The 72,089-nt window shown below is 36.6% G+C and overlaps 1 protein-coding gene across 3 annotated transcripts; it reads left to right on the forward strand.

The window, feature by feature from the left end:
• Window positions 1-2,452: 2,452 nt before the first annotated feature.
• On the forward strand, window positions 2,453-49,761 carry RBM26 (RNA binding motif protein 26). 3 transcript variants are annotated; one of them, XM_084226005.1, is made up of 22 exons: window positions 2,453-2,939; window positions 13,745-13,863; window positions 14,556-14,692; window positions 15,597-15,685; window positions 16,246-16,457; window positions 18,020-18,280; window positions 20,402-20,641; window positions 22,116-22,283; window positions 22,639-22,779; window positions 23,793-23,904; window positions 24,637-24,796; window positions 26,181-26,345; window positions 29,751-29,882; window positions 30,876-30,947; window positions 34,074-34,202; window positions 36,335-36,409; window positions 37,055-37,225; window positions 38,086-38,190; window positions 40,660-40,869; window positions 42,565-42,651; window positions 45,436-45,549; window positions 48,892-49,761. In XM_084226005.1, the coding sequence occupies exons 1-22, from the start codon at window positions 2,869-2,871 to the stop codon at window positions 48,979-48,981; spliced, it is 3,060 nt and encodes a 1,019-aa protein (XP_084082131.1). In that variant the 5' UTR covers window positions 2,453-2,868; the 3' UTR covers window positions 48,982-49,761. The 3 variants fall into 3 exon arrangements, with proteins under 3 accessions (XP_084082131.1, XP_084082132.1, XP_084082133.1); XM_084226006.1 differs by having other exon boundaries at window positions 22,116-22,256; XM_084226007.1 differs by lacking the exon at window positions 34,074-34,202 and having other exon boundaries at window positions 48,892-49,760.
• The last annotated feature ends 22,328 nt before the right edge of the window (window positions 49,762-72,089 follow it).

Genomic DNA, 72,089 nt, shown 5'->3' on the forward strand with positions numbered 1-72,089 from the left:
AAATGTATTTGGGAAAACCTTTTTGTGATCACTAATTTCATTTACTTACAGCATTGTGCTCCCAAATGGCTGAAAAAGCAGTTTAGGAAATGAAGTATCAGAAAAGTTGCTACTGTGATTATATCCATACATTTATGTGGGGAAACCTTAGAGTCTGTGTTTTTGTGCTGGCTGTTGTATATCCAAGGATCAAAGGTAGTTGCAGTGCTTGTCTGAATGCAGTGCTCGTCTAAATTATTTTCACTAGACATTGGCTTTTGCAAAGGATTGAGGGGACAAATCCAAAAACAAATTAAGATTATCACAATGTCTGATCTCTATGTGCCTGTCCCAGCAGAGACCCATCAGAATCCCAAGGTTAGTGGCCCTTTTCACATGTTCACGGGGAGCAAACCTGCAAGTCAGCGACTGTGAGTTGAGGACTTTTTACATGTTTATAAAACAGTCTCCAGAAAATTTCAGGCTCTGGTGATTTTCTGTCTACTGACAGGATGAGCTGTTCATTCTCCACTATGCAGTCAAACCGAAGTGTATCTTATAATTGGAAAGTCCTCACCAAAGTACCTACTAAGCTGGCAGCGTATTTGTTTGGCTTGCCACACTCTCTAGTCTTCAACAAACTTTCAAAGATGATAATCAAGTCAAAAATAATTGTGTGCAGGCAGCCTTAGCCTCCTCCAGCTCTCATTTAGCTGTCTCGGTGACAGTGAATTACCTGAAGTTCCTCTCCCTCTGAGAACACCAGGCAGGCAGCTCAGGAGTCACCCCAAGAAAGGCAGAGTGAATGATTTCCATGAAACACTTGCCTTTGTGCGCTGCCTGTGCAGAACGCCTCGGGAGCTCAGGTGGGACACAGATCTTAGGAAAGCGCAGATCAATCTGACTGAGGGACATCAAGTGGGAACATTTTCTTTCAGTGCTCGGTTAACCCCAGGTACCAGAGAAAGCAGCACGTACATAACTTTCCATGGGAAGGTGCCGCACTGGTGGGCACAGGTGTGCAGGGAGCTGTTCTACGTGCTCCCACCGCTGCTGTCCATGGGGTGTCTGACCAGCAGCGTGGCCTGGGCTCCCCCGCCAGGCGCACCCTGAGGAGCTGGGACCCCCCCAAGTCAGGAAGACACAGAACTTTGCTGCCAACTCCTGTGTTTTCAATGTTTTCAAACACCTTTTTTTTTTTTTTTTTTTTTTGGTCCTACATCTTCTTAAAAAAAAAATATTAAAATTTGGATTTTTTCCTTTTCCTGTCAGTTCCAAACATTTATGGGAATTTTCATGTGGGGAGCTGAGGGAGTACCGGCTGTGCCTCCCTTCCTGCTTGTTGTCCAGGGTGCGGTTCCTGATTGCAGCAACTCCCGGCTGCCTGCCCGGGAGACTGGGGGGCTGCTCGCTGCTGGTGGCAGGCCAGGGACGGGAGGCAACTGTGTCCACCTTGTGGCTTATTACAAGGAATACCCCCAAGCACCAGTACAGATTGAGGGTGACCTGCTGGAAAGTGGTTCTGCTGAGGAAGACCTGGGGTTCCTGATGGACAAGTTGTCCATGGGCCAGCAGTGTGCCCTGGTGGCCAGGAAGGCCAATGGTATCCTGGGGTGCATCAGGAAAAGCATTGCCAGCAGGCTGTGGGAGGTGATTCTGCCCCTCTGCTCAGGCCAAATCTGAAGTGCTGCGTCCAGTTCTGGGCCTGCCAGCACAGGACAGACATGGAGCTCCTGGAGCAAGTCCAGATGCTGTGGATTAAGGGGCTAGAGCATTTCTCTTATAAGGAAAGGCTGAGGGAGCTGGGCTGTTCAACCTCCAGAACAGACAACCGAGAGGGGATCTCATCAATAATTATCTGAGGGGAGGGTGCCAAGAGCATGGAGCCAGGCTCTGTTCAGTGGTGCTCAGCGACAGGACAAGAGGCAATGGGCAGAAACTGATGCACAGGAAGTTCCACTTGAATCTGAGGAAAAACTTGTTGACTCTGCAGCACCTGAATCTGAGGAAAAACTTCTTGATTACGCAGGTGACCCTGCACAAGAACAGATTGTCCAGAGAGGTTGTGTCGCTCAAAGGAGTTATTCAAGAACGATCTGGAAGCAATCCTATTCAGTGTGCTCTAGGATGACCCTGTCAGTGCAGGGAGGCTGGGCCAGGTGACCCAATGTGGTCCCTTCCAACCTCACCCTATCTGTGATCATATTAGGTTAGGATATTCCAAGAGACAAAACAAGTACATGCACATTTCAAACACCAGTCGGGAATACACAATGGTATTTCTTTTGCCCCGAGAGCACTGCTCCATCCAGCCACGGCACTCGCACGCCTGTGGGCCCCGAAAGGCCCCCGGCCCCTCAGACCCCCCCCCCCCCCACCCCCGCAGCGCGGCCTCCCCGCTCGACCCCGCCTCCCGGCAGACCCCGCGCGCCGTTCGGCCTCGCGAGACTCTGGGCTCTCGCGACAGCGGGGCGCCGCCATCTTACCCGCTCGCTCGGGCGCTCGCTGTGTCGGGCGCTGCGGCTCAGGGCGGCGGGGGGGCCGCCCGTCCCGCGCCGCACCGCCCGTGCCGCACCGCTCCGCCGCCACACTCGGCCGCGCCGCCCTCCGGCGGGGGGGGACCCGCGCTGCGCCCGGGACGCGCTCCCCGGCAGAGGAGCGGCGAGAGCGGGGCCCGCGGAAAGCAGCCGCTGCTCGACTGGTTCCGCCCCCTCCGTGTCGCTGGGCCTCCGGCCCCTGCCGGGCGGCTTCTACCGAACCGGGAGGCGGCGGAGAGTGCGGGGAGGCGCGGCGGGAGCCGGGGTGCCGGCCTGCGGGCGGCGCGGACCCCGCCGCCGGGGCTGCTGCTGTTGCTGCTGGCGGGGAGGCGGGGGGCCTGGGCCGCTCTGGATGGTGGTTAAAATGATCATAGAAAACTTCGAGGCGCTGAAATCCTGGCTCAGCAAAACCTTGGAGCCCATGTGAGTAACCGCGACCCTTCCTCGCCCTCTCGCCCCCTCGAAATAAACCTTCTCCTTGTAGAAGATGGGGATCCGCAGGGGCGGGAAACGCGGTGCCGGCGAGTCCCGGGAGGGCATCCCGGGAGATGCCCTCTCAGCACCCTTCTTCCCCGGCCGCCGTGTGTGAGGGGCTGCGTCGCTCTGGCGCTCTCCCGCTCTCCCTTCGCCGTCCTCGGCCGGGAGGTAGGACCATCTCCCTCCAGAGGATGCAGCTTCCCCCCCTAGCGACCGCGTTCCTCCTCCCTTTGTAGCCCAGGGAGAGCGGGAGACGCTGTGTGTGCGTGTGCCGCTCGCTGTGCCCCGCGCTCAGCCCCCGGAGAGGCCTCGGTAATGAGCACGGCCCGCCGCCCTGTGCAGGGACCTTCTCCGAGAGAGCTCAGGTGCCACTGGGACGTCCAGCGGCATCCTGGGATCTTCCCAGTAGCGTTTGCTACAGACTCGTCGCACATCGTTCTTGGTTATTGTGCAGTATTTGACGCTCTCTGGTTTCCCTTCCCCCAAATTAAAATTGCATCAGTAGAGGACTTGGGAGTAGGAGCCCCAGAGAATAATTTGCTTGTTTGTGAATACGTGCGTGCCCTCTAAGGATAACATTCGCGTGAGTAAGTGGGGCTCTTCTGCAAATGCGTCTTCCTTCTCTGAATGGTATTTTAGTGGAACTGAAGTGTGAACTTAGTTTTAAAGGTGTGTCTTCTGGAAGTATGGTGTCTACAGATAAAAGCATGCACTTTTTTGGTCATTCTGGAACGCTATTTTCACATGTCTGAATTAAATTTGCTGGAGTTTGATTTGAGTTAAATGAACTAGAACTCCTGAATTCAGTCTGGTGTTAACTTTTGTGCTGAGGTGTTTGCCCACTGTAGCTTTAACTCTTGACGAGTTCAGATGGGGGAGCAAAATTTGCTTTATTGCTTCCATAACCATTAGTTAAGTATTTGTATGCACAGATACAGTTTGTAGGGCTTATGCTGAAATAACTTGAAAAAGTTGTAAAATGCTGGGACATTTTTAGGAGAACTTCACTTGGATTGTTCTTTTGTTTGTTTGTGGCCTTTTTTTTGAGGCGGTGGGGAGGAGGTGGTGGTTCTCCTTTATTCCATAGGGCCTAATCCAGGCCACCCTGAAATAGATGAACTGAGTTTACTTTCAGTGGTCTTTGAATTATGCTTGCAGCAAATTACACTGAGTGTCATTGTTATAAAAGTTTTGACGTTTAAGATTTTTATTTTGGGGGGAGACAAAAGGGCATCATCTTGTAAAGCTGTAGTTTGGGGAAGGTGAATTACTTTTTATCTTGGGTTGGTATAATGCAATATGTTGTGTTCTGGGGTGATAGACTTCCCTAGTCCTCTGCTGCATAATGCTCACTATTAGTTTCTGGGTGCTTTCTTGTATGGATATTTTGTTAATGGCAATCAGCAGTTTGATGTCAGTATTTTGCAATGTGCTGGTTAAGAGGCTTGGAACAGACTCAGGTTGGTCCATGTTTCTTTGTTTGAATATTAAACCATGAGCTCTCTTAGCAATAGACAGCAGTTAAAGGGTAGAATTGAGATTTTCAGCTTTCATGATCAGTGCAATTTTCTGCTTTTTTCCCCTAAGAATACCAGCATGTATCTGTTAGGTTAAATGTGGTGTGTGAGCAGATCAAATGTGGTTGTCGTTTTGGAAAACTGTGGAGATGCTGGTCTGACGGATGATGAGTTCCTGGCATTTTTAGCTTTGGGAGGAAACAAACCAGCAGTGACTGTCATTCAGTTTTCTGCAGTGTCCTGTGTAACTGCATTGTTGAATAGATGTTAGAATTGGTGGAGATGCATTGTCCTTTCCTGGCAGACAAGTACTCCTGGAGGTGCTTTTGGTGTCAGCTATCTGAAATGTGTGACTACAGCCATAGCTTCTGACTGTGTGAAAATTTCAGTGTGGAGCTACTTCTGAAGAAGTAACTGTTGCACTACTAGTACGGTGAGGTGCTAACTGCTGATCCTCTGAAGGTGTTGCTGCTGTAGCCCAGAAATGATTTTTGACTTGTCTTTTCCTGTTAATGAAACTAAAGTGCAGAGTGTTGTGTAGTGGCTCTTTCAGAAGCCTTTAGCTGCAAGATACATGCTTAACTTCCTAACTACACCAAGAAAGACACCACTGTATTAGGTCTTTATGGTGGTGGTGTCTCGGTGGTTTTAAGGGGAGAAGTGTATTTAAGAAGAACCATGAATAAATTTTATACAAACATGTCTAGATCTATATTTATGTGCTAGTTACCTAGAGCTGAATAGTTAGAACATGCTGCACTTTCCAAGTTGCCTTTTCCAAGGAGCTAGCCTTTTTTAATCAGGATGTATAACTTGTTCCAAAGGCCATAATGCATGTACTCCTAAAACATAATGTTTCAGAATAAAAGTATCGCAATAGCCACAAAAATTCTCTCATTTTATCTTTAAACAGTTCTAAAAATGCTGACTTCTTAATGTAATGAAACAAGTGTGTTATGTAATTATATAGACTGGACAAGATTTGGTTGTTGAACTGCTTTCACATGGAGTCTCTGGGAATCACTGTTCATAGACAAGAATGTTTCAAGGGGTGAGATGGTGGAGGATTTAAGATTTGGTATTTTGTTAGTGGTAGGTTGTTGGGTTTATTTGTTTGTTTTGGACTACTCTGATGCCTTTGGCAAAGCCTTGGTGATCATCCATACAAAAAGGCCTTATATGAGTTTTGCCTTGTTGCAGTGAGGCAGAAATTGTAAATGCTGCCATGCTGGAGCCTTTGCCCAGTCCAGCTCCATTTAGGGGCATATAGGTCTGTAGTAGCTTTCTACAGGTCTTCAAGAAGAGGCTGCTTTTGTCATTTTGGAAATAACTCTTCGTGCAGAATTGCTAAATATACACACAGAACCCTTGCAGATACAGCCACGTAAATGTAGTACCAGCACAAATAAACTGGCAAGGGGCTTTTTGTGCTGTGGCTACTGTGTGTTTGACTAGAATTATCTTGTGTATTCAACTCCAGTCAGCTCTGTAAAGAAGGCATTTGTTACCAGTAATCCTCGTTGCTTGCAGACAGCAATGAACTAAGTTTGTAGTGTTACACACTTTCTTGTTCATGGCATGGTTTCTATCAAGTGTTGGAAAATGTTAAACTTGGAATATAACCGTCTGCCTGTCACTTCTGATTTCTATACTAACAAGGCACTCACTGAGCCTGTCAATTGTGATGAGTTTCTTTCCTGCAAGTCCATTCCAGATACTCTATAAACTGTGTATATAGTCCTCGCTGGAATATCAGGATCTGGCTTGGCCAAGTTCCAAGTACGGATTTCTTTAATTTTTTTTTTCTTGAATTTGTTTGAATCTTTACTTGTGAAAAAAAATAGCTTTTTATACTAGTGCTACATTCACAATTTTGCTTTTAAGACATTGTAATGCTCCCCCTTGCCCTAATTCTCTACACTGGAAAGTTTCCTTGGTTTTAATTACTTTGTGTAAAATAAATTAAATTGAAATATTTGTGACCTGCTGAATTTTACTTTCAGTTTGATTAAGGCTCCTATATCTAATTTTTTTCCACTTCACTGTATTTACATTTTTGTGAAGGTTTGTTCCTGTGCTGAATCTAACTTGAAAAAAAGATTAAATGCTTACAACATTTATGCAGTATTTAGGCATACCTCATTGAAATGGAAAGGTATTTTTCATTGGTGAATTCTGTAAGTGAATGTGGTGTTGTAATGACTTGCATCAGATGGAATAAAATGAAAATTTTTTAAAGAATATTTTGAGTATATTTATCATTGGAGTATTACTTGGCTAGTGATCTGTGTCCTCTGGTGTTATACTCTCTCTAGTCTTTGTCAAGCTTTTCAGCCCTTTTTTTTTTTTTGGCTTCACAGATTACTAAGAAAAGGTAGCAAATAAAAAGGGTTTACAGTGGTGTAAGGAATATGCTAATAAGCCAGGATGTTGAAAGCATAGAAATAAGTTAAAATGAAAAACCCTGTCATTTATTTCATGTGGCACATCATCCTACCAATAACACTTACTAGGCTACCGTGAGATTTCTCTGATTTTCCATGAAACTTCCTAAGAAGTTCAGAAGCAATAAGCATTTCTCTTCATTTCACTTACTTTGTGAACACCTTGTGTGAAGCTATTTCTAACTAAGGTAAATAAAGCACAAATGCACATCAGTGGTGTGTAGTTTTTAACACTAGTTATTTTTCTACATCTGCTGTGAAACTTGATAGTTTGTTCATCTGACTCACAGAGGGCTACTGTGTTTGAGAAATCAAGGTTCCTACCTTAGAGTACTGATACTGCTAGGCATGTGAGTAAAAATATTATGTTAGTATTAAAAGATTGGTATTATTAGGTATAGTTAAAAGCAGAAAATAAAAAGGAGAAAATTACCCCTGTTTCAGGAAACCTTTTTTGTTCTTGCAGTGAATATCAGCAGTGAAGTGAAACCCCTCTGACTGCATTGCGAGTCACAGAGACACTGTGATGAGTTTTGCTTTCTGCATTGAATGGATGTTGGAGAGCCAGCAAGCTGACAGCTGTTCTGCCTCATGAGAGCTGTCTTGAATCTAGGGGTGGTATTCTAGGCTGCCAATTACAGGTTGCAGCTGTATGAACATGTCAGATCTGGGTATCAGAATAATTTAGAACTGATTTAATGGCATCATTAGCTTGAATACAGCTTTGGAGGCTGTAGCGTTCCTCAATGTGTTTCTATTGCTTTAAGTACTGTTAGAGAGGTAATTAAAGTGAGTATCATAAGAGTAGTCCTTCTCAGCCACGATAGTGTCTCAGGATAAAAGTTGGATCTTGCTGAATGAGTTTGTCATTCATTTTACTTACTGAAGTAAATTTGCACCATAGCTTTTTTTTTTTTTTTTTTTTTGTGACAGCAGAGCAACAGAGTGGTGCAACTGCCTGAATTAAGCTGGCTGTACTGCCCGATAGGCCATGTACATCTTTCTGCACCCACTCAGCCCTGCAAGTAGAAAGCATTTCTCTCATCCTTCAAACACAGCCATGTCCACCATGGTTAATGTCAAGAACTGAGCAGTATTTTAGCAGTCGGTCTTCAGGCAACAAAGCTAGACTCTGAAATTTAGGTTATTAACTTTCAGGATCAGAGCATGGCAAATAGCATGCACCTACATGTTATTTCCTCTACAGCAGCACCATTTGTTGCCTGGAGGACTACAGACCTGCTTCTGAGGTTTCACTGTGTTGTGGTAGTTTAAATTTGTCAGGGAACTAGTTTCAGGATTTGCAGCATCTTTTTGGTTTGTACATTAATTTTAAAACTGAAGAAAAAAATCCCCTTGTGTAGTTCCTTTACATCTTAAAAAAGTAGTGTGTGCATACAGCATAAGCTATGTGTTAATAAGGGCTTTTGAACATAGATCTACACGACTAATATGTTTTTGCATACACTAATATCTATTCCACATATGCTGCATTTCTCATTTAATGCTAAAGACTGTAGTTTCCTGGTGATTAAAAAAGTCAAAGTGGATTTTCAGAACATATTTTATATTTAAAAGAATGTGAGTATTGGAAACAGGTGAAAAAGTGTTTAACGAATTGCAGAGTATTCAAATAGGAAGTAAATAGTACTTAGAGGTGACTCAGCCAAATGACTTTTCCTTTTTCAAATATTTTTTGCAACAACAAAAAAAAATTAAATTTACCCTGACAGTTCCAGCTTTTCTGGTTGATCTTTATTTGAAATAGTAATTTCAAATAATGACTGCAAAACAATATGAGGTCAGAAACATAGGTTTTTCAGCTTTCCTGTGAGCTTTATTGAACAGTTCCTTCTGTGATTGAGCAAAATATTTGATTGGGAGTTGCTTTCCTTTTTGAAGCTTCTATCTGTTGCATAGCAATTGGAGGTATCCGTATAATTCTGAAGAATATGTAGAGATCTAGCCAGAGAATTCTTCCATCTGTGCCTGTATATTCAGAACTGTTTATTAAAGCAGGATTACATGAGCAGTCTCCCTTGTTTAAGAGAGAGGAGTAGGCGCTGTGTATTTTCTGGCTTAGAGAGTACAGACTGCAAAAAAGTATTACTAGAGGTATAAGCATTTAACATTGCTAGGAACAATGATACATGTATATTTCTGAATATATGATATATATTCAGAAATTGGGTGTAAGAAAACATGCTATCGTGTTTAATGGTAGCACACACTGGGATGTACTTGCTGCAGTGGAAGTGAATTCTGATTACTTGTGCCAGCTGGTGCTTGTTTGTTTGTTAAAGAAAACACAAGTGAAAACAGGAGGAGAGATTTGTGATTACAGATGTGTATTAGTGCTTGCAGCACATGCCTGCAGTATGTTGAGGGGAAGAAGATAGGGCAGTCAGAGTTGAGAAATGTTTTTCTGAAAGCTTCAATGAATGTGATCATTCTTATGATAGCACCTGGCTACTAGAAAAATGAAGTTATATGTAAAGTTCTGTCACACTTGTAATGCACAAGTTGTGTTTATGGTGAGGACTGATGTACCACACTATATTCAAGGATTAAGCTAAGGATTCAAGCCTGTATTTAATAACTGAAAATGTATATAATTCAGTGAGCAGAAGAATCAAATTACGGACTTTTTGTTCATGTTTAGAGCAACGTAGAGTATTTGAAATGCGTTGGTGGTATTCTAATTTTTCTCAGATACCAGTTAAGGATCTTTCTCTATTATCTTTCAATCTGCAAGAATATAGCAGGATACCTATATTGTATGATAAATCCTTGTGCTACACTGTATATTTGCTGCCATCAGCATGGGTGCCTTTATGCTTTTCTTTATTCTCATATTACTTGTTAACAAAACAAAGTCGATTATAAGAGCATAAAATGCAAGACAAAGAGGTTTAGAAAAACTGACAAAGCTAGCTGAAAATCAGTGAAAAATTCATGTATGCACAACAGAGACAGAGAAGGCATATTGGGTATTATTCACACACAAAGGCTGCTATTCTCTAAGAAAATACTGTTAAACTAGAGAACATAAGATCTTGTTTATCAGAAAAACTCAAGGCCCCATAATCCAAACCAGCGGATTTTTACTAAACCAGTGGATGGAGAATTTATACAGAACATTTCAGAATTAAGTTTGAGTGAAAAAATGGAAAGGAATTGCTTTTAAAAAAGTTCCCCCCAAACAAAATTATTAAAGATTATGTCTAGAACTCTTGATAGCTATAAAGGAATTTTCAGGCAGACTTCCTTTATTCACAGTTTTGTAAACTTTAAATTTTTTTTTTTTTTACTTTGTGAGGCCTGTTAGTCCTCTCTTCCACCACTTGAGGTTGCTAGCAATTTAATTTTAACATCATCTTAAAAAAGGCATTGCAAGAGTTTTAAAAGCCATAAAAGATCATATTATAGACTTGACAGATTTATTTAAGATACTATCTAGAGAAACAGTCTTCACATTAGTGTGGGAAAAACAGATGAATTGTTGGTTTTTTTCAAGCTTTGAATAACAGATATAGAAGATACTTGTGTTTCAAGTCAGTAGCTGAAAAAGGATATCAGCCTCTATCTGTGTAGAGATCATTTGCAGTTTAATTTTAAGAAATTAGAAGAAAGCACATAAAATCCTAGTGTTGATTTGCGAAAGCATCATCTCACTCTGCCACAAAACTCACTGTATTAATTATTGATTAATTAGTGTCAATTTGAAATAATTTGCCTGTTAGTATTTTTTAAAAAGGAGTATTTGTTAAGTAGGCAAAATTGAATGTGTGTAAATTCCTATTGTTGTAGAAATTCCCCTGTGCACACTGAATGATAATAATAGTAGAATTCAGTGCAATTTTTTTTAAAATTTGTTTATATGTGGCCGTACAGTGTGACAGATGTTGAAACATGCATGAGTGCACAGTAGAAAGTGATCCTGTGTTTTGCAAATTAAAAGTACATTTTCATTGAGACTATTTTCATAAGCATATCTTGGAGTTGGGTGGGTGACTTCAAGTCCTGGGGAGAACAGGATTGCTAAGATTTCCAAAGTCATCACTGCAGGGAGGATGAAAGCATTAACTGTTCATTATTTTTAAACATCATCTGTTTGTTTGGGTTTTGGGGTTTTGTTTGTTGGTTTTGTGTGGTTTTGTGGGTTTTTGGTTTATTTTTTGGGGAATAATTTATGGTTTGTTTATTTTGTTACGGTCTAGGTGGCTATCCAGAGAAGATTTTCTGGTTTTTATCCTGCTCATGAAAGGGGAATTGCTTTAAACTGAATATGAGGTTGTCGTATAGTCAGTGCTGTAGGAGCTGCAGAATTAAGACATATTGTAGTAGTTCAGAGCAGTAGGTTTTTACCTTCTAGATGGACTTGGGTTTGACTTGGGTTTTTTTCCCCCCCTTTTTCTTCTTCTCCCCCCCCCTCCACTAAATTTTGAGTGCACATGTCACTTAAATAAGTTGTAGCAGGTTTTGAATGACAGCTGGCTGTTTGTATTATTGAATGAGAACCAAATTTTTGGAAATTGAAATTAAAAAAGGAAAACTGAGGATAATCATGTGAAAATTGTCTGCTCCCCACCTGTCATGATGAAAACAGCACATTAATTTTCCATGGCACAATTCAGTTTCACAATTGAAACTGGGAAAGTTTTGAAAATCTGAAGTGCCATTGAAGTTGTGTGAAGAAACAGTAATAAAAATTAATAACTTTTCAAATTCAAGGATTGAGAGGTTATGAAATGCTGGTCTTAGTGCCTGCTGAAGGCTGAGAGAGAACCCTCATTACAGACTGTGATGAATACTGTTGGACACTGGGATTTCAGATAATCTGCTTGGCTGATGTGCTCAGGTGCTTGCAGCGTTAGAGTCCTACTGCTGTCATTGTAGGAGGTTGTGTCAGGTTGTGCACTGACTTGGTGCTCAGACTGTATTTTCCTCTGGATAAAGAATTGTTAGACCTGAATGGGGCAAACTAGATTTGAAAAATTTCTGAAGAATTTTTAGTCAGCATGCAGTCTGATTTTTGATTAGCAGTATATATTTTCATTTTATTCATTTAGTATCCATGGATTCTTTTGCAATGATTATGAACTCAAATTTCCTGTGTCTATAAATAATGCAGACTAACGTGGAATACAGTGGTACATCCACTAGCAGCCCAAGTTGCTTTTTCAGCATGAAATTCTAGTATTGCCTGCTTTCTAAAGGATGCTGGGTTACATTTGAAGCTCTGACCTTTAACTTCAGGGCTCTCTGTGCTGGGCCCAGGCTGTCCATAAGTAATGCTGATGGATTGGCTTCCTTTGCTTAGCAGATATGTTTGCATGGAGGATGTTGCTTGCTGTGCAGGAGATAAGTTTCCCTGGTGAGAGGAATTAGGTGGTCTCATATGTTTGCTTAGGGATTTGGGTTCTTTTGCCCAATGTCCAAAATAATGTCATTTCAATGATCAACATTTAGATTAATAATTAAGCTTTGGTATTTGTATCTTATTAATTGTGGAAGGGATTACAAACTTCTTATTCCTTTAGATAACTGTTGGACCTCTATACTAGAGCAGTATTTGTGTCATGTTCATATTCAGTGCAACTCCCTGACCATAGATAAATTTTTCTTATTGGTTATTTTTGCTAGAAAGCATGTACAGTTAGGATGCATCAGTGCAGTTTTTTTCTTCTTGTTATTCTTTAAAATATTAGTAAAAACTTTGATGACCACCCAAATAAGTTGTCTGTATCACATGACTGGTATGCATCCATTCAATCTTGCATTGTTTTGTGGGGCCTGAAGTCTTCCTTTGGTATATGCTGAATAAGGAGATTAAGTTGTTTAAGACCAGTGTCTCACTATGTCATTAGTTACTCTTTTTGAAACAGGAATGGTTTTGTGCAGTAGTCTCACTTGCTTTGGCAGGCTTTACAACACCACCTAAAGTTCATTGTAGATTGCTATTTGTGAAACATTGTAAAAAAATTTGCCACTTGTATTAAATAATGTTCTACTGAATGTGGATACATGGCTTTCTTCATTCTGAGTTCTTTTTTTATGTGCATTAGACCATCATCTTATACATTGAGGAGCTCTGTATTTAATTGTCATTTGAATTCAGAATTCATATGCCAAATGGATAATGATCCCCTAAATTTCCCTCCATTTTCAGTGTACCTCTTATGGAAATGTCTGTTACAATATATGAATTTAGGCTTTTGAAACTGAAAAAAACAGTTTCATGGTGTTAGTATATGTAAGTAGTAATAAGAATGTTCACAAGTGTATTTAAGAGAATACTCAAGGGTGTGACTTTTTTTTTTTTTTTTTTTTTTTTGTAGCACAGATCACTTCTACTGTATCACTGTATTAATTTGTAATTGGATAGACTGACATTTCCCAGATAACAGTTACTCATTGTTGCATTCAGAATTATTGATTCCATCTTTGGGGAGTTAGGAGTTAGTATTCATTGTCTTTTTTTTAAAAACAAAACAGTTAGGCAGTTGAGGCTGTTTCTTATGAAACAGTTTGTTCTAGTTAGCTCTGATGTTCTCTGTGCAGTATTGTTAGGAAAATTCTAGGCAATTGTTCTTTTGAAAAGGAAAGTGATACTTAGAACTGTTATCTATCTGGACTCTGTTTTGAAAAATACACTTGAGTATTTTTCAATTGCTTTGGTTAGAAATTATTTTGCCCTATTATTGCCCTATTATTTTGGTCATACTAGTTTCAGACATTAATTTCTGTAATTAATTTGGTTTTTTTTTCCTAACTAATCTATTTGCAGATGTGATGCAGATCCATCTGCCCTAGCTAAATATGTTCTGGCTTTGGTAAAGAAGGATAAAAGTGAAAAGGAACTGAAGGCATTGTGTGTTGATCAGCTGGATGTATTTCTTCAGAAAGGTATGGGCTTTGTCATAACAATTAAGATTGAGTGAAAATTCTGTCTTGTTCAATTTATTCAAGCAATCATTTACCACAGAGTTGGGCTTTGATCTCTTTATTAGCTTTATTACTTTGTAGAATGTAATTCAGTTTTCATAAACTAATTTAAAAAAGCCCAGGTCTATAGGTTAGCATGCATATATTAGGTATATGTTTTGTTAGTACTCACAGAGGCACAGAATCATAGATGGTTTGGGTTGAAAGGGACCATAAAGATCTTGTAGTTCCAGCTCCGTCCTGGGCAGGGACATCTCACACTAGACCAGGTTTGTCAGGTCATGGTCTGACCTGGTCTTGATTACTTCCAGGACTGGGCATCCACAACTTCCCTGGGCAAGTACTGAACCTCTGTATATGTATAGGCCAGAAATATTTTTCCAGATGCTTTATTAAGAGACATTAAATAATTCAAGAATTGAAATTTTTTGTGAAATATTCTTCATTATTGACATGTTTTTTGACTCTGTAAATGTCCTTTTAAAATATAAATTAGGGACGCAGTATTTAAAGAGAATACTCTTTGGTTTTTTTGCTGAATGCAGGTTTTGGTTGCTTGTCTGAGTTTTTTGGGTTTATTTCTTTATTAATTTTTAAAGCAAATGTTAACCATGGTTTTTTATAATGGATATTTGTATGCTCCTTACTTTTAGAAACTCAGATATTTGTGGAAAAACTGTTTGATGCTGTGAATACAAAAAGCTACCTACCTCCACCAGAACAGCCATCATCAGGAAGCCTGAAAGTAGAATTTTTTCAGCACCAAGAAAAGGAGACAAAAAAGGAAGAGGTGGGCATTGATTTTAATTTACACATACATCTTTTTCGTCATTCATGTAATTTGCTTATGTTCAACTTTATAGTGTTTATTAGTAATAGTTATTAGCAATTTATTATAGTTTCTATCAATAATTATGTTTATTAATCATATTATTAATAATTACATGACAGTGTTAAAATAAGTCAGAAGATTTGTGCTTGGCACGTTGAGCACTGCTGCGTGATTTTTCTAACACAAGTGGGTGTTTCTAATGAAAACCAAGGTGGTTTTGCTGAGGCAAAGGTAAATGAGATTATTTAGTAGTGTAGGAGCTGCAGTATAACCTGCATTAGTTCTCTGGTTAAAATTGCTGTTGTGCTTGTGCTGCACTTTAATTCTCCATAAATCCAGGCTGCTATTCTAAATTGCAGTTCTCACTCCTTCAGCTGCTTGATGCAGATAACATCCTTTTGTCACAAGTGTTTAATGTTGTTCATTGAGCCAGAAGAGTAAGTTTTTGCTTTTCAATAGCAGCCCAAGTTCACCTCTGGGAAAGTGTTTTAAGTGTGAACTGAACTAGATAAGCTGCTGATGAAAGAAAGACTTTGGTATTGGTTGTTGAACATCCATGCTTTCTCAAATCTTCCCAAAGCCTTAATAGGATTTTTTGTTTACCTACAGTAAAAGCAGCTGTATTTTAAGTGCAGCACCATAAAGATTATTTTATTTTATCTCAAACAGGGATTTGAATATTCCTAGAAATAGAAATAAACATGTTACGAAGATTCTCTTGTTATGTTAGAGACTAAAATATTTAATTTCAGTGTTACTGCTGATTGCTCAGTGTTCAGAGTTTTTGGTTTTATTTGGTTATGCAGAAGTCTGCGTTTTAGTGTACTCATGTTTTGATCTAATATCTATGCTTTGAATTCAGATTGTTAAAGAGGAAGAGCGAGAGAAAAAGTTCTCTAGAAGATTAAATCACAGCCCTCCTCAGTCAAGTTCTCGCTACAGAGACACCAGGTAAAAAGTTTTGTTTAACTCCTTGTATTATATCAGTAATCAGATGGATTTCGATTTTTTGCTGAATTAAATACTTTGTTTCTGTATTGTCATCTAATAAGCCTGAAAAGAAAGCTTCTATTGCTTTTACGCATATGTAGTTAAGTGGCAAGTGTGTGTCAGTGTAACCTGTGTCTCAAGTTGTGCACAGCTATTACCCTTGGAGTTATAGGAGTAATTCTGGTGTTAGATTTATGGTTTATATTGCAGTATTTATTCTGCTTGATATTGAGTTTGAGTTTTGATTTTGAAGCATTCCCTTCAATAAGTCTTGGTGTTTCCGACTTGGGAAATATGCAGTATTGGGCAGAAACAGAAATTTATATATGTTTTAAAATTGTAGGTATGGTAAAAATAAAATGAATAAATCCTTCTGAGAAGAAAGGAGTAGCCATAAGTTACATACAATTTGTAGCTCTTCTCTAGTTTTCCATTGACATTTTTTAAAGTTTTCAAGTAGTTAAGATTTCAAATTACGGCTTCATAAGTCTTGTAATTAACATCTTATATTTCATGTTTAGAAGCCGTGATGAAAGGAAAAAAGATGAACGTTCTCGGAAGAGGGATTATGACCGAAATCCTCCCAGAAGAGATTCCTACAGGGATCGATACAACAGACGGAGAGGGAGGAGTCGGAGCTACAGCAGGAGTCGAAGTAGGAGTTGGAGCAAAGAGAGGTTACGGGACCGTGATCGAGACCGGAGCAGAAGCCGGAGCAGAACGCGAAGCAGAGGTACCAACAGTTGGTCTCTAAAATACGGTGAATGTTTTCTACAAAATTTAGAAACTAAACTTGAAAACTGTGTTCAGAATGTACTAGAATTTCCTCTATTGATCTTGTTCCTTTATTCAGATTTAGCTTTGTTTTCTGTGGAAATGAGGCTTTTGTGATTGTGTTCTCAGTTCTTGTTTTCCTCCATTACCCTCTGTTCTGTTTTAATATCTTTGTATTGAGGTGGCTGTGCTGGCCACTTTTAAGCATTGTTGCATGAGAGGCAGAAAAATAAAAGTTATTTCCATTTCATTAAGTTTTAGGAAACTCAGAATCTGGTTTAGGGAGATACAGAAATTAATATCTTTGTCCTGTCTTTAACAATGTACAGGTAAAAACCAGTCTGGTAGAACTCCCCTGTGTATTTTTTTTCTGTAAAACAGCCCTTGGTAGCTCAGCCCTAAAACTAGAAATGCAGATTTCTGGAAAATATGAGAGCAGATATTTTCCAGACAACTTATTAACAAGCAAATTAAATGACATGCAGCAGTTTAACTAAAGGACTACAACATGATTAAATCTTAATTTAAGGATTATTTACACAAACTGAAATGACAGTACCTTATGGACAATATTTTAGAGTGAAAGCTTTGTTTCTTAGAGCATGAAGAAAAGCCTGTTTTATCCACACTGATGATGATACCCACACCTCAAAGCCATCTTTGAGACATTTCATAATATTCCTTTAATGTGGAGTTATTTAAGTCTATTAACTTATGTAATGACATAACGAGTCTGTCTTAATTGAGATACTTACTTTTGTCTTGGTGGTAATACTAGAAAATGAAGAGAATAGTTTGTATGTATTCAGAATAAAAGGTCATTTTACTTGCTCTATCTGCCCAGGAGTGTTCCACACCAGTCAAGCATTATTATTTCACCTATTAAGGCAAAGCTTTGCATGCAATAAATATGTGCATTTGAGTGCAGCAGAAAATGAAAATCAACGAAATGAAGACACAACAATAACATTGTCTTGAAATGTTAAAGATTTGTAACTTTTATAGTATTTTCAAGCCATTGTTACCCTTTTCTTGCCATTGCTTCCCTTTAGTAAAAAAAAAAAAACTTAATATCTGAAGTTCTTACATGGATCATTAAAGAAGATGTACTCTGCCTGAAGTTAAATAGGGCATCTGCTCTACTGTGGATATATCTGTTATTAAAATTGCCCAGGGACTGGCTATGTACTTCACAGATTATTATTTTTCTGATTAAACCTTTGGAATGTAGAATCATGGAATAGTTGAGGTTAGTGGAGACCTCTGAAGGTGGTGTAGTCTAATAACCTTTATCAAAACAAATAAACTGGAGCAGGTTGCTTAGGACCAGCTGGGTTATAAATAACTCCAAGGATGGAGACTCCACAGGCACTTTGGGCAACCTGTAAAACATTTCAATTATTGTGTATATGTAGTGGGTTGATGTGGAGTAAGGATACTTAGAGAGTAGTGGCTGTTTCTGGTGAAAAGGTAGATAAGAAATTATCCAGTATAATTTTTATTTTTATTTTGTTGTTACAGAAAGGGATTTAGGAAAGCCAAAATATGACATGGATAGAACAGATCCATTAGAGAACAATTATACTCCAGTTTCTTCTGTGACAAATATTTCATCTGGCCACTACCCTGTCCCTACACTGAGCAGTACTATTACTGTTATTGCTCCTGCTCATCATGGAAATAACACTACTGAAAGTTGGTCGGAGTTCCATGAAGAGCAGCTGGACCACAACTCCTATGGAAGACCTCCGCTGCCAAAGAAACGCTGTAGAGATTATGATGGTAAGTACATTTTAATTTTTTAATTGCTTCCTGCAGCTATGTTTGTCCCCTTTCTGAAAAGATTGAGGTAATTCACCCTTCTTTTTCTGATCTTCTCTAGTATAGTGGGGTTTTTCTATTGCACACTTCTTGGTTGCAAATTTTACCATGTTACCACTTCTTACTGACTTCAGACAGCTCTTTTAGTGTTTGTCTACTTTTTACTTGCTAGGACTATTTTGTATAAATTAAAAGTAATATATTTAAAAAATCCATTTTTATCCAGGTTTTCTGTCTTAGGTCATGTTCCAACCAAATACTGTATGTGGTGGTTTTGAAAATGGTTGGCACCTTACTGATCTCATCTTATTTCATTCTATCCTATCTAACAGACAGTTTTTAACTAGAAAGGTCTAGAGCTGAAACTTCCCAGGCTCATTTCTTTCTGTGTAGGTGTTTCTTAAAACTGGCTAGGTTTTTACTTATCTCTGTCTTAAGATTTCATTTTAAATGTCTTGTGCCAAAATATACACAAGAGGCTGCTGCAGCTGGCAGTGCCTTACCTAAACTCAGCCAGTCAACCTGTGAGCTCAGATGGGTTGAAATCTTCCTGTGAAGTTGCTTCTGAGGGATTTTGCTGTTGTTTTATTGCGTACCACAATGAGGACTTTAAGTTCTAGGCCAGTTTACATTCAGAACTCTGATTAGAAAATTTTTTTAAGTAAAAAAAAATGGGAAACTGAGCTTTCAAGTGTTGGCAGAGTTGTACTGATGAAGAATAGTTTTGCCAGTGTACCTGACAGCAATATGGAGCAAGTGGAATTGTGGATGTGTCATTTTGTTTTGAAGTTTTTTCTCTTCAGTGGCTACATGTTTCCATCATACTGCTCTTCCTATCTGCGCTTTCAAATTTTCAACCTTACGCTCTGCTGAAATTCTGTTTTTGTTCAACATTTCAATTTCACGTGCTCTATAACTCTTCCTGAAGATGAGGTAATGCATACTGCTTCCCCACATCATGTCTTGAGGAAGTGGGCACTCCTCTTTCCTATTTACCAGAGGGTGTTTCACCCTTTTCCCTGTATTGCACTGACTGGTAGTTTGGTGTCATTTCTGTGGACACTGTTGCTAAACAGATAGTAATAGAACAGTCTGGGCTAGAAAGGCCCTGTTAAAGTCATCTAGTCTGGCATCCCTACAATAGGCATGGTCGTCTTCTATGAGATCTTGTTGCTCAGAGCCCACTCCAATATGACCTTGAATGTTTCCAGCTTTTCTGGAAACATTCCTCTGTTTCCTCTGGAAACTGCCTCTTCCACTGTTTAACCACTTTCATTATAATAATTTCTTTTTCTTATATTTGCTTTGAATCTACCATGTTTTAGTTTAAAACTGTGACCCCTGGTCCTATCACTTCATGTCCCACCAAAAAGTTTGAAGTATAAGGGCTGCAGTGAGTACTTAAATTCACTCTCTGAGCCTTCTTTTCTCCAGTTTGAACAGCTCCAACTCTCAGCCCGTCCTCATAAAAGGTGCTTCAGGCTTTTGTTAGTTTTTGTGGCCCTCCTCTGACCTCCTATGTTTGACTTGTGTGTAAAAAAAAAAGTGTATGTGTATTCATTTTTATTTATATATATTTAATATTTACAAATGCATATCTTATATGTAAATAACAAATTTTGCTCTTATGTAACCACATTAAACTATGGCAGATGTTTATAATGTTTCCTGAAACAATTGCAAAAGAGGAAAAAAAAAAAAAGTAAATTTGTTCATGTTGGAATTTCATAATATTAACTTCTGACTTTTGATTGGGGTTTCTCAATCCTAGCATCTGCACTTTTTGCTTAGAAACAAATTGATTTTGTTGATGTGATGACATCTAGAGTTGATTCTTTGCTTTCACCATTTGTTATAATACAGTGCAGAATAATTAAACACTTTTTCCTAGCAAGTTTCTGCAATGTCTGTGTGTGCTGATTGTTAAAAATAAAATTAAACAATTTCATTTTCTAATCTAAGCTTCTGCTGGTATGTGGAGCTCTTAATTTACAAACTGCCACATTATATATTGAATGTCTTGTATCTACCCTGAATCGAGCTACAGCTGAATACTGACAACAGTTCTTTTTGATGTTTCAGAGAAGGGTTTCTGTATGAGAGGAGATATGTGCCCTTTTGATCATGGAAGCGATCCAGTAGTGGTAGAAGATGTGAATCTTCCTGGCATTCTACCTTTTCCAGCACAGCCCCCTGTTGTCGAAGGACCACCTCCTCCTGGACTTCCTCCCCCTCCACCAATTCTCAGTCCTCCTCCTGTTAACCTTAGACCTCCAGTACCACCACCAGGCCCCTTACCACCTAGCCTTCCACCTGTAACAGGTAATTAAAAAAGATCAAACCCACGGGTTCTTTTATAGGAAGGCCTGGATCTTACTTGAATTGTATGCAGTGCAAAAAGCCGTTTTGAAGAATCCCAGCTGTATTATGTAAAGTTGAACAGTGCTCTACTGTGGCATAGCTTACTTCAAAATTATTCTGTCTGATGAGAATTGTTGCAGCGTTGGTTATTGTAGAATGCTGCATGCTAAGAGTGACTACTCTTTAATATGGAATAATATTTTCATTGTTTTTAAGCAGAAGCATGACATAACAAAATTCAGTTCCTTGAGTATTATAGAAGTTGTCCAAAATTGACTACTGTCAAAGAAGGGAAAATCCTGGAAACAACTGATCCTTACTGTTTCATTCATAGTAATAGAAGTAAAGATAATTCATGACCGCATCAAATTTATACCTGAAAATACCATTTGAGGTTAATTTTAAAACTAAACTTGTAAAGTAACTAAGGAGAAGTCTCAGTTGTTTTTACTGTTTCACTGGAAAGTACCTCAGCTGAAGCCCTAAGAATTACATGAAAACTTATGTGCCTGGCTGTCATTTATAAAGTAGTTAAAGTTTAGTGCTGAGTTGCCTTGTGTGGTTTAAAAGCTGTTATGTTATTATGTTAGTTTTATGTGATTATTCCTTTGTCTCTTTTTTCTCCTAACTTACGGGTCCCACTTCATAAAATTATTCAGGAGTAATTGCTATTTGATATTGCTTAGAAGTTTCTTAAACTGTTTAAATTTCCAGTTGATAGTATATTTAAGAAAGATATGAATGAATGTATTTATTTCAGTTAATATAGAATGTAACTTCCTCTGGTTTGGGCAGTTCTGCATTACATGCTATTTTCAGATCTGGTTCACAAGTTCAGATATATCACTTTATAACTTTTTCCAAAACCTACTCTTGTCAATGATTAAATTGAAGATCAGGCTTGACTGTTTAGCTTTGAGAGAGTCGCATTACCTGTTTTAAAAAAAGTCAAACCAACCAAATTTTAAGAAGAGTTCCATTAGAGTTGAAGGTTTCTTCTTGAGTGTTTAGAAAAATTATTTCAGTCAAGTTAGTTATTGTCATCATAGCACATTTTGTAATATTAAAAAATACTTTTGTTACTTCAAAAATAAAATTTGTTTCTTTGATCAGCTTTTATTGAGCTTTTAAGGGCTTAATTTGGTAAAGATGAATACTAGTCTAGCAATTAAATTTTACTTGTAGAAAGAAGGTGTTTGGAGAAATGTTAAATGATTCAAATGCTTTTCAGTCTAATCCAAGTTCTGAGTCATTTGTGTTGCGGGTGGTTTCATGTGAATTTGTGGTACAGCATCAAGTCTGCAGGGGTGCCCTCTCAGCCCCTTTTTTCTTAAATAACCTTAAAAGTATTTCAGATCAGTTTCCTTATGAGGGGAGTGTAATGAAAGTGTAGTGGATAATAAATGAATGCAGCGTTTTCCTTTGTTTTTGGCAGGACCACCCCCTCCCCTTCCACCACTGCAGCCTGCTGGCATGGATGCCCCCCCAAACTCAGCAACCAGCTCAGTTCCTACTGTTGTTACCACGGGTATTCATCACCAGCCGCCTCCTGCTCCACCCTCTCTTTTTACAGCAGGTGTAGTACTGAGGCTTTGCCCACAAGGTTTGCTAAATAGAATAACATTGATTCATATTATACTGTACTTTATAGAGATTATAATGTCATATTTTGAGAGAATAAGTTTGTGCTGTATAGATTGTGACAGTAAATTAACATTCTTCTTTTCAGACTTAGTTCAAGACATAACGTAAAATTTGCATATAAAGTGTGAATTTTGACTGGAGAGTAATATTTTTATTATGTTAAAGCAGAAAACTTGGCATGATGGTTTTTTATGATAGTGGTTATACAGCTCCTTTATTGTAACTCTATCTTGTAATTAAATTAATTATTATATCTGAAACCTTAAGGGTTTTAACTGCAATTTATTTTAATTAGACAATTTTTTTGTTACCAGAAACGTATGACACAGATGGCTATAATCCAGAAGCTCCAAGTATAACAAATACTTCAAGACCTATGTATAGACATAGAGTACATGCCCAAAGACCAAATTTGATAGGACTCACATCAGGTGATATGGATCTACCACCCAGAGGTATGCTCTCAAAGCTATACTTAGTTTAGCTGATTTTCTTGCATTAATGCAGGTTGAGGAACTTTGCAGAGAATACTGGAAAATACAGCATTTTCCTAAAATCTTCTGGAATTAAGAGATTTTTAGTTGAATAGGGAACTATGTCTGTAATTGCTTTGTGTGTGCATTTTTGCAGGTAAAATGAAATCTCTCACTAGAGTATTGCACAGTTTACCTTTAGCTGTACTAACTGGTCACTTTGTATATCTTTTGTACAGAAAAATGTTAATGTTTCTATAGTTGAATCTCAGGATGATTTTTGCTATTAGAGGAGGGAGTAATTTTTATCTGGTAGCATTTTTATGCATGAATAATCTTAACCTCACAGTTCCTGTGGTCCTGAGAAGAAGCAGCAGCACACAAAATAAGAATGGAAAAGGGATAAAACCATTTTTAATGTGGTTTTTATTTGCATTTGTATGTATTTCTATTTAATCTTACTATGTTTCTGTTGGTGTATTTTCAGTGAGGAGTCCCCCAGTGTGATTCCTGTTCTTCAGCAAAAGTGACTCCTTTCCCAGTCCATCCATAAATCTTGCTCCTAGGTGTTATTGCCCTGGAGTACTATGCATTTCCTATCATGACCATTTTTGTGTGTGCCATCTAATAGTAGAATGGAGGTGTTAGCTGGAGTGGTGTGAGCCTCAGAGTATTGCATGGGACATTGTGAATCATTGTGAATCAGAGCACAGTCATCTCGAGGCAGATGCCTTCTGTCACACCTCTTTTGTTTTCTGTATGTGTGATGTTACAATGACAAAATGAGTGCTATTAGCTATTTTGATCTGTCACAACATCAGTTGATAGTTAAGTCTGTGACCAAGGTTTGATTCAGTCAGAACAAGAATCATAGTAATTTCAAAATAAACAATTGTGCTTTTCAGTGCAAATTCAGTGTGAGCAGAATATTTTTTTACAAACAAATGCACAGAAAATAAATTATAAAAAAGTAAAATCTTCTCATCTATTTACAGAAAAACCTCCTAATAAAAGTAGTATGAGAATAGTGGTAGATGCTGAATCCAGGAAAAGAACAATTGGTGCAGGGGATGGTGGAGTTCCTACAAAGAAGACTTGGTTTGACAAGTGAGTGACTGTTAACAGTGTTGGCTTAAGAGATGAAATTTCATTAACTGCTTTACTGTAATCTGAAACATATGTATATATAAAAAAATTGCAAGCAAGTGAAACTGTGAGTACATTGATGGTACTAAAGTAAGTCATACTATAGTGTGAGATGTATTTATTTGACTGTCTTCTATCAAAGGTAGGATACAGATAGATGAAGTTGTTTTGGATGATACGAAGATCTGTTCCTTGAAAGTTGGCATGATATAAGAAGCAGGGTGATGGTTGTTCGAGATGACTGATTTTAGTTGTGAAATGTGAATTTTATCACTGCTATTTTGTTTTGAGTTGCCAGGTATGTTACTGAGAAAAAACCAGAGGGTGCAAGGTTGGAAGGGATTTTAAGAGATTGCTGGGACTGAGGAAAGCCTTGAAATAGTAGTTATATAGCTAATAAACAGTTTTTGGAAAGAAGCAATGTAAAAGTCAGGAATTACACTGACATGAGCAAATAGATATGAATTATTTCACAGATTTATGTGCTGAGGTATGCTGAGAGTATCAGTGGGGAAGATAGCAATTGAATGGGTGTGTGCCCTGTACTCTCCTTCACTCTTCTAAAATTGTATTATTTTTTAAGTCTGCAGATCTTTGTGTCTCGTACACATGCTTCTGTGTAAGCAAATACAATTTAACATTGTGTTTTCTAGTTTGCTATGGATTTCTGGCTTGATTTTTTATTTGTTGCAGGCAAAATTTTAACAGAACAAGTAGTCCAGGTTTCCAGAAGAAAGTGCAGTTTGGAAATGAAAATACAAAACTTGAATTGAGAAAAGTTCCTCCAGAACTTAACAACATCAGCAAACTTAATGAGCACTTCAGTAAGTTTGGAAACTTAGTCAACTTGCAGGTAAGAGTCAACAAAGAGAAAGCAGTATGCTTTGATGTAAAGGCAGTGGTAGTTGCTAAAAGAAGAATGCCATTTTTTTCCCTGGTTCCCTGAAATTCTTTATTATTTTCCTAACTTTCTTAAACAAGATCTCATTGTTTTTAATGATATTGCCATCGAAGAAGCAGAAATTAAATGTTCTAGTCATCCTTTAGATTTTGAACAAATGTGTTCCTCAGAGATAAGGCTTTTAAGAGACATTGTTTAAAACATTGAAAATTGATTGCACGTGGATTTTTCTGGCCCATTTAATCAAGTTTGGATATGCTCTCATAAACGCTCGGTATATTCAGAGATAAATTGTAAATACGGAAAACCTGCATTTCTCATCCAGAAAGCAGTCCCTGTGACATAATTGCTTTCCATGGTAATGACTGTTTGTCCCTTAAAATTACTTTGTGATTTATTGGAATCACCCAATAAGCAATTAAAGAGAGAGGAAAGCAGTGAAAGAATTAGGGCCGACTTAGGCTGATGTTGCATATTGCAGGCTGCACGTGTAATGTCAGTATTTCATACCCAGTCTCTAAGCTACTCAGTGTGACCTTTCACCGTGCTTCGTTATCAACAAGTTTCAGGTGCTACCATGCATTTTGCTAAACCCTTCCTTGTTTGCACTGAGGGCTGGAATGAAGAAGTGCAGCAATATTTTTGTACATACTGATACAGTACAGAATAAACACTCTGTGCCTGTCTGAACACTGGAGGGATTTTAAATCTCTCTTAATTGTTATTAAATATTTCTTAAGCGTTTCTGTAGTTTACCTAAGAATATGGGTGTATTAGCAGGCAATATTTTTCATTAAGGCAAGTAAAACATGGACGTGTATGGAGAGACAGATATGTGTATGGAGATTGCAAGCTATGCTCTTCTTGCAAAGAATATATATAGTCTTGGCTTTTGAAACTAAAATGATGTCTTAATGCTCAAAGGAGGGAAATCAAAATGAACTTTGCTGTCTAGCTCTAATATTAGATAACATTTGCTCTCTAACCCCTGCATTTTTTGTAGTAATTTTCTTTACTTGCTGATTCTTCCTTTTGTCTTTCAAACAACTGCTCATATTTGCAAACAGAAATACTGGTTGACTGGGGGTTTTGCTTTACTTGGTTAGTTTGAGGTTTTTTAAACTACTCTTTAATTTGTTAGCGTAAACTCAAGGTTGATTTTGACACCAGGCCTTTCAAATGGGCTCATGAATGGGAAGTATTTATCTAATGACACGTATGGGGTTTGGTGTAAATTGTAAGCTTCTAAGTCTAAAAGCTAATGATTTAATGATAATTTAGACACAAATGAGAATCCTCTGTGTGGTAACTTCTGTTCTTCTGTTTTAAATCTTAGGTTGCATATCAGGGTGATCCAGAAGGTGCCCTTATTCAGTTTGCCACCCATGAGGAAGCAAAGAAAGCTATATCAAGTACAGAAGCAGTATTAAATAATCGTTTTATTAAAGTTTATTGGCATCGAGAAGGCAGCGCACCACAAATCCAGACTACCACACAGAAGGTAGAGGATCTAAGTCTGTTTTAGCATATTATGTAAAAAACAATCTTCAAAACACTTTTAAGAGACTGTTAATATCAAGTAAACTAAGTCCCTTTGAAATAATGACTACTTCATGTAATTAATTTCCAAAAGTCACTCTTCAGTTGTAAATTCTTTGACCTGATATACAATGTTCAGCAGTTGATTAGCAAGGTGAGACCAAAGGTATTTAAGGAAAGCCCTTCTGTGACTTTTTGTGTATTCCACTCTGTTACCATGTCAAGCAAGGTTTGATGAAGCTCTCTTCTGAATAACATCTATTTTGCTTTAATTGACATAGGCTTTTTTATTTATTTTGGTGAGCAGCAGAGTTATATTTCTTTTCGTGAAAGATGATCTCCATTTTCTTCCATGAAGTTCTGGTCTTTCCCTTTCCCTTTTCCCTTCCCTTCTGGTTGGGCATGCGTATTGTTGTACAAAGTAACAGAAGAATTTGGTTTACACATAGGTGCCTCTGTGTATACACGTGTAGATCTAAGAACTTGCAAACAATAGTGGAAAAGAACTGCATTAGAGTCTAATTTTCTAGGAAGGGATCAGGGATGTTTTTAAGTAGAGAGGTAGTAGCTGATCTCTATGATAGCCAGGGATAGAATGGGAATGGATTGGAGGTATTTCACAAGAGGTCCAGAGTGGGCATGAAGCATTTCTTTGCTGAGAGAGTGGTCAGACAATGAAACTGGTTTTCTAGAGAGGTGGCTGATGGCCCCAGGCCTGTCACTCTTTTTAAGAGGTATTTGGACAGTATCCTTAACAATGTGCTTCAACTTTTGGTCAACCCTGAAGTGACCAGACAGTTGGACTAGATGATTGTTACAACTGAAATACTCTGATCTACATTTTTTTAATTGAAATACAGAGGCACATTTGGAAGTTGTCATGTTTGTAGCAGCATTGGCAGCATTAAAAAAAATACAACAGCAATTACTGCTGTGAAGGGTAGATTTGTAACTTGTGTGAAGCCAAATCAGACTTGTCAGCAGTACAGCAGTGGCTGTACTCAAGCAGAAGAGAGGAATCTTGGGTTTGCCATGGCTCTCTGGGTTATTGAGTTGAGCCTTCTCAGCGGCTGGTGTAGCAAGTCCTTCAAAATGTCTGTGTATCCTGCTCTATTGGATTTGCCATCAGTGTGGAACAGCACATTCTGCACTTCAGAAATACAAAACAGGCTGTGTAGAAGAAATGGTCACTTAATGATATATGCTGATTTGTGAATGACTTTAGTTAGGGGATTCTTTCAATTGCTGCTCTGAGTTGAGAATCCCTACTTTCTCTTTGATGGTGTGTGTCATCATCATTTAGAATTAGTGACCTGATTTTCTATGGCAATCCTGCTGTACAGCATTTTAACAGTTTTCTTTCTCTCCTTCTTTGTAAGAAATGCCCTGATTTTTCTATCTTCAAAAATTCGGTTTTAATAGCATCTATCTCACTGTCTTCCCTGTTATTATCCTTTAGATTTTATCAATATCCTTAATGCTTTGTCTAAAGTAGTGCTGCTCAAAATGGGTATTTCTTTTCTAAGCTTGATTTTCATCTCATCCAGAAGAGGGCAGTGGAGTACATCATTTGCATTCCTCTTACTCAAACGATAGCTTGGACTGTGCTTACAGCTTATTTGCTGATTATGCTATTCAGAGTATTATTGGAGTATTAACCCTATATTTCCAAACAAGCATTCGATCTGTTTAGTTCTTATTTGTAGTAGTCCCATAATTTGTTGTGGTGTTAACAGCTTCCAATCACACCACCTTTAGCAAGTTAACTTGGTTGGTTTGAGAATGAATTCCCCTTAGTCCTGGGGGCAGTATTAGATGTTTCTACCTCACCAAGAACAGCCATTCAGCATATGTCAGCAGACTGCATTTTGAAATCTGTTACAAGCAACAGAAGGCACACAGTAACAAGAAAACCTTTTAACAGGAAATTAAAATTTCAATGCTTCTATATTCTTCTTCTTCCCCAAGATATAGAACTTAAATTGTTGAGTCAGTAAACAGATATTTTTTTGTTCAGAAGTCTTTCAGGAGCATGAATATTTACTTCTCTTTTCATTGAAATTAATATTTCGTATCATATCTATGAGTAATATGGAAACTTTATACCTCTTCATATACTATAAATACTTGTATTTTTCAAGATTTTTGTTATGTTATTTAATGATGGATTAGTTAATTTCACCTGTGTTTGTAATGGCATCCAACCAGATTTTGTTTATCAGGCACCAAGACAGGCTTTTGAATTTTCTTCAGTGTAAAGTCAGTTGACTTTTAAATTGTCCTGTCAGTAGTATCTGGTCCAGCACAATTGCTTAACCATTGCTATTTTATCAGCAGGATTACTTTGGAAATTTTTTGCTGTAGAATTTCCAGAGAGGTGGAAGTACTTAGGTAAAGATGGGGGGATTCAGCTATAATAAATCACCAAATAAAAGGCTTCTGCTAAGAAGTAGAAAATAATATGCGCTCCACATCTGAGGCAGATAAAACAGGAAGCTCTGGGCCTAAAAGGCAGCACAAAGAGATTTAGGTTAAATATTAAAAAAACATTTTCTAATGCCAAAGCATGCTGAAGCACTTTTGCCTAGAGAGGTGACAGGACCTGTTTCATCTGAAATTTGTAAGAACGAGGCAGATGGATACTGTCAGTAATGGCATAACTGACTTTACCCTACAGTGGAGAGAAATGGATTAGGTGACCTTCTGAGAGCTATAAATATGACAGTAAGCTTGCTTGGAAGCATATTTTTTGATCTTAACTGTTGAATGTTTTTGTTCAAGGAAAAAAAAGGTGTTAGCTGTCTGGATATATCCATTGCAGATTCAAAGATTATCTACTATCTTTTCTTTTTCTTCAGTCCCATGACTGCATGTTTCTATAAACTTTCTTTTCTATTTTGTCCAAGTTAAACATTTAGGAGATGAAAAGTGTGATGTGTCACTGTAAAAAGTGAGAGTCTTTATGATACAAGTTTATATTCTGTCTTTTCATAACTAAACAGTTGATGGTGAAAGAGTTGTGAGAGGAATCAGAAAACCTCTTTATTACATTTTATTTTGTTCTAATAGGTAGAATTAAAGTTAGGCCGAGTAAATGTAATTAATAGAAATAAATCAGTTGTTTGGTCACTTCTGTAAGTTGTAAGTGCAGAATGAATGTTCTTGCCACTTGTGCTACACAAATACTCAGTATAACATAATAAATTTCGTGAAGTGCTTGTTTATCCCATCAGGTGAATGACAGAAGGGAAGAAGTGTAAACATAAATTCCATTGTAATTTCATTGTATACTAACTGAATGACACACTAGCAGCCTTCTGTTGTTAATCTTGTGCTGTGCCTTTTGGGGGCTGGGGTGGTGTTGCAGGTGATCCAGCCCTTAGTGCAGCAGCCCACTTTGCCTGTAGTGAAGCAGTCGGTGAAGGAGCGGCTTGGCCCGGTACCTGCGAGTAATATTGAACCTGCAGAAGCACAGGGTGCCAACACAGAAGTCGCTCAGGTTTGTGTCATAGTGAGGAATTCAGTTGCCTGTTCTTTCTGAAATACGTTCTGTAGTGTATGAATGTACCAGTTACTTCTATGGTGCAAGTGCACATTTACTACTTCAGAGTGCTGCTGCTTACATTGTTAGTGGTGTTTTCCTGTTAAGGTTTTCCTCAACGCAGTGATATTTGGCTTTTTTACCTGAGCCTGGTGCTTAATTTTTTTAGTATTATAGCTTTTTTCATAGTTTAAAAAGAAAAACTGAAAGGCTTTCAGACTGTTTCAAGATCTTTGTGTTAGATTGCTGGTGTCAGATTTCAAAATAAAGTGAGTCTCTATCCAAAGAACTAAAAGCTAATTTTTTTTCTTTGTATATGTATTTTATCTGTTAAACACCTAAAATCATTAGAGAATGAAGCTCTGTATCTAGGAGAATTTGTAGAATTTGTTTCTTTCCCCTAATAAAAGGAAGAATGTAACCACAGTACCAGTGTGAATAATGACAGAATCTGGTGTGTTACTCCCATTAGAAATAGTCTTTAATGTTTTATTATATTTGCAACATTTCCTTATTAGCATTATGCTGCTGCTTTGGTTTTACCTCTGTAAAGGAAGTCCAGCACAAATCAGAACACATTTGTAATTTAAATTCAAACAACTTTCTGCATGTGATGCAGATGTAATCTGCAAATAGCAGATTATAGAACACAAGATCTGTAGTGTATTTAAAAGGGCCTGGCAGATAATCCTCTGCCAGCTAGCATGTCTGGAACTTCTTGCAAAAAATATGTAGGATAATCTTTGATTCCAAATTTGGCTTCGTATTTGTCTTACCCAATTATAGATGTATATTAACTGAAAAATCAAATATCTAAAATTAATTTTATCAATTGTTTGAATATTTTTCTTTTAAGGTTGCTTAAAAGTCTATGATTTTATTAAATATTTTTTCTAAATTGCTAGTGCTTGTAGTGTACATTTGAACTGTAATTATGCTTTGTTTTCTTAGAATGTGACTAAATTATCTGTGAAGGATAGACTGGGTTTTGTGTCAAAGCCAGTTACTCCAACAACTGAAAAGGTAAGAAAATGTCTCATATTCTCTCATATTTATTTTCAGTAGAATTAATTTTTTTTTCAAACCCCTTGTGTCAATATTGTTTCATAACTATGAATTAAACAATTTGTGAAGGATTAGTATTAGGAAGTATAATAAGTCAAAACTCAGCAGATGGCTAAATTATTATAAGGACAAAAGCTGCTATTTTGTGGATTTTTTTTAATCTATCAGTTTCCTTTTATTCAGTCATACAAAAAACTGGATATGTTCCATAATCCTGACTTGTTCAGAGGTATGCAAAAATAAATTTTAAAAATAAATAAATTTTAACATTACATATGACACTGTAGAACACAGTTCTATAAAATGTTTCTGGTCTTCTGTGCCCCTTAAAAGATGATGCTGCAAACATTTACCATTTTATTTGGTTTTACAATTTGCAGTACTTGTGAAAAGATAAAGGTGGAAATTAATCAGTATAGAAAGGACAAAGGTAAGGGGGGAAAGGTGCGTCTGAATTGTGGTTATGAGCTATGTATTTTGGCCAGTGTTTCCAATTTTCAAAATACAAAGTAGTTGATGTGTTTACTGTAGTAGCAAAGTTTGTAATGCACGTTTCCAGATCTATTTGGCACTTCAGGGGATAGGCTTCCCCAATGTTTTTAACATTTGTTTGAGAAAACTTGTAGTAGAAACACAGAAAGTTTTACCTCCTAACAGAATTCCTCTGTCTAGGTATATATCTTTTCTATTGGGAGTTAGCTTGACCTGAAATAAATGAAGCATCCACTATAATTCCCCACACACATCCCCTCCCACCCCTTTTCAGTATAGCAGTTGATGGATTAAGTGGCATCGAACAGGTAAAATTCGCTCCAGATATACTTAACATAGAAAGGCAACAATACTTGAAGTTGATAATATTAGTTGTCATATTAGAGAATGTGTCTTTGATTAATTTCAAGCCGAGCAGTCCTCCTAACTGCATTGATCAAGGCTTCTTGCCTGTATTTTGTTGTTAGTTTGATTAGTTCCACTCCTCTGCTACTCTAAATTAGTTGCAGATAAATACCTTACTGTGTATTCCTGATCTACATTTTACATAGGTAATACGGGCTTACTTTAGAAATAGGAAGTCAGCTTCATCTTGCAGCTTGAATGGAAATACTTTTCCTCACTGTGTAAGAGTTGAGTTATCCTGAAACACTTTTCTACAAAGAGTAAATATTATGCTAGAATGTTTTTCTGTTCTGTTGTCTTATAGTACAGGTGTGATTTTGCTGAGCGGCTGTTCGCTGGATGTGAAACAGCAGTTTCCTTTGACATTTTTAGTAGGATTCTAGAACCTGATTTTACTTATTTTTACCTACTATTACCTCTTTACAAAGAAATATCTTGCTTAGTTTGCAGTCATTGTATTCTATAACCATTAGAAATAAAATGATTGACATCTGTCAAAAAATAGAGGTGTCATGTCCTAGATGGTTTTTTTGCGCCTGATGGAGTGCCCAGTTTGACAAAAACTTTGCAATGAAAAAAGAGGTAGCTATTCTTCCCAAAGAGTGGGAGGAAAAGGTGCTAAAACAGTCATTGTGAGACTCTGTAGGATCTCTATAGGGACTTACAGTTTGTGGACTTGTGAAGAGATGCACGCTATTCACACTATTGCTTCTCTTGAATAGTATTAAGGGATTTAGAAGACCTTAGTGTTGCTTTTGACTTGTCTGTCTTGGTGATGTGGCTTCTCTCCTTACATCTTCTACATAAAAGAGATGAGGAGATGAGGAGATGTGGTTCACTCTGCCCTGAAGACAGTTCAGGCTGAGAGGAATGTGTCAATATTTTTGTCTTTGCTTGATCCTCTGTTTGTTTGTCTTGTAGCCTGTCCTAAAGCTACTTTGTAATAGAAACTGTATGATTCAGATATGCATACTTAAATATTCTTTAATAGATTTATCAAAAAAAATCCTTCATCTTTGTAATGGCCTGCTTAGAGAATTTTTTACCACCTTCTATAGTATCTCATAACGTGTGTTGGTTTCTTTTTGCTGTTGTTTTCTATGCACTCCGTACTCTTGAAAACACTTCACTCTGGGAAGAAATAGTATAATATCACACTGAAGTGCAAAGGGTTTATATGAACTGTTCCTGTTGTAAATTCTTCAAAGCTCTTGGTCTTTTCTTCCTTTCTATTTCTTGTCTGTCTCTTTTTTTACCCCCTTCCTGTTGGTGGGCATTTTGCTGTTGGAGTGCATGGTGACTAATAGAATCTGCATGCATCTTTTAATTTTCCACATAGATAGAAAGTATTTTTAAACTCCTGGAAATCATACCAATTACATAAATTCTTCTGTTTGCTAACAAGGTGGACAAGATGATACCTGTATTATCTCTAGGACTTAGCTGTGTATTTTTCAATATTAGCATACCAAAAAAACTCTTTCAGGAACAGGCTCAGAAAACAGTTCAAATCTTCAGATATTGTGAAGAAGTGCATAGTATGTTTTAGGGAGATTGCAAAACAGTCTTCGGTGTTCTCAGTAAGTCATGGAGAAATTTCATACCTCATTACAAATGTAGGAAAGAGAACAGAGAGACATAGGAGTCTCTTCCTGTGCTGTATAATGTTGAAGACTTCCTTGTTCTTGAGTTACTTCTTGCTGATTGTGCAAGCTTTACTTTGCACCAACTGCATATGAAAAGAAACTGTTGTCTCTACGTTGGACCTTAGTCTCTAAAATTATGTAGAACTTTTGCTTGGAAAATTCATGCAGCCATGAAATACTGTATTTTAGACTTCAGAACACAAAAGCAACAGTTACTCTTGCAAAAATATCAATCTTCTGTTTCCATAGTTATGCTCAAATACATAAATATTTATGTATTTGAAACTTGGAAGTGCATACGAAATCTCAGTGGAGAGGATTTATAAGCTGATGTTGATAGCTTACATATCTGATGTAGTGCTGCCTCTTCAGAAATTGTTTTAATTTCAACAACTCCAAATATAATTGCTACACCAAATTTTTAGATTCCATATCAGCAAAGGAGACAAAAGAAAAGACACATATATTTTTAAGCACTCATGCGGGTTTTTTAAAAAATTGAAATTCACTGGCAAAAAAATAAAATGATTTCCTCCTATAGGTTTTATCTACTTCTACTGGCTTGACAAAAACTGTGTACAACCCTGCTGCTTTGAAGGCAGCACAGAAATCTTTGCCTGTTGTTTCCACTTCCGTGCTAGACTCTAATGAAGCACAGAAGAAAAAACAGGTAAATTAAATATGCTTCTTTTTAAAATGGACCTAGGTTGGGAACTTGTGACCTAGAGATAGAGCACTATGTATATTCATCTCAAGAACATAGATGAAACTTGTTGCAAGATTAAATTCAGTATAATGTTTTTTTTTCCCCCACATATTACAAGAAAATTCAGCATTGTTTTGTTATTTTTCAGTGTATGTTCAGGCAGTGTAAGCAGGTTTAAAACTGTAGAAATTCAAAATGTGAAACACTTTTTCCTGGAATCAGAATCTGCACGTTGAGGTATGAATTGTCTGTTGTGAGTGAAAGGGAGTATAGTATAGTCACTGTTCTTCTCTCTTAACCTATTCTGGAACTGGCCTCTATTCTCAGTGTATTTTGTACGTGTGACCAAAATGGTTTCTCCAAGAAAACTGAGAATTTTATGACTCTGCATCATTTTGTTGATTCTAAGCTATAGTTCTTCTGCACCCACTTTTATTTTTACCTAGTGCTAGTCTTTCTCTTTTTTATATATGTTAGAAAGGAAATGCAATAAAAACGTGGACTTAATAGGTCACTCAGTTATAGTTTAGCTTGCTTAGAATTTTCAGGAGAGCACAGCAAAGCTCCTTCTTCAGGTTTATTCTGATCATTTAGAGAAAGTAAATACAGGACATTGTTTGCCTTACTGTTTTTTGACCACAAATTATGAATACAATACTAAGGTTACCTCCAAATGCAAGTGTTGAAATCAGTGTAATTGTTGAAGATTTTGGTCCAAGTACTGCTAAATTTCTGTAATTTATGTCTAATGTAATTTGAACTAGCAGTTTGTAGCTGCACGTGAATTTTTCCAATGGTTTTATAGAAAGCAGTTCTGATTTTGAGATTTCATTTTGTGTTTATCCCCTAACACATGTGTTTAGAATTAGAGCCTTTACCTTTCAAGTTAAGTTGCTAAATGCCTGTAAAATGGCAAAAAACTTGTAATAAAATTGTTGACTCATCATAACAGTTGTGGAGGTTTTTTTGAGAGAAGACACTGAAGTTGTGCCTAAGCGATTGAGTCCCTTTCCATGTGGTCTTGTGCTCCTTCCTGCCTTCCGAGATTTCTGTTACAATATACTAGTACTTGTGGAAAAACATTATTTTGTGGGACTGACTCCCTTCTTTTCCTCCTGTCTCCCTAGCTTTTTTTCAAATTCATCCCATTATCTTACCTTCCCTTTCCCTTCAGAAAAATGATTGCACACTGTATTGAAAAACTAACATTTCATGCAGTAGAATTTGTCAGTATTTGGGAAGACATACAGAAACTTGAATACTATTAATTTTTCTATGGCTGCTGTGGATATACAATCTTGGTATAAGATATTCCACTTGAAATTGATCCCAGTTGATCATCTTCTGCCTCTCCTCTACTACTCCATTAAATATGTCGATATCAAAGCTCTTAAGGGTTTTCTACTGTCTAAGACTTCTGTATTTGAGAACAAGAAGCAACCGCTTTCTTACAAGCACCATTAGTAGGCTCTGAGCACAGCAGGGGTGGCATCTCATCCTGCTTCTCATTCGGAGTGCAGTAGTGTCACTTACTGATCAGTTTCAGTTCATTTTGATTTGCCCATTGCCTGGTCAAGGTTCTGTTGTTGGCAGATGGAGTAGCTGTACTGTTGGTTCCCACTTAGAGAGCTCATGCACAAAAGAGGTGCTTTTCTTTGGGTGATGCTTCAAAAAAGTTTTCTTTTTACTTGTAAAAGTTCTGGAGACTGTTTCTAATTGATGGGCTTGATTTACAGTTGCTTTCAAAATAATTGTGCTCACACATTTAAAACTTGCATGCTGTACCTCTTGAGGTAGCATAATATGTTGCCTTTCAGCTTTCAGTGGAGTTGTGTAAAGTGTTACTTTATATGTGAGCAATAATAAAGTCTTCCCAGCACAGATCTAAGTAAAAAAAGATAATTCGATCTTTCTTTAATTTGGTGATGCATTATATTCTAAAACATAGTTGGAAATATCAATATCTTGCATTTCCTGACACTAATTCTTACCCTGTTACTGTAAGTTACTACTGTGTAGTTGTCAGGGATAGTGTATTATTCTGACATTAATGCTTCAAAGTCTAGAAACTTTCTGTAATCTTTTTATGCTTCTAGGAAGCACTGCGACTTCAACAAGATGTGAGGAAAAAGAAGCAAGAAATCTTGGAGAAGCACATTGAAACACAGAAGGTAAAATACTGGTATTAAAGACAGTCACCAATTCAGTTACAAAATCTCAGTTCAGTTTAAAATATTTCAGAATTTGTAAGAATGAACAAAAAAAAAGTCTATAAAATAAGTGTTCTCTTAGAATGGCATTATCATATTATTTCAAGTTTATAGTTTAGATCTAACTTGTCCTGTTAGTTCACTTAAATAAAACCCTACAATCTCATGCAATTTATGTCAAATTTAATTGATATTGCCTAATTTGGGAGCAGCTTGCATATGCTGGGGAGAGGGGAAAGCCTGAGTTCTGTTCAACAAGAGCAGGAGAGAATGATGTAGAAAATGATGCATGACTGCACTAGGCTTAGGAAGAGAAAAAAACCAAAGTGTCATTTAAGTTGAATAAAATTTTGAAATAATTCAAGTGTGTTAAGCAAATCTGTCCAAGTGAATTGGAAATATCAGATGTTTATTTGGAAACTAATCAGAGATTCATTCAAAGATTTTCATTTATACAACCTGTTGAAAGTACTATATGTTGATTTGTAGGTCAGAGCAAAAGAAAGGCAGTATTTGTTTTTTCCATAAGTTACAATGACCACTGGAAAACAAGTCTGTATTAGTGGTTGCTGAGTAATAAGACTTTTCTTTTTCTTAACTGGACAGATGCTGATTTCAAAGTTGGAGAAGAATAAAGCCATGAAGTCAGAAGACAAAGCAGAAATCATGAAAACACTGGAAATTTTGACTAATAGCATTACCAAGTTAAAGGATGAATTAAAAGGTGTATCACCAGGAGGAGGGACTTCTTTAAAAAGCATGAAAACTAAAACTCAGGTACTCAAATTTTGGTCAGCTTTTTAATAGATGAATTCACATGTTTGTTTCAGAAGAATAAAAATAAGTAGTCCCATTAGCAGTATTTAAAACCCAAACTGGTTTAGTTTTTAAGTCATCTTTGAAGTGAAGTGAGATTTATTTTGCCTTCTTATCAAAGGAGCATAGTTAGTTTTAAAACCATACTGTTGTATCTAAAAGTTGTATCTGCTGTTACACAGATACTGCATCATCGAGAAGATCAAAAAAAAACCAAATCAAAAATCTTATGATTCTTTCTTTTACTTTGTCCAGTGCTTTGTGTTTAGTCTATTCCTTTCATAAATTTTGAATAGAAATTATGAAAAGAGTATCTCTTATGCGAAAAGATTATAGTTAGGCAGCACAAATATCTTCTGGTCAGGCTTTATTCACAAAACAAACTGTACTGGTATGTAATTTCCTGTGTCTCTTTGAGTCACAGAAATTTTTTAATATAGTAATCTTTTAAGACTGAAGATTATACTTGTGATCTAGGTGCCCATATTTGGATTTTACCTGTGAGAAGTACTTTTCCTTTGGCTTTTTTTAGTTTCTCTCATCACCATAACATCTTGAATTTTTATTGTATGTATCTTTAGAAAAAATTCCATTAGCTTTGGCTTTGCTTGGTAGTCTAAAAGGCTGGACATCACAAAGCTCAGATGGAAGTTTTACTTCGCCATGAAGGCTCCTAAGCTTGTGCTTTGTTTATTTTTGGTGGTAGAAACCCAGTGTAATAGGCAGTATACCTGCAAAGTTACAGCTTTTTATTGAACAGTTGTTTCCTTAGTACAGAATGTGAACCATGGAACTACTAATTCACCATAACAATTTCTTAGATGCAGAAGGAGTTACTAGATACTGAACTGGATTTATACAAGAAGATGCAAGCTGGGGAGGAAGTCACTGAATTAAGACGAAAATATACAGAACTGCAGCTGGAAGTATGTTTGTGTCTTCTTTTGTAGCAATAAACTTTTATTCAAATATTTTCCTTTATGTTTATTAGCTTGCATATTGTATCATGAACTATTTTTATCCAGAGTGCACTATTAAGTTGCATGTAGATGGGGACATTTAGCAATAATGTTTTAAAAAAACACTTTCTCTACTGCAGTGGAATTGAGAAATAGTATTGTCTCTAATTGCAATTGCTCATCTGTTTAAATTCTGTAACTATGTAGATGACATGATATTTTATAGATTTGTGGGTATTACTGCTTTCTTGAGAATGTGGAGTGGTTTTAAATTGTTGCCTGAAGGTCGTTTTGTGTTTGACCCAGAAAAGTTAGGAAATACTGCCTAATCTTTTGTTCCTAAGTGTTGGCATCCTTTTAATGAGATTAATCAAAAAGCCCGAGATGCCAAAAGTAATATTATTACAGTGTTGGTTTCAAGAGGAGAACTTAACAAAAGCAAATACAGTGTTTGAAGAAGTATTCAATGTGTAGAAACACAATTTTTTCTTCAAGTACTTTATTTGAAAAAAAATAGAGATGGCTGTACAAAAATTCTTCATATGTGTGTCTAATTTTGAGAAATTATGATTATTGTGAGTATTATTCTCTGTTACATTGCACTTTCTTGCAATATCTACTTGAATCACTTGATAATCTTATTTCTTTTTAAGCAGGGCTGCTGTGTCACTTAAATCGCTCTTGTCTTAATGAAGTTTGATCATGTCTTATGTGTTACTGCACACGAATACAGTGCACATGTGTGGCAAAGTTGCATTAAATCCTTACTTTAAAGCTAAGTCGTTATGCAGCTTTGGTAATTGTGAAAATAGTTTTGCTAATAAATCAAGCCAATTGAATAGAGATGATACGAAAGCTTATGTTAACAGTATATATTCTGATGGTGAGTAATACTGTGTAAGTGCACTGAAAGCTTGTTTAAATTCTGCATCTCATAAAACAAGTGAATTGAATGGCATATAAAATAGGAAAAGTAGGTGCGCATTTAAGATAAAGTTACGTCATAGCTGAGTGCACTAATCCTACTCCATCTCTAAGTCCGTTTGTATTTTGAGTTAGGTAAAAAAGAGCTCTTTCAGGACTGTAATATTTAAATTAAATTTCTGAAGCCTTTAGCAAATACCAACAAACATGGATGGAGAAAAACAGGGTCATCAGTAATGCACACTTACGTCTCAGGGAATAGCATGAAATATATCCCTTGCACAGATTATAAGAGGGAATGGGGTTTTTTTCCCTTGATGTTTGATTCTTCAATATTCTTAAAAATTCTTTTAAAAACTTTTATTTACACATTGTGCTTGTGATTTTGACTCCCACAATATTTAATGTGTTGTTTCTTTGACTCATAAACTGTTTTTCTGTTCCAGGTGACCCTGATCTTACTGAAAGAAAATCCAAATAGTTTACAGCTTTTTTTTTTGAGTCAGCATGCCCTGAATTACTCATTTAAACATTTTAAAATGCTTTACAAACCCCAAACAAAGAACAAAACTGAAAAAAACCAAATGCCTCAGGATTATGTTTATAAAAACCTAAAAGGCAAACTAGATACTATTATAAAATTATCTGAATAATTTAATGAATAAAGCCATAAGAAAATTATCTCCTCATGGATGGCATCACTGACATGGATTAAAGTAATGCCATCGCTGCTTGATTTTGTAAACACTGTAGGATTTATTAAAAGTGTGGTGATTTCATTTAATATTTGAGTCCTATGGTAGATCTATTTGGGTTCAAAAAGATGTGTTTTCTTGCTGTAAACATTGAAATTAGATACCTGAAAGGGGTTTTTCAAAGCTTAAAGTAACTTCTTGAATTTATTTTTTAAATGACTGTCCGTGTTATCAGCCTTTTGATTGTTCTTGAAGAGCTTGATATGCTAGTTCTTTAGAAGGGGTACACAGGTACTGTGGAAATGGAAATTTTTGAGTACTTAGAGACAAGTGTTCATTGAATACTTTGTCCTTAGAAGCCTTTGTTTTGCATCTCACAATTTTGTGGCCTAAAGCTCTTAAACTGCAATAATTCTGGTCAGAATAAAGGTCTTGCTTAAACTTCAGAGACAAACGGATAAAGAGACTAATTAAGTAGTTAGACACCATATCAAGAAATTTTTATAAAGAGATTTCAGTTATGCAGCAGTTGTTTTTTCCTATGAGGGGTTAATCTTCACAGATAAGGGCTCTTTTGATACTTGGTTCTTGTTTCCTATTTCCATCCTATTATTGGTCTGGTAATAATTTACCTTTATATTGTTAGCTTTTGAACATTTCTTAAATGTTCACCCTCTGTTATTTTAAGACCTGCTCTTTCTGGGGCTTTCTTGGGGATGTGTTCTTAGGAAACATCAGAATACGTGTTTTTTAATTCTATCTACATATACAGACTGTGAATTTTAACGTGTCGATATGTTATGTGTAAACATCCTAGGCTGCCAAGCGGGGGATTCTCTCTTCAGTTCGCGGTAGAGGGGTTCACGCGAGAGGCCGGGGCGCATCGCGCAGCAGAGGCAGAGGAATACGGGGCCGGGGCAGAGGCAGAGGAGTTCCTGTGCACGCGGTGGTGGATCATCGGCCCAGGGCACTGGAGATCTCCGCCTTCACTGAAAGTGACAGAGAAGATCTTCTGCCTCATTTTGCGGTATGTCACAATTGCACTCCTTTTTTTCCCCTTTGGATAGCATCCTTCCATTGAATGACTTGTTTTCTCCTGATTCAGTTCATCTGGAAATATTATCTAGGAATGAATCTTTAGCATGATATGCAGAGGAAGCATTAGGAAAAGATAAAACAGGAAAAATACACTATTGCTTCACCTAGTTATAACTGGAATCACATAGCATTTACAAGGCTTTTTTTTCTTACAAACGGCTTGTAATATTTATTTGCTCAGGACAAATGTAAAGTTTTTACATTTTTTTAGGTACAAAAAGATAAAATAACTGAAGGGATGGTGAGAGCAAAGATTGATTTATTGCCAAACTTTTTCAGTACCTAAAGTCAGTCTGTCTTTGTTGAAGTACCTTAACAAGTGCTCAATGGAAATTTTCTTAAAACATTTTCCATGCTTTTGCCCAACTTTCTGAATTTAAGAGTCAGAGTAAAAATTGTGTACATCTTGAAAAGGCATCCAGACATTTCTGTCTAATCATATACTTAAGCTTAAGAAGTCAGATATTTTTCTACTTTTTTTTCCTGTTTTCAGTCTAAAAAATTATAAATTGACATGCGTAATTTTTTAGCAAATTTTTCTTTGCAAATGTAATAGTGAAAAATCAACATAAATTTATGAAACCACTTATCCTCCAATTAAAAAAAAAGTACAATAAAAGCAAATTTGTTTATTTTGTGGAATGAATGCTAAGAATATCATGTGAATCTCCATCTGTGCAACCCTCCTCTTTATTTGTTTGGGGTTTTTTCCCCAACATTTAATTGCAGTTAAATTGCAGGTCTTCTCTGAAGGAAGTCAGGAGCCAGTTAGTCCACTAAATTCTACTCCAGTCAGTGTACTTAATATTTCCTGTCAGGCAGTCATGCAAGAAGCTTAAAAAAAAAAAATCAAACAAGGACCTGTCTCTCTTTGTACAGGAAACCTACTATCTTTAACAAGCCAAAATATTAATTTAAAACAACCTTAGTAGCATGAACAAATTCAGTTCCATTCACAGTGTTAGTAGGATAACTGAGAAAAAAAATTAATTACTCAATTTTGCAGATTGCAAGTTTGCTGTTTTAAACTTGCTTCAAATCCCATTGGAAATGCTCTGAGCTGTATTGCTGGTTTTGTGATGTGATACCACAACCCTCTGCCCATCAGCAGTGCAGTCCACTTGCACAGATGTGTTTTTTTTTGTTGGTCTTCGCACAGTGATGGCAGTATCAAAGGTAGCAGTACCATCATGACCATTACAGGAATAGCTAAGTCATGTTGTTAAGACGCTGAAATACAGTTAAGTTTTCAAACTTTTTCTGCAGCTCCTGTAGAAATATTTCTGTGGAAGAGTTTCATAATAGGCTAATGTAATCATTTCAAGATCCCTTCTTTCTAATAAGAATAGAAATATTGAAACAGAGCAGCTTATTTTGATAATAGTTTTACCTCATACCTATTGCAATTGGGAAATCCAGAGACAGGAGCAGTTTGATGGTTTAGAAATGCAAGTACGAGTAACTGTATTCTTGGCTAGGACTAGTACTCCGGCATTAAGACTGAGAAGTATACACTGTTCTAGTTTTCTACCTTTTTTTTTTATGACATTTTGTTTAGGACTGCTTTTTTCGGGGTGAGATAACTATTTTGCTAAACTTTTTTTTTTTGTTTATTTATCAAAAGCAATATGGTGAAATTGAAGATTGCCAGATAGATGACTCTTCTCTCCATGCAGTGATTACTTTTAAAACAAGAGCAGAAGCTGAAGCTGTGAGTATAGTCTTTCTTGAAAATACACTGCAGCATTCAAATACTTTGTTACACTTCTGTATTTGGTTAAATGTAATTCTGTTAACTATTTTAAAACTATTGACACAAAAGTGTAAATTAAAAAAAAAAGTCAGAACTGTATAGTACTGAAATACTTAAGAAATTAAGTTTATAGCAAAGCAAGGTGCAGAATGTAAGAGGGAAACTAAGAGAAACAGTTAGGAATTGATGTTTAGATGTCTTTGTTTATCTTCATTTAATTGCCAGTTTTTTTCACCTGAAGACTTGATACCCTCATAGTCTACCTGGAATTTCACTGACATCCTGCAGAGTCAACCTATATATTTACTTGGGGAGCAGTTTGGTTTGCCTTTGTCTGAAAACCTCTGGTAGTGTAAATGGGTTTTGATATGATTCTTTTTTTCCCCCTTTTTAGCGTACTTTTAGAAATTTATGGAATTACAAAAACATAGAGTTGCAGAAGTAACTTTTAGAAACTAAAATCCAGAGTTGACTTATGTTGTAATTCAGTATCATTAGAACTTAATACATTTGGCTCAGCAGGACTCCTGTCTTACTTGGTCCATGGTATAGCCATATAATATAGGTATATTATGTGATCCTGAACAAATCAATGAAGATAGTTGTTCTACAAATGATTTTTTTTTTCTTTAAAATACTTGTGTCACTGTTGGGCTGGAGTATTCCTGAAAATAGTAGGGACTGCAGAAAGAGTGGATTCATATTTGCAGTATGGCTGTATAGAAAGACTTCAGTTTATGTTTATATTTTGCACAAATTTTATCTTGTGGCGTTTACCTGAACACAGTTTTCATACTTGGCCAGACTATTCTCTTTGTCATCTTGAGACGCCAGTGAGGTGATTGACAGAAAAAACCTGCTATTTACAATGCGTATTAACCACTGGGGACAATAGTTTTGAACACTCAGGATATCATTCATTTATGGTTAGATATTTTGATATCCATGTGCCAAAGACGTTTTACAAAAACACAGAATTTGTTTTGTTTGTGAAACTCTTAGCTATAGGAATGATGAATGCTAACTGTATGGAGATAGTATTTTTTCTGTAAAAAAGGAGGTACAATTAATGGTACATGGTGTGTAGTGACTGATAGGAGAAAACGAGTGTTGTACAGCTGTATTAAAGGAGCACAGTTCAACTGTGAACAAAAGTTCTGTTCAAAGATAAAAGCTGCTGTAATTAGTATATTCATAAATAAATTGAATTAAAGTTGGGATTTTAGTTCTGGTGCTTCCTGGTATTGGGTACTTCCTTTTGCAGTTTCATATTCTTCACCATTGTAGTTTATATAAGAAATACTCTTAAGTGTGGAAAGTTCTGCTTCTGAAAAGAAAAACAGGTCACCTAGAGCAATAATCTGTTTTTGTGGATTATCCAAATAAAGTCTTTACTTCTCCCAGATGGAGTATGATTCAGTGCAAGGATCAGTATCAGGATTCATGATCAGTGTTTGAGATGTCCATGTTTTAGTAAGCATTAGGACATTTAATTGTCAACTTTGTGTTTGATTAGACTTTATGTTTAATTTCACCTTTATTTTTAAATGAAGATTTTATCAAAACTGGATTCAATCAAATCTAGGAAAATTTGTATTTTCTTGAAGATTTTCTTACATAATCAATGTATTTCCATTGGAATGTATGTGTTTACAACTAAAGCATTAAGGCTGGTAATTTGGGAAGTTATAGAAGGTAATCATTAAAAACATCTGTTGAGGCAAATTGTGAAGTAAATGCAGCTAATATTTTACCTTCTTAAATGAAAATAGGCCTAGAGTTTATGATCATGTATGTTCTAGGCTAGAAGGAAGAGGAAGATTCCCTGTTGTAAAACATTGCATTTTTATGTAGTAGTAATTTCTTCCAAAGATTACAAGTTATTTCTGGACCTAAATGTCACTTATAAGTACTTTTAAAAATTCTAGTTGTGTGACATTGTGATGAGACCATGGACAAAAAGCTCCTGAGCTGCATTTTAATAAGCATAGAATCTTTTAAATTTATCATAAATTTTTATGTACAGATTTAAAATTTATACCTGGGGACTTTAATATCACACAATTCATGTTCAGATGTCATTGAACATGTAATTGTTTCTACATTTCACATTATGCTGTACTTTCAGATTGTACTATAAATCTTTTGTGACCATGACGGTTATTTCGGAATGTTGCTAACGCTGATTTATGCTCGTTCATGTTACTTTAATTTGAACATACTATTTCTAAAGCAGCCACTTAATGCAGCTGGTACTTAGAAAGACATGAATATGCCATAAGTTAAAAATTTTACATTTCAATTACAACATCTTTACAGGAAGTGGAACGTTTTCCAGTAGATTAAATTGTAATCATAAAGGGGCTTTTTTCCAGTTGTTTAGCTGTTAGGTTTTTAAAAATATGTTAAATCATTTGTAGGGATGTCTTACTTCTTCCATTGTTATGCATTAACAGTTTTGTGTCTGTGTTTGAAAGGTGAGGAACCCAGCAAAATAATACTTAAAAACCAGGAAGGTGTTGGTTCAGTATGTTACCCACATTACCAAATGGTTTATGGTTTTCCAAGCTTATTTTCTTCTGAATGTATTTTCATCATTTTCCACAAAGGATGTATGAATTGCATGTGCAGTGAATGAAGTTGTTTCATTTAACCTGATAACAGCACTTCAGTATAAACATATTGCAACTTAGACTTTTTTTGTAAAGTCATGTGTAACTGAGATAGTTAAACTTGTTTTAGGCTGCAATTCATGGATCTCGTTTCAAAGGACAAGAGCTAAAGTTGGCATGGAACAAGCCTGTTGCTAGTATGTCAGCTGTTGAAACAGAAGAAGCTGAACCTGATGAAGAAGAAGTAAGCTTGCTTTTTCTTTATTTTTATTTTAATTTTTCTTTTTTAAGATGAAATAATACAGCTTTTTCAAAAAGAAATTTATCTGTGGATTCATACTTGTATTTTTTAATCTAACTCACATTTTGATATCAGAACATAGATTTCTGTATATTTCTTGGGGTTTAGGGTGTTGGAAGTCTAGATACTTTGCTTTGGCTTGAAGAAATACTTGATTTCTTTCATAACAAAAAAATTTAGAGGATATAGCTAGAAAATGGAAGGCACAGGTTTGAAATTGCATGAGAAGGATTGATGATTTTGTCTAAAACATGGGTTTGTGCCATCTGCTTTTAGCACTAATTTCTTAGAGGATCATATTTTAGACTCTAATTTTCCTTTATGGATATGGCTCAGAGGATACAGGTGAAGGAGTAATTCAAAGCATTTTCTGACTTTACTCAAATATCTAAAGTACCTTTGCTGAGTGTTAATCTTCATCATGGTCCATAAGAGATACTAAAGCCTTGTCAAAATAATCCTATCTGGTTAATGAAGGAATAGTGGGGCAATAAGTATTGATGCAAACTAACTCATTGCACTCAAAATACCTATGTTTGTGAATTCAGAAAAATAAATGTCACCTGGGGATAAAGTCAAGCAATCTTTCCAAATTTATTTACTGTCAGTTAACTGTACCCACATAATTGGCATAGAAAAGTTCAAGTGGAAGTGCGCCTTGACTTACTCGATGACAATATTTTATCCGCATCTTTTTCCTGTGGCATTTTGGTGGATCTATCAGAGAAGCAGCTTCACAGGTTTGCTTTGATACAACCAAATTTGGTTAGTTTTCTTACATTGGTGTTGTTCACTTTCTGTTTTTTTCCTGAAGAAAGCCACTTTGTCTGATGGCTTCCTGTCTCCAAAAACGCCAGTTTGTTTTTTGCGTGCCAGGTGAAGATAGGTACCTCTCATTTAGACATTTGTGCATTCCAGTTTACTGAGCGCTACTTTCCTCATGTACACAAACCTCAGGCATTGTCCGATGGTCATGAGCATGAGTGAGCAAGAGACTGTATTATGGAATCTTCAGAGCATCTTACGTATTTTGTCACATCTCCTTCAGGGAAGTATTGCCTTGGAGGATCAGCAGTATGTTGATGCAAGGAGTCTGCATTTTTGAGAGGTCTCTTTTAGTAATCACTTCACTGAGACTTATTGTGTAGAGAAGGAAGGGCATTCAGGGATAAGCAAACATTTCAGCAGAGTGAAGGAAAGAATGTACAGATTCATTGGTAGGTGAACTACAGAGATATCTGTCTTTTAACTGCCTTAGCTAATTATTCTTGTGGAAAATATCTAAGAGTTGAACTTGGATCAAAACCCTTAGCTGTTCATGGGTTTTGTCTGCTTGCTACTTACTTAATTAGTTTTATAGCAGCAGTTGTAAGCACATGAAAAAGTTTTTCTTCAGTATTCCATATCTGTAATGCCATGTTAGTTCAGCTGAGTACTATGCTAGAGAAGGTAGCAGGCTTGAGACTTGAATAAAAGTGAATACTTAGTCTCAAAAAAAGAAAAAAAGCTATATAATTCAGCTGAGTGAGATTCTTAATAACAAAACAGGGTTCCCAGTTCATTATGTAAATAAGAGGAAAGTCTTTTGGACTTGAGCACGTTAAAAAATCCCTGGTGAGTAGGCAGCTAATTATAAAAGCATCTGGTGTTCCTAGATGCCTTATGTTCTACACCTGGGTGCCTAACAAAAGAGTTGACTCTGCTGAGTCAACAATTGATCCCTAAGAAGACTGTAAAATGTGTAAGTAGAGATAAGCTTTTAATCATCAGGGGTTTGCAGTTGAGGGACCTCTTGAGTCAGACATGTGATGTCTTTGTAGTTAAAAGGCTTGACATGTGTTTATTGTATTAATTTAGCTGGTTTCTTTAGAATCTGAGTAACATCTGTAATGTCCTGTAACAAGGAATGCTAGTGTTCAACTATGTCTATCCTGAATAAGTGTTGTTCTATGGGATCTGCAACCTACATGTTCTCTCTTCACTTTCTTTAAGATACTTAATATGCAGGGACACTGTTATAGTTCCCCTCAGTTATTTTATCTCCCTGTAGTTGTTCCCCTCTGTGGAAGCCTGGCTTTTTGATCATCTGTACTACCACTCAGTCTTGTGCTCTGTAGAGTTCTGTGCTGTACACTACCCAGGACTACTCCTCTTAGACTGTTGCAGAGTTGTATTTTAGTTCACTGAACATCAGGGAATACCAGGAAAGAATCCAAGTCCTCAGAAAGCTTCTGTATTTCAGTCAGGGTCAGACTATGCAGGCATACGTTGATAGACAGTAAGGTGTCAACAGAGCTCCTTTTGAAACTGTGCTTTCCATATGCAAGAGTAATGAGGAGTGTAGTTTCTCTCTCTTGTAAAAGAGCCTGCTGGAAAGACAGAAGACTTAGTTCTAGATTTCTTCAGCCTACAGCCTTTTCTCTGTCAGAAGACTTCATGATTTTGCAAATCAACCTTAACACCTCTTGCTGAATTTGGAAATACTGTAGCAAAAAAACTACAATTCCTTAGACACAAAGAATAAGCAAGAAAGAACACAGCAGCTATCTAACAGCTGGGCAGTTTTGCTGGGGAAAGACATCCTTGTGTTTTATTCCTTTCTTTAGCTATGGCAGAGTTTGCTGTGTTAGGTGTGATTGTCAAAATTTTTCAAAGATAGGATAGTTTATATACGCCTCTATATGTAGGTAGAAATTAAAGCAACTTACAGTCAAAGGCTTTGAAGTCTGTCAAGTTGCTGTGTTATGGAACAGAATTGAGAATATACTAATACAGTTTGTCTGAATTTCTCTAAATACCTGTTTCTCTGCCTAGTTTAACTTTTTATATTGATTTCAATCTTGATTAAGCTGTCAAAATCAAAAAATCCCAGATTCAGCCTTTTTGATACTGCAGAACATGTGGATTTAAGCTCTTGGGTGAAAACAGAGGTAGATACCGTGAACATGCAAAAAAACATTAGTTTTCAGTATAGCATATTAAGTTTCATGGGAAGTTAGCAGCTTTGACATTAATGATATGCTGAAGAATTAGAAGAGCTGTTTAAGGATGAGGTGCATGTGTCATGGTCATCTTGAAGTCTATTAAAAAAAGTTTCATTTGCCATTTAGTAATATATCTATATAAGGCATATATATCCAGGGTACTTTATTGGTAAAGCATTAATGTTTACCTATTCACAACCAAATTTTCTTCTGTATTAAAGTGCAAGTGCCAGAGATTTGTATTTTGCCTTTTAATTTTTAACATTATTGATATAACAGTTATCACATTTTTCTCTTGAAGTTTCAGGAAGAATCTTTGGTGGATGACTCACTGCTTCAAGATGATGATGAAGAGGAAGAGGAAAATGAATCTCGTTCATGGAGAAGATGATTCAGCTGATCAATGACAATGCTAGAGCTGCACCTGTGTTGCATTAGTATTACCTAATGTACTTCTGCATCTTTGTATTAAAAGGGGTTTTGTGATGAAGTTGGATTCAGATATAGATTAAAAAGCAGCTGGTCGGTTATACATTTTGAGAGATTGATGTTTGAGTTACATTTCAGTAAATGATTGCTAAAGACATCATACTAGGAACATATGCAATGTTTTTATTACATAGTTCTACAGAAAGTTACAGAATTCTTTGGGTTCTTTGTAATTTACTGAATTGGTCAAACACAAATGACCAAAAGTTGTTATAACATAGATAATTTTTGTTCTATTCCAGATACGGAATGAAAATTTGCATTTAAAATCTTTGTGAATGTTTTCAGAAATGAATAGATAACAGTACTAAACTGAAGTCTCTAAAGTTATGTATTCATAATATTGCATAGTAGTATGCTTAGGCTTTACTATGTACTAGCCTTTTGTTGGATTTGTGTACGTATTTTACCTATGGGTTTTAATGATAAAGTGTATGACTGCTTTGCATATAAGTCCTTATGACTTTAAGATGTTAAAAAAATAAAGAAATGGAATGGTCTTAAAAAAAAAAAAAAAAGAAAAAGAAAAAAAAAGCAATAACCAAAAAAGCTAAGGCAATGGTCCTTCATGATGAAAAAAAAAAAAAAAAAAAGAAAAAAAAGAGAAAAGACCATTCCAGATGGCAACCCCCACCCCCATGTTCACAAAAGGAGCTTGAATCACTATCACTTACACTAAAATAATACTGAATATATAAAACCAATCTCAATCGTGTTTTATCTACATTAACACATGGTGTACTCTTCATAAAAACTTTTGGATATTCTGAATTTGAAGTGATGCAAGTAAAATCTTAAATAGAATAATACTCTCAACAATAAGGAATTTTTTTATATATCTTGAACTGGGCAACTAGAAAAAAAATTGATGCCACAAAAATAACATGCAGTACTGAAATATAATATAGAAAAATATGTGAGGAGAATCTGAATACTTAGTAGGTAATAGTCTAAACATTTGAGTACACAACTAATGCATTTTTTATATTCTTGTGTTTTTATTATTACATTTTTTCATTTCAAATGTAACACTTGGAAAATCCTGTGTTCACACTATAGCACATATTCACCATTCAAAAATATGTGAAATGTTAGTGTACTCTTCAGAAAGTCTTCATTGGCTCTTTCTAGCTGGTCTTTCTGGTGTATGAGGTCTGAAGTTGCTTCTTAGAAAGGGGAACTGCCTACCCTTTTGCAGTAAAGGACTTCTCAGAAAGACTTGGTTTTATTTCTACTTAGTGGCATTTTGCTGGACTGGTTTCAAAAGGAAACCCATGTTAAGTATTAAATTCTTGGGTTTTGTTTTTTCTGAAGGTAGTGGGTGGGGTATTGTTTTGATTTAATATTTTCCCCCCATTAATTCATTAATGAGTGCATCACAAAACCACTGTCTTACTTATCAAATAGATGGATATGAGCCTGTACCGCCATTCACTTAAGTGTTGGACTCAATGATCCTTGTGGGTCCCTTCCAACTTGGAATATTCTGTGATTTTGTGGTAGTACTTCAGTTAATAAGGTGGTTTTTTTTAGTCCATGTTTTTGTCTTTTGCTGGAAAGAGGGGGAGAACGGGTGTAAGTCCCTGTTTTTTGGTTTTTTTTTTCAATTCCAAAGTAGGAATGGAGGAAAGTAGAAGTAGTAACATTCTAGAGAGAAGACCTCCAGCTGTAGAATTTTTGTTTGTGCTTTTCAGTTATTTGAAGGGATTTCAAGAACTGGATCCTGGTTTTTTTGTTGAGCTTTTTGTTTGGTTTCCCCCTCTGTCCTGATGTGTATGCATATCTTGTTGCAAAAAACATGCACTTAAATTTTTGTACAGTCCTAGTTTCACATTGAAATGTCACAATTGACTGCCATGCTTGTTACACTAAGTTCTAAATTTTGCCGTAAGGAATTGTATTTGGGAAATTGATTTCCTTTTACACCGAATTTCAGGCAAAATAAAATATTTTAAGAACCTGTTTTCCAGTGCTCTGAATGAGCTGTTCTAATTCACTGAATTAAGTGCCAGCTTTCCTACTTTTTAAATTAATTTAGTACATTTGAAGGGGGCCAAATTGACAATCCATGGTGTGAAGATTTTTTTCTGTGTTGTCTTACAGAACAGTTACAGCACAGTAAAACACTGTCCATGCTCCATAAAGTGTTTGTGTGGCATGCTTTGCTGCTCAAACCTGCCTTTTCACTGCAGTCACTTAACACAAGCTAACAGCAACTATAAGTGTGCTTATTACATGGATGCTTCTTACAAATCATCTGAAATTGCTCTATCGTATAATTTGTAAACTTGGGTTCCAAGTTTGCCTGCTTGTTTTGAATTCAGCCTGATAATGCCTCCATCCAAGATTCATTTCTTGAATCTTTGCACCCTGCAAAGGAGGAAACCTTTTAAAATTTTTTATCACCTTCCTTCTGCAAACTTTCTACTGGTGTGTATTTTGTTCCTTGCTGTTAATCTTGTGACATCCTGAATGGTTGAAAAACACCTGGATCAGAATGGCTTGGTTTATTCTCACTTTAAAACCAACCTCAGTCAAAACCAATCTGTGGCTGTATGTCATTCAGTATAAGAAAACAGTGTCCTAGTTACAGTCCGAATGGATTCTATACAGATTTCTGTCATTGTCTAATTATTTTCTTAATTTGATTTCTTGTTGGCTTGCTCTGTCTTCCTTGTCTAGCTCTGCTCTTCCCTCCATCTTTTTGCTGCTAACTTAGCCAATGCTTGTCCCTTCAGTTCAGTCAGATCCTTATTAACATAGCTTACAGTGAAATCTTTTGTCACCTGGAGCAGCATCCTTGTTTCAGTCAACAAACCAAACATCCGGCTGGCTTGGTTTTCCTCAATACAGCTTTTCAAAATTTCCATGGAATAAAAGGTAACATTTAAGAAGGTATGTTATTTTCCATTTGGATGCTAAAGGACTTGAGTAAGATGGGAGCTGACATGCAGTTCAATGGCAATATTGTTTAAAACTCGATTTGGTTGAACTACAGAACATTTGAAGTAAAGAGAATCAGTAATTCAGACTATATTACAATCTCTACAAAACAGTAAATTAACAAGAATAAATCTTTGAAACAATGCTTATGGCCAGTACTGTTCATATTTTTTCTTCTCTTAAGACCAGTCATACACTACAGTTGTACAAACACACAAAGTAATATAAAGGGGTAGAGACCTTCCAATGAAACACCTCATTGACTAATTCAAATTTGGTTTTTTTTTCATGTCGCAACTAATGAAGATACAGTCAGATTTAATCCTATATTACTTATCTTTTATTACAACTAAGTAAGTTACAATGAAAAAAATTAAATTTAGAGCAACTGGAACAGATAACAGAAATTTTAGGGGTTTCTGGGAAAACAGGTGAAATTTGAAAAAAATTTATTATTCATCACAGTGTTCTGAGTGGAGTTGTATCTTACGGTATTGGTGTTACAGCACCTGATTACTTTTAGACAAAGTAAAAGTTCTTGATCAAGATAAAAGAAGAAAGCTTCATCTTTCTCTAATGAGCCAATATAGCTGTAAACCTATCTTTGGGGAAGATGAACTTTTAGTTTTTGTGGACTCTGTAAAGAAGTCAGTATAGACCTATTTAAATGCACTAGTGTGCTTGTTACACAGGTACCTAAATACTGCAGTCTTATAAGTTTTTTTTGTTTAAATATGCCTCTGCATGTTTTATTATGAACCATGTTTTTACTCTGAGGGCATCAAAAATACAACAAAAATGGACTTCAGTGATTTCAATCTTTATTTGAATTCTCTTGAGATCTAATGGGAACTCTAATGAGAAGGATTTCAAGAACATACCACCTATACCACCAATACACCTAATAATTATTTTTAAAATCCTTCTATATGTGTTAATGCTAAAACTTATCTGAATAATTGTACTTTGTTCTTGGTTCAAGTGAAGATTAACATTTTTTTCTTCTTCTTGCAGTAAGCTTGTAATCCTGAGACCAGTTGATGTCTTTGAAAATCATCTCATCTGACCCTGTGGTATAGTGTAGTAATTTTGATATTATAGATTTAATTCTTGAATTCCAGTATTCTTCTTCCTTTGTTAGCAGAACACATTAATTCAATTTCTCAGCTCTCTCTGCCAAAGATTGGAATACCATATTTAGCAAATCTGTCTGGTCTAGTTGATGAACTGGATTTTAGTATTTCCTTATCAGCAAATAGAAGAAAAAAGTTCGAGACGTATACTCTTCAAAATTCATTTTTCTGAGAAACATCTATAGTAGACCTATTTGTTTCATTTTGACCTCTTGGATACAGAGAGGGTAGAATAGCCTTTTTACTCTTTGACACTTTTTTATTTTTCTGTGTTGCAGGTGTACATAGATTTTTTGTTAGTAATTTGATGGGTAAAAATTTTCTTTAAAAATTCAGATCTTCCGATATCATCTAATGTCTACTCTTTATCTATAAAGAAAAGGGAGAAAAGTAATTGTGTTAGAGTTCCTCCTGACAAGCTCAGAAAATTATTGGAGATCAGAAATGTTGTTTACAGGCCCCAAAACTTCAGCAGTGCAGATGTTCTTTTCCTAGTTGCTGAAGAATGGCTTCTGTTTCTTAAACCTAGTGTTCTTTTAAATGCAAAAGGAAAAGAAACACTAGCTTCTCAAAAATGTTTTTGTGATAGTCTGCAGCGAGACAGGATATGTCCCAACTCTAAGGCATATGAACTTGTCTCTAACCAATAATTTGCTCTCTAGGGAAATGACAAAAGTTTCTGAGCTTTTGAAGGTCAAAATTTATTTTTTGTCTTGCACAAAATTTTGTGCAATAAAGATATTTGAGCCAAAGAGAAAAAAAGATTTCACAAAAATGCGTGTGGATCTATGCATGTAAGATTCTATATCCTTTTGCTATAGTCAGGTGTATGTTGCTAGTGCATGTATAGTGTGCTGAGATCTACTGAAGCACAGAAATGCCTTAAGGGTAAAACCCCTCATTTTTATAGAGCTTCCCAGTTCTGCAGAGCTCTGCTGCATGGAAGCCAAGCCAAGTGTCCTTTCCATTAAAGTACCTTGTTTCAAAATGAAGAAATGTTCTTCCTCTCATTTGCAAACTGTCCTTTTTCTGCTTAAAAAAAAAGATAAAACCACAAAAAAAACCAAAAACCACTTTTGATTTCGTGTGTGGGTTTTTTGGAGATTTTTTTAGGTTTTTTTTTCTCGAGATAAAGCCTTGTATTTTCCCTTTCGGCTGCTAGAGGGCAGTATGGCTACACAAGTGAAACAAAAGCTGGGAAGTGCTCCCATTTTAACACTTCAGTGATATTTTTCCTGTTTCAGTTCTCATGCTAATATTTGCATTTCTTGCAAAAACCTGTATACATCTCTACTATGTCAGCAGAAATCCTATGTGTGTGAACTGAAACAAAGTATCTCTCTGGATTTAGGTACCAATGATAAAACATGACTCCAGGTGTTTAAATCTGAATAAAACAGAAGAATGTTTCTGTGTTGCAAGAGGCATGTATCTGTTGCCTTTTCTGCTCTGGGAGTTGAATTAGGTTTGATAGACTACACTTGAACTTAAAGAAAACTTTGGGTAGCTTCATCCTGTTTGTCAAAGCTTTTTGTAAGAATTAATCTTTTAAATGTGTGTTTGTGCTCTGGCATAGGTAAAGTTAAAACTTATTGCTGGAAAGTGTAGGTGGACAGAAATGGCACATAACATTGAATTTTCATACAAACTACAAAAGAAATCACCAGCCTTACACAGTTTGAATAAATTCCTCCAGTAGCCAGTTAAATTTGCTTTACAGTAGACTCATCTTAAATACATCAGATTGTAGCTCCTCCAACTGGTGCACTGTAGTTACACAAAACATTTTTTTAGCTATGATGTGGAATACTTGCTGATCCTTCTACACCCATTCACTGTCTCTTATTGTCTTGCTTGGGTGCACCAGGAAGCTGCTGGTAGCCTATGCATTGGAACACGGAGTGTGCAGTGGAGCACTTGGAACTCAGAGTGCAGTGCCCATGCACACAAATCATATATAGGCCAACACCATGCAGGACATGTTTGTAACTCATTCTGTGCTGTTTTCTATTCCCTATCAGTCATTAGTGCAATGTCAAAAAGTGCTGAGGCACCACAGATTTTTTTTACAGTCCTCCTAATTCACAAAATCAGCTATGTGGAGATTATTATATGCTCTCCTTTTTTCTTGAAGGGGGCCGCTGTATCAGCACCTGTGGATAAACATCACAAAATGCTGCAAGACTTCCAAGGAGTCAGTGTCTTTGAATTCACCTAAAGAAGGAAACCTTACTTACCAGAAGTGACTGTGAGAAGAGGAATTCTGGTTGTAAAAATTATTTGGTTTTATTTATCATGATTATTTTTTTGCTTTCTGATCTGATAGATTATTAACATTTATCCACTGCTGCTCTCAGACAGATATTAGGTAATGTTTAAAATCCTGCATCTCCTGTGTGATCTTTCTACCCATTATATAGGAAATCAAAGTGTATTTTAAATACAGTTTTTAATTATATTTTTCTATCTACTTTCTCTGTGGTAATAATTTACCTTAGAAAACAGAGAAGAGTGTTTGGATTTATATAATACTATTTGGATTTATATAATACTATTTATTTATTTGCATAGTTCTACAATTTCCAACTTTGTAATTGGTGCTGTTTTCAAAACTCACCTATTAGTTGTACCATCCTTCACATTAGGCAAAAAAAAATAAATTGTGTAAGGTTAAGTAGAATTAGAATTTTTAGCAAGAACACAAAATATCCAGTAAGCTGCAAGTGAGCAGGTTTAGTATACTTTCTTGCAGCATAGAATTTTGTACAGTTGTCCGGAAAGGTGGACTTTCTGTACCTGAGTACTTGAAATCTTGACTATCTTTGAAACAAGTTCTTACACTGAAGACAAATGTTATCTGCTCGTACTTGAAAACTTTGCTTCCATGCATTGCTCTAGTAATGAAATGGACCTGGATATGGAATCATAACTGCTTATGTACTTGAACACATTTTAAATGGGTTAATCTTTCTTACAGAGAGATTAAAAATCTGATTTTGCCACTACATCTAAAAGTACGTATTTAGTGTCTGTGGGGTAATCTGCCTCTTTTTAAATACTAAGTCAATAATTGGTGAATATTTGTTTCCAATATTCAGGAATTTGGACTCTGGTGGTCCTACAAGCTACTTCTGTTAGATTTTTTCTTTATTTTGTTTTTTATTTGTTGTTTGTTTTGTTGGGGTTTTTGTTTGTTCATTTTCTGTTGTTGTTTGATTTGGTTTCGGGGTTGGGGGGTGGTTTTTTTTGGGAGGGAGTGTTTGTGGTTTTGGGTTCCCCCCCCCAGTGGTAAAATTTCATCATTTACTTTACAAAACTACCTTTTCTTGTTTAGTATTTGGAATTCTTTGTTCCCAGAAGCAATGTTCTGTGTATTGTGTATTTAGATGTATTAATGTGACATAGCCAAATTTATCTGTGAGAGTATTCTGTTACTGAAAATGTGAGATGAAAGAGCAAAAAGCAATAGCTGTAGCCTTTATAGTGGAATAAGCAAAGTGCTGGTCAGCAGACTTACTGCCTGACCTGAATTACAAGATAAGTTTTCTATTAGAAGTAATATAAGGACGTTGGCAGTACGACAGAATGTTACAGAGCACATTTTCCTGTCAATATATAATGAAAAATTAAGGAATGTAAGTCATATTAGACCTTGTTGAGTTTCAATAAGTTAGTTGTCTCTGTACATGCAGTTTTATACTGGTGAACCCTCACAATATTATTTGCATGTCTTCACTAAATTTATGTTCTAATAACTAGAATATTAAAATAATTTAAAATATATTTATTTCTTCAGTTTCTGTGTTGAGCTGTCTCCAAACATCCTATCAAGTGAATTTAAAGTAAGTACTATTTCTTTTACATCCTTGTTTTCTGTAATCCTTTGTCTACTAAAAATACTGAGGTCTTTACTCTTTACTGGCTCTTCTCTGCAAATCCACCATATATTGAATTTTTTGAAGACAGTTTACCAGGAAAACACAGAATAAATAGAGAGTAAGTTACAGAAATTTGAATCTGAAACAACTAGAAGATTAACCAGGATAATTCAGTACACTGCCATTTTTAAGAAGGCAGTATATCGTGCTACAATACTATCTGTAGATAAGCTTTTGTTAAACTTTTAAAGTAATTTGAGTAAGTAATTACTAGTGTGTTAGTAGTCTAAGGCAAGATTGATGGTACCTTGATTGGCTGTAGCAGTTACTAAAGTTCACATTTTATGGCCTCCTTAAAAATATTAATTTAGAAGCTTATGAATTACTCTCTGGAGTCACCCTGAATTAACAAATACTGAGCTAGTTTTTAACATTTGAATCTTTCTGTGAAATAATTTCTGCCCACTGTTGAACTTTATAGTGTTTTCCAAGAATTCATTTTCTACATAAAGCAGTATTAACTCCTTGATGGCCAGGACTAAGTTGTGAAAAGTGTTCTCATAAATAGTCTTGTTCTGTGCCAGGATCAGAGAGGACCATGGCTCGTCACTCCTGCCCATACTCTGTGCTTGACACAGCAGGTATTTGAGTAATAATGTAGTAATTTAAAATGGGATAGGACAAATGAATTACCTTCCTAATCTACTGAAAAGAAGACTGAAAAGATGTTACTGGTGGAAAATGCTGGGACAGGAGTGAGGAGGTGATATCAGTAGACCTCTTCATCCCATGATTCTGTTTCAAGCCATGCCACATTCACTGAAAAAACCCACACCACGGTGAGTTTCTTGGTTATGTGTGTTTGGCTTCAGCTCTTGGTTTGTCTCTTCTCTTCCCCTGATTTACAGGAGCCAGAACAAAACATTTAATAAAACATTTAGTGAGCAGAATGTGGAAGCTGAAATACTTCCCCAGAAGATCACAAGAGCAGTTGGGAACAGAATCCTTGAACTTTGCACAGGACTCAGGATAAGAACAGAACATGCTGTGCTTCAGCTGTGACCCACTAAATTAAAGCTGCATAGCCCTGCATTTGAGCTGATTCTCTGGACCCATTTGTGTTCTTAATAGCCTTACAAACAGGGACTTGGCTGTAGGAGCTCTGACTCCTTTTGGCATATCCTTCAGTGGTTCTCATGGGGGGAAGGCAGTCTCAGATCAGTCAACAATCACCTCCGAAAGAGATGTGAGAAACCTTGATTTTTGTCTGATTTTTAGGACCTTCATTTAGCTTATTGTTAGTATAGTAGCTTTGTGTCAAAGGCTGTGACTCTCTGTTAGTGCAGTGCTAATCCAGCAGCAGTGGGGTTTCCTCCTCTACTCACCACTGTGCAGCAGAACCATTGTGCTTGCACTTGCACTTCCGAGAACTCAGCTTTGCCAGCTGGGTGAAGCAGCCTTGAGGCTGGTTGGAGCAGGAAGAGATCATTTTCTCGAATGGATCTGTGTAGAAAAGCTAAACCATTGGCAGGGAACAAAGGCAATTCTGACAGCATTTAGGGACCTTAGTCAGGGAACCCAGCAGGTGAGAAGAAAACAAAGTGTAAGCACTGTAGGACTTGAAATTAGGTTAGATGGTAGAAAGGCTGGCTTTGTTTAAATTTGTTGGGTGTTGGTAAAATAAACTACCAATACTAAAATTCTAGAAGGAGGTACTGAAGCAGATGGAAGTTGAGGTTTCAAGTTCTTGGCCAAAGAATTATCTGCACTTCTCCTTACCTGCAATCTACCCTCTCTCTGCCACACCTATGGGTAGCCTAGTTTGTTGCAGACAAGCCGTGCTGTAAAAGATTTGGGAAATACTGCTAAATCCAGAGAATAGGGCCAGGAAATACTGATTCTGACTAGTACTTTCACAGAAGCTTTCATTTGGTGCTTTAGAGTATCATCCAAGACACCTAGAAGTAAAGAGAAGCCTCACTTTAGTGATTACTTCTGTATGGCATAGCGATTGCAGAATTTAGTGTACCTTGTTATGAGTCCCTCTGGAGTATGTTGTGTCAACAGTCAGTTAGGCTTTTGAAAGACTACTTATCCAATCAATGGGGTGTTTGTGTTAGGTAGGATAACATCAACAAGTCAGTTAATGGAACTTTCCTGTTTGTTAAGCTGTTTAACTTGTTGGCTGAGTGAACAAATTCTATGATGTTGAGTTTTTGCATTGGAACCAGGGAATCCTTTTTCATTATCCTGGCTGCAGAGTAAGATGAAAGGTACTGGTCTAAGCTCTTGTGATTACATTAACAGGGGCCTGTCAATTCAGCCTTCGAAGTGGACACTTTTGCAGTGCAAAGAATTTTGGTACCTAACTCCGTTCAGATATCTCTCCAGTTGCACAAAGAACAAATGGCCTTGTCATGACCATCTTTCTCTGAACTGCTTTGTAACTGTTCTGAACCTTAAAACTGTTACGAGTCATCTAGTACTGTCTTATATGAGAGAGGTTGTGTGTGCTTTGATGTCTGCTTTCTAAAATCAGATAATCAAAACCATTCAAAATTAAAATATTTATATGAAAGGAAAGATAGACTGTAATCTTCAGTCATAATTGGAGCCCAAAAATCACAACGAAAAGTAATTATCTACTTTTATCTCCATGGATCCACATTCAAATCTCTCAAATATCCCCAAATACCATAAATACTGTTACTTGCAAAAATACACATTGGCTTTTGAAGAACTCAGCATCTTGTTTGTTTTCCTCCAAATGTCTGAACAAAGAATGAATAGTCCTCTCTAAGCACTCTGTTTAGTATTGCTTAGTGGTTATGGGAACAGTGTGTTAGGAATCCTCTGCATGAATTTTAAATGGTATTTTAGATTGATGTGGGTATCCTAGGACCTTCTGAATTTTTCTTCCACCCCAACAACCACATGAATGGTGAGAAAAGCCCATGAACATACTTGCAACACCAACTTCTGCCTGTAGTAACTTGCTTAAAGATCTTGCAAGGTGGTAGACTGGTGGCTTCCAAATAATTTCATGTCATGGAATAATACAGTGGTTTAGTTGCTGCGTATCCAGCACTATCACATTTCAGTATGTCTTCATAGCTTTTGCTCTTAGTAGAGCTCAATAGAGACATAGGTTATTTCAGTGTCTTGTTCCCTGTCAGAATGCTGGTACTCAGCCTCCTGGTCTACATAAATACTACTAAATTAAACATGGCTAGGACCATTCTCTGGCACTGAGGCCAACTGGCATGGAACAAGTCTTACGAACACTATTAGGTTTCAAAACAGGACAATCATATCCACCATCCTCTGCTAGAAAAGGTCTGACTTGGGATAGCTGATCTGGGTCTCTGAGGTGCTATGGCCTAACAACATAATAGTTGTGGCACCCACAGCAGGGCTCTGGTGCCTATGATGTATGCTGGATCTATTTGTTTCACTAGTTCAGATGTGTCATTCAGATGTGTGACTGAGTTGCCAAGCTTAGTCTAAAAGTAGGTAATATGATTTGTTTCTGCTGGTAGATGAAGGGGCCTTATAGAAAATCTGTTCTTTTCAAAAGCAGTGACAATTGTCAACAATGTTCTGCAAGGAATCCATCCTCTCCAGAGATGATGGAGATAAATGTCACTAACTGAAAGAGAGAATGGGTGCTAAAAAAATAAAAATCCTAGTACTTTAGCTAATGGACAAATGCAATTAACAATTAAAGTTTTGTAGACCGTAACTACTGGATTTAATGAAAGGTATAAAATACATGGCAGTCTTGTGAGATACAGAGTTAGAAAAAACCTTATTAAAGAAAATTAATAGTAATCTTCAAGCTGAAATTCATGTAGGCAATTTTATTCAAACTTTCCTGTCATTAGTAAGGTTTGAAGGTCTCTTGAACAATCTCTGGGTATTACCAACAGTCATGAAAATTAACCTAACAATAATGCAGTGGTGTAGTCGAAGGGGCAAGCTGCAATACTTTTCTGGCATTCCCTCCTCTAGAATTTCAGTTTCCTATATACTGGCAGGGGGGCAAGCTCTACACAGATAATTCATCCTTTAGCCCTTCATGTGTAAGTATGCTTTTGGCGCAATACACCTTAAGTATTATACCTTCTGCAGTAGGATGGAATTCTCTGACCTGATAATTTCTGCTGCCAAATTACTTGCAAGTACATTGTAAAAATATTTTCTGTGTCTATGCATGTATTTCATCAGCCATGCTCCCATCTGTCAAAGTAGATTGAATTATTTAATTGCCTAATCAGCTTTCCAAGTCTCCCATGCAAGCACAAAAACATCACAGTGAGTTGTGGAGTTACAAGGCTGTGTATAAGCAATTATAAGAGATACCTATTAGAGTTTTCCCAAGTTCCTTATTGTAGTAGGCCACAAGCATGTTGGATTTAGCTAGATTATAAGTATGGTTATTTGCTAGCAGAAGCTGATGTTTTTATCTCCTCTATTTTTACATTTGAGAATAAAGTGCAATTTATATTCTGGGCATCATCTTGTGGAAGTTCTAAATCACTTCATGAGGCTTTCAGCTTAGGTTATGTCATTTATCCATCAGTGCTCAGTCCATTTAATCCAGACCTCTCAGCTGTACAGACCTAGCTCCTGTTGTGAGTGATCGGCCTGCTTGAGTGCTCCCAGCTTCTCCTGTCACATCACATTTGCATAAAAGAGGACGGATAACCAAATTTGAGCACACAAATGAAAATGCTAAGCGCTGAACCTGTCACAGTTGTTGTTCAACTAATTGTGAAAAATTTGATTTGCTGGCTTTTCACTGTTTATCATGTGGACCCCCTTCTCAAATTTGCCTTGGCTTCTGCTTCTGTACATGTAGCTTTTAAACTCTCTACACAAGCAGCCCACCCTGGGGATTACTTACCTCTCCTACCAGCTTTTAATGTTGGCTCATCTACTTGACTAAATTAGGCCACCATGGCAAACAAACACATAATTAAAAACCTGGGAAAGACAACTGCAGTTGCACTTCTTAAATTGATTTTGCAGTCTATTACTGCCTTTGCATTTTGCCATTTTTATCTTGTCCTTCTGTAAACCTGGAAAATGTCTTTGCTTTTGATTGTATAGAGGAGGGAGATATATTATTTCAAAATGAAAGCTAATATTTTCTCCTGAAATGGAAATAGTAAATAAAAACACATTCTTATTTCTGGGTGCTTTGTAGCAGCTTATTACAGAGGTGCTGTATTCTTTTGAAATCAAGACCCATTTTTGAATTGCCGTTGAAAGATCATGGATTTGTTCAAATTTATTGTTCAAATTATTGTGATTTTTCAAAATTCTGGGGTTTAACTTTGCTTTCCAAATGTACTTACAACTGCTGTTGTATTTCTAATTCAGAATACTTTCTCTTTACTTAGCTGTAAACGCTTCTTATGATTTATACCAAGAGATCACCAATTAAAACAGCTGAATGTCATGTTGCTTTTTTGTGAGGAGAGAGGAGGTTCAGCCAAACAATTATCTATTAAAAAAATAGAATCATTTACAAAACCAAATCATCCATCCCTTTGGTATTGTCATTGGTTGGTTATACTCAGAATGCCCATAGATGTTGTCATTTAAGAAGGTGGATGATAACAATGGGCATAGTGAATATAAATCTATCATTATTACCATTGAAGGCTTCTAAAAACAACTTAATAAGAAAAACTGGTGTTTAAATGTATAACAAAAATCTATATTTTTCTAGAAGTTCTAAAAGATCAAAATAATTGCTTTCAATTGAAAAAAGTATTCATCAGCAGCTATGGCTGAAATACTGTTGAAGAAAATGAAATTGAAATTATTTTGCTTAAAATCCTTTTTAATTTCATTTTAGTGTGTCTGTGAAAGGGTAGGAGTGCCTATGGTGAACTTCCATGTCAAGTGAATTTCACTGAAAACAGTTGTGGTAGTAGGATGTAATCTAGAACTGATCAAGGATATATCTTAAAACTGTAAGATATTCCCAACTGTTTCTCTGGTAAGTTTGTACCTAAGCTAACTTCCATCCAGGTTATCTGTAGTTAGTTGTTTTAAATGGCTTTTCTCCCTTCCTGATGTTTGCTTCCTCGATATGTTCGTCCAAAGCTGTCACACTGTCGCAGCCTTCATTTCACAAGGCTAAATGGACTGAACTGTTAAAGACCTTTGCCAAAGCCTGGCGTATTTAACTGCAGCAATATCAGATTGTAACATTCACAAATCAGTATGTTGGAGAACACTGTCCTTCTCCTCATTTTTGAGACTGAATTCTATTGTAATTAAAAATGTACCTGCAGAAATTACTTATGCTAAACTCTGTGCTTCTACATTTGGTTTGTGATCACTAGAATACTAGAAGTTTCCTTTTTCTCATCCTTCTTCTAGGTCATACTACTTTATCTCCTTCCTCATTAACAGCTTTTTACAGTTGACCTCCTTTCCTGCCCTCTTTCTCAAGTTTACCAATGAGTTACACTAAACACATAAATCATATTTGCAAAATAAAATGTTTGAAAAAGAGGGATACAGATGTTTGGAAGAGACTATTCATTAGCATATCAAATCCACAGCATCAAACTGAGAAACAGCAAAAATTCAAGAAATTAAGTTAATTAACAAAAATCTTCATTCTGTACTTGAAAAATTGCAACTATGCTGCCAACAAGGTTTGATTCTGAAAATCAATGAAGTAGCACCTCCTGGTCCAGAACAAAAAGATCGCTGGCAAATTTCCAGAATGTTGTTACATCTTTAAGTTACTCTGAGTAACCTTCAACAAGATATTCCAGAGTGAATCTAATAATTCCTCCTAGCTCCTCCCATACACAAAACACATCCCAACAGCTGAACTATCCTGAGATATCTTTGAAACAAAAGAGGCAGAAGAAAATTTATCTACTCAAGGGAATAGGTTGTGTTTTCAAAATAAATTTTCTTCATATAAAGAGGAGAATAAAAAATTTTTTCCCCTATTCCTCAGCAGCAGGGCTAATGTTTATCGCTAAACTCTTATCTCATCTTACCATGCAATGATTTGGTCTGAAGATCCTATAGATATGTTAAACCTGGTAGAACTGAATTAAGTATAAAAAACTATGCATAGGAATAAGATTCCTTTCTCTGATTTTAACTAGAAAATAATACAAAATAATGTCTTGCTTTGTTTCTGATGTAATTTCTTGAAGCATGGAAATTTTATTGCTAAATCCTGGAATTTTTGTGTTCATTAAAAAATTAATACTCATCCCATTTTACCTCCTCTGCCTTTCTCTGAACTTAGTTATGTTTATTATTATATTTATTCTGAAGTAGTGTAAGAAACAGAGAATGGAAGGGAGCAAACGAAACAGCCAGAAAACAAAATATCACTTCTGAGGGTGAATTTTACAGTCAAAATACCTATGATGGGAGGGCTTAAAGGCAGTTTCAGAAAAGGGAAATTAGATTCTGAACTTCCTTCATTAAGTTAATCTGCCTCCTAAATAAACAGGAATATGCAGGTCTTCAAACTTGGTTCTTGGTGTATGTGTCTGATTTATCATTACAGAAACTAATCTATAGAATTTCTTAAAGTTCTATATCCATCAATATCCTTATCCATAAAATGTTTTGCTAGGCAAGCGAGTGAAACGTGAAAGAGTGAGGGAAATAAATGTGTTTAAAATTTTGAACGAGTACTAGTGAAAGATGTTTTGCCATATTCCCTCAGCTGTAATAAAATGTGCACTTTTCATTTTTCCTTCTGCTAGATATCTATTGATACTTGATTAAAAACAGTCTCCCCTGCTTCTGGAAGTACCTCTGTGTAATTCATGGGGATTTTCTCATTTTCCCAGGTCTGCTTGGGTAAATAAAGGCTTCTCCTTGGCTCAGTCTCTTCAGTGGGATTTAGAATAAATAAACTTCTATTAACTTGCTTTTTATTTTGCTTTAGATTGCAAGTAACTTCATCAGCATGTAAGAGACACAACTGGTCCATCTTTCCTGATATATTTTATTATTCAAGGTCGACCTACTTCCCATGAGCTCAGCTCTTGACCATAGCTAAATGCAAAAGAATAAGCACACACAGACATGATTAGCAGGTTACACATCTCTGTGGTCTGGGGTACATACAAGGAAAGACATATATCAAATTGCCTGTTCTTTTTATGTAAAAAAGTAAACTTATTTACCCTATGGGTAAAATGTGTGTTGACCTACTGCATTACAGAATAAGCATGAACAAGGTTACTTTTTTCCCCTTTCTGCTAAATAATAAGGCAACTCATGCTGAGGGTGCACTTAAACTAGACCTATAACTCTTGGAAATTCATAGATCGTAAGGCCAAATGGGACCATTATGATCATCTTGCCTGACCTCCTCTATAGCACAAGCCATAGGGTTTCGACAGCATAACAGTATTTGTAATTTCATATCCATTAGAGTGCTATTTATAGGATATATATTGTATTGAAATGGCAGAATATTCATTGCTCTGAAATTCTGCTGGATAATTTTCCTACTGTAGTGTTATCTACAGGTTGGTACATTTTCTGTTGGCACACATTAATAACAAAAAAATCATACAAAATTTCAAGCAATTTGCTAAAAATGTGACCTCATCCAATAAGCAAGTTGCTTGTGACAACAACTGCAAAACCATATATTAATGTAAAAACAAAGTTGATTTAAGGAATCCAAATAATTTATTAATTGTCAAGTACTGTAGAATTTGGGGTCTAACATGAAGAAAAGAAAAATAACTTCTGACTGGTCCATTGCACCAGCAGGAGTATTTTAGCAAAAATAGAGAAAACTAAGCCTAAATCTGTATAGCTTTCACAAGGCTTCTCTTGTCTTGTGTTGAAGATCGTTTTTCTTTGGATTGATATCAAGAACTGTGGTGCATAACTTTCATTTTTATGGAACCCCTTCTATAAAGTGTCTGTTACAAATGAAATCTGATTTTAAATGGTGAGTAGAGCAGAAATAGGCACTGGACTGTTATATATGTAAAGCAAACTGAACTAAATTCTCTGCCTTGCTTTGTAAAACTGTAATTATTAGCTCTCAGTTTCATTTCCTATCTGCCTGAAAAATGAGAAAATGTTCTCTGCCTTTTCTATAGGAGTCAGCAATGAAATGTACTACACTGAGCAGTTCTAGAGGTCTGCAACAAACCAAACCAGCTTCTCATTGCTCAAATCTTTGAATCAGACAATAGGCCTTATTTTTAAAGACAAGAATCTAGATATCAAGCAGACTTGTATTTGCTGCTGGAAGAGAGTAATGAAAGAGCAATTAGCATTTCTACTGATCATTGGTTAAAATTATTTAACCAATCTTTTAGCAAAGTTGTAAAGGCTCTCAAAGTAATTATATCATTTTGTTAAATGTTAAGAATGATGAGATAAAACAGCTTGAAAGTTATTGGTCAAAGATGTTTATGTGTGTGTATTAAAAGATTTTAAACATTATCTTCTACAAAAGCCTATGCCATTCAGATCAGTCCCTTCCTCTCCCAGTCTTCTCTAAAATGATACAAATTTAAAGGCATACAAACAAGTATGCCTTAGAAAAATCAGATTATTAAATGTATCACTTAACAGAAACCTCCAGAAATTCAGTAAAATAATAGGTAAAATAACTAGATTTTATAACATCTGAAATGCTTTGTTCAGAGAGTCTCCTTGCTATGCAGGAGCTTTGAAAAACTCTTATGACAACTGCAGAAAGGCTGTGTCTCAGGGTTTCCATTTTGATCTGTTCACTAGTAAATTTTCCAAAAGCATAAATAATGACAACATTTAGCTAACAAAGGTTAGTTTAAAAGCAATTTTAAAATATATTTCAATGGAGGGAAAGAGAGAAGGGATGAAGAGACCAATTAACCAATTTTTCTTGGCCTTTCTCTCACACGCAGACACATTCTGTTCAAACCCCTGTTTTGATGTATTATTTTAATTAATCCCAGTCTTTTGATTTCTACAAAAAAGAAGGTTAGCAAATGTAACAATGCTCGAGAGTTTCTTTATCGTAAAAGACACATAATTTCAAGCATTTAATAAGGTAGATTTATTCTGGGTAGTTTAGTTTGCACATTCACTCAAACAGCCCTCCCCAAAGACAACATTAAAAATGTGATTAGTTAGCTGCCATCAATAACACAAAATAGGAAAACACTCTCTGAAGGGACAGCTTTGTGGAGGGCACTGCACAGTGTGTAGTAAAAATATATGGCCTAATAAGTTTACATTTGCAGGCTCATTTGTTAAAACTCTTGAATTTCTAATTTGTGTCGGAAAGATAAATGGATGGGGCCTCAGTAAAGTGTGAGATTAATACTGATGGATGGGGATTCAGATTTTTGCTAGCCTCTTACTTCTGTGCAACCCAGTAGGCAGTTTATGGGGAAAACCAAATGTAAATAAAAAAAGAGGACATTATTTACCTTGGTCAAGGCCAATTACCAGTTATATTGTTCTTTTCAACTTTATTGTTTGGATGTAAATTATCCTTATCTAATTATTGTTTAATGCATTTTAGTAATCAAGACCTTACAAAGTGTAATTAGATGCTAAAAAGGACAGGCACCCCATGGTTACTTTGAAACACTGCAAATAGTCAAATGGTAGAAATGGAGGCCTCTGGGACCTTTCAGGGTGTAAGGTGGAAGAATAATAATAAAACATATTATGTAATAAAAAATGGCTTTATACCTGAATCAAAACTCTCACATAAAATTAAAATGAACTTAGGTTAATATGAATAATAAAATAGGTGGGATCTGTGTATGCTGTACACAGCTGATTTCAACAGCTTTCCTTCTACATGCAGTGCCACCACCGTGCTGGGAAGAGACAGACACCAGCAGTGACAGTGGAATTTCTTACCTGTCTGGCAGAAGAAACCTCTGAACTTGGATGAGCTTTACCAACATAGAGAAAGAAGTTCCTCTATTCTTAGAGAGTAAGTTGACAGGTGCCTTTTCAAAGTAAAATACATAGATATGGCAGAACAGCATGCATTAGTAAAGGGATAAATGAAAAGGAGCTTTTCAACATGAACAAAACAGTAATTGCTGCTATGCTTTTGTGTGTGTAGTATCTTTAAATCAAAGTTAATCCAGAGTTACCGAAGTTTACAAAGTTAAAATTTGTAAAACACATGTCAAAATGTCAGTAGAGGTTCATAGAGGTCACCAGATCTGAGGTTCCCAGAGAGACACAACTTCAAGAACCCAGCTCTGACCAGTGATGAGGCTGGAATGCATTCCCAGCAGGCAGATGCACAAATATGTGTGTACAATACATGTGTATAAATAAGCATCTGCCCTACCACACAGATCAATGCAGGCAGACACACATGAATACAAATGACACTTGTGACTTCATCCTGTTCTCTGGCTGATCAAGATGAAGGCTTGCTTGTGGGAAAATTACAGATATGTATCTAACATGGATCTGCAGTAGCGGGGCTTGGACATGCCAGTAAATTGCCCCTGGATCCTCTTTTCTCCAGGTGTCTCGTGTGCACCCACTCTCTCAGCCAACCCACAAGATCTCTCCTGCAGCAGAATAGGACTATTGTGGTGCTTCCAGTAGCCAGCTTTTCCCATGGCCTTAGATACCCCCTGGCTCCTGGACCACTTTGCCTACTCACCAGCTAGTTCCTACCCTGACCATCTCACAGCAGGTCCTGAAAAATCCCAAACCACTCTTCCTTTGCATCCCATAACCTGCCCCATGTCCCTAGGAAGTGATCTCCCTCAGTCCAAAAGGTATTCTGGAGATCTGCTTCCCTTGACTGGTTGTGATGGACTTCATCCCTGGGGCTGACATCTCTTCTGTGATGGGGCTGGAGGTTGCTAGGCCAGGATTTAGTTTGGTTGCCCCAGTTTACCATTGCTCATTTGTGCACCTTTGTGCCTGTAGAGATGAGATTTTTATCATGTAACCTAGCACAGACTAGTACCTTGATGAGACATATACTTAAGGAATTTGAACAGACATTTTTAAGGAAGCAGGCAGAGATAGAGACAGGACTTGTAGGTAATGCTGGTGTCCCTCCTTAAAAAAAAAAAAGGAGACAAAGGGTCAAAAATTCTCTTAAAACCATCTTAAATTGTGGTTGCAATCAGAAAAGGGATTAATACTTTTTTTTTTGCTTTACTGAGGTGTATTGAAATAGATGCTTTCTGGGTCTATACTCTTCCTCCGGTACTAGTGATATTTCATTGTTTTTATTCTCTGTTGCAGAAGAAATATAGTTGTCTAAATTTGGAGGCAGGTTCTTCAGCTTTGGTATCATCCACTGCAATTTAAATTGCGTTATTGCAATTAGTACTTCAACTTGTAGCCTTACTCCACAGACACATGGATTAGGAAAGAAATCAAATCCCAGCTTCCTTTTCATCAATAAGAGGAGTTAATTCTCTTCATAGCAGTTCATGTAGTGCTGTGGTTTAGACTGGTGTCCAAAAAAAAAAAATCACTGATTTTTTAAGAGGCTGCGGAGCCTCTTAGGCTTCAAAGGCTTTCTGTGTTTCTCACTGTCCCCTCTACCAGTGATCTGGCTGGAGTGGGTGAGAGGTTGGGAGGAGGTGTTGCCTGAAGAAGGCTACCTAGAACACTAGCTAGACAGAGTTAAACGAATAAGACAGGTATTTATTGCAAGGCCTTCACAGGGTACACCTTGGGCAAGGCAAGAGTCTCCTAGAGACTACACCCAAGACAAATGACTAAGACATGCTTTTCAGACAGATATAGGCTTGGTCCATCTGCATATCAGAAGCCAATTGTCCAATTACAGATTCAGGTAGCAGAGTCCCATTCTCCTGTTCATCCCCCTCTCTCCTCACTGCTATCCTTGGTTTTTTACATTTTTTGAGGCCTAGAAAAACAGGGTGTCCTTGAAGTTAGGGCCTAGAGAGAAGTTGTTTTGTCTGAATAAAATCATGAGACAGTAGCTAACAGGCTAAGGAGTTTTAGAGTTGTACATTAAAGCAGTACTGATCTGGAAAATATAAAAGCTAAAACTTAACGCATCAAAGGCACAGCCAGAACAGCTGACCCCAATGGACCAGAGGGATATTTGATGGACTACATGGTGTCATGCCTAGCAGTAAAACTGGGAGTAATTCAAGGTTCCTCAGAGGCTGGCTGAGCATGGATCTGCTGGTGGAATAGGATTGCCTTTGCATCAGTTGTTTTGTGATTTTTCTTTCACTTATTAAACCATCTTTATTTTGAACCATGGTTGTCCTCTAGATTTTGCTTTCCCAATTCTCTCCTCCATCCCACTGCAGGACAAGCGAGTGAGCAGCTGATGGATGCTTAGTTGCACCACAGTAGATATGGCATATGCAGTATGTGTGAGTATATATATAATATACTACCAAAATAAACACAAAACTGAAGAATATATCCTAATGGACGTATGTAGTAGTTCTTCGTTTAGTTTTTAAAAAAAGATGAGGTGGTGACTTAACATATTCTACATAAACCGAAAGCCCTTCAAACTGTTGGGGTAAATTTTAACAAGGATAATTTAGACAATAATTCACTCTTGTATGGCATTCTTAAATTAATATTTGTTGTCTTCTTAAGAAGAAGGCTGAGCCAGTTCTCTGTCCAGTGAATGTCTGTGTCCATGCTTCTCCCTTGCACACAGGCATTTTCAGCTCCTGGGCCTGCAGCTTTGGAAGAATCTGCCTCACTGCCTGTTTTGCGTTGAGAACATAAAAGGGCGGGATACATCCTCTTCCTGCAACTCTTTGCTAAGTGCTGTGCTCTAATTCAACCATAAATTACTATACATGATGCAGAAAATACTGACTGAAATTCTACAGCCAGTGTTAATATAGAGGTCAGAATAGATATGCTCATGCCACTCTTTACTAGCTTTGCAAACTCTGAATTTCTAAAAATGGATACTTGCATCTCATACTCAAATAATAACTGAAGAAAACTGATAGCTGTTATTACTATACAAGTTTAGCTCTAGTTTCTCTATTAATCATGCACTGATATGAGTGCATGCTTAAATGCATGTTTATTTGAAAAGGTCACACAATAATCGTTGCACTAATGCCAGAACAGCCCTTTTGCTGTGAATAAAGTTATTGCCTTATTTGTAACTGGCTGCAGCTCTACATTCTGGCTAGATAAAGCATCCATTTGTATACAGAAGCTCACGGCCTGAAGTTTGAATTTCATCACTGGAAGTAATTACAGTATCAGTGCAGTCTCTGCATGTAATCCCTTATTTAGTAATTTAATTAAAAACAAGTAGTACCATAAGTACCAGAACTGATGAAGCTTAGTTTCCAATAGAACTGGGTCATGTTGTTGATTGACTTTCAGCTGAGCTATGAGGAAGCTTCTGTGTGAGTGCCTCTGCTGTTTCCATAATTCAGGAAAATTTCCTTTTTCTAGTTTAACATTATTAAACATTTTATATGTCTATTGCTCCTGATAGGAAGGAAGAAACTTTGGCTGGAGCAGATGTAGCAAGAAAAGGATTCTCACAAAACCCAAACAACCACTGCTTCATGTATAACAAGCTTGCTTCCTTCTTGCAACTCTGAACCATGGGTTCTGTACAGCATAAGCCTGGGCAAGAAAACCAGTCAATCAGGCATTCAAAAAATTCCATTCAGAAGTAACAGTTTCTACAGAGCCCATATTCTGGCCACATATTGCCAGAGTTCATCAGTTTCCCAGCACTTGTGTATACAGAACTGGTGAGCATACTTGCCTTATGTGTAAGGTTCCCTGACTGCAGAAGCTCAGGTCTTTTAGGGAACTCAAACATGGCTCTAGGAAACTTGGTTTAGGCCCTGCTTTAAAAATGCAAAGTTTCAGAGCTGTGTTAGAAATGCAACACAAAAAAATTGACCTGCTGAAATGAGTCCAGAAAAGGCTGCTAAGTTGATCAGAGGGCTGGAGTACTTCACCTATGAGGACAAACTGAGAGACTTGGGGCTTTTCAGCCTGGAGAAGAGAAGTCTCCAGGGAGAGATGGAACACATTCCAGTACCTAAATGTGACCAGAGAGGGTC

Source organism: Fringilla coelebs, assembly GCF_963513975.1.
Source record: "Fringilla coelebs genome assembly, chromosome: 2".
In the NCBI taxonomy this organism is placed as follows: Eukaryota; Metazoa; Chordata; class Aves; order Passeriformes; family Fringillidae; genus Fringilla; species Fringilla coelebs.

Excerpts from the sequence above, each read along its gene's own strand:
- RBM26 (XM_084226005.1), top strand. The coding sequence starts at position 2,869 with ATGGTGGTTAAAATGATCATAGAAAACTTCGAGGCGCTGAAATCCTGG. Across the intron at positions 15,686-16,245 it reads TCTCGCTACAGAGACACCAG|AAGCCGTGATGAAAGGAAAA; the intron begins GTAAAAAGTTTT and ends TTTCATGTTTAG. Across the intron at positions 26,346-29,750 it reads TCCAGACTACCACACAGAAG|GTGATCCAGCCCTTAGTGCA; the intron begins GTAGAGGATCTA and ends GTGGTGTTGCAG.